The 72,089-nt window shown below is 38.7% G+C and overlaps 2 protein-coding genes across 2 annotated transcripts; both read left to right on the top strand.

Moving 5' to 3' along the window:
* The first annotated feature begins 36,529 nt into the window (after positions 1 to 36,529).
* On the top strand, positions 36,530 to 37,936 carry LOC104114258 (uncharacterized). Its single transcript, XM_070198430.1, has 3 exons — positions 36,530 to 36,599; positions 36,753 to 36,817; positions 36,902 to 37,936. Exons 1-3 carry the CDS (start codon positions 36,530 to 36,532, stop codon positions 37,934 to 37,936), a joined length of 1,170 nt encoding a protein of 389 aa, XP_070054531.1.
* A 1,434-nt stretch (positions 37,937 to 39,370) lies between these two features.
* On the top strand, positions 39,371 to 41,152 carry LOC104114248 (uncharacterized). The gene is made up of 2 exons (XM_009624643.3): positions 39,371 to 40,020; positions 40,381 to 41,152. The coding sequence occupies exons 1-2, from the start codon at positions 39,371 to 39,373 to the stop codon at positions 41,150 to 41,152; spliced, it is 1,422 nt and encodes a 473-aa protein (XP_009622938.3).
* The last annotated feature ends 30,937 nt before the right edge of the window (positions 41,153 to 72,089 follow it).

The raw sequence follows: 72,089 nt of genomic DNA, 5'->3' as shown, positions 1-72,089 counted from the left end.
GATCGCTGCTGCCCCAAGTGACTCGCTCGGAGCATTCCCCTCGGCTCGGAGGGGTTCGAAGGGCTCTTCAATTGTAACCCCTACCGGTTGACTCCGATGAGAGGCGTCTTTGACATTCGATAGTTCGGGGACTCTACCAGAACCTCTCTCCAGTATATTTTTAGTTCGAGACGGAGCCCCATAGCGCATCATCGATCCAGCCGGCATTGAAGCATCGGTGGCTCTCTTCGTCCGGACCGCCAGCGTGGACTCATTATCCTCTTCTTCTTCTTCTTCTTCTTATTCTTCTTCATCCCTTAGGCGCAAAACGGATTCTACTGTCAAAGGAATAACATTCTTGTTCGGCTTACGAGCCGTCCTCTTCTTTAGTTTGGGATATTCGGGCAACGAAGCTCTCTTCCTTTTATTTTCCTTCACCGTCTTTGGAATGAAGGTCGAGACATCCTCCTCATTATACAGAGGTCTCAAGACCGCGTACTTACCCAAACCTGGATATAGGAAACCTTATAAAAAATATATCGAGAAATGCCTCTTCAGAGTCCGAGAAATGAGCTTACCGTGATTTTTGGCCTCCCATCGATCCTTAGACAAATCACGCCATGAGCGCTTGGCGTATGCGGAGGTCGAAATAAGAGCCCGTACCCAATTCTTGAGGTCGGGAACCGCTCCGGGCATCCAGGGAACCGCTACATCACGAAAAGAGGAGTGTCGATAAGAGAACAAATGAAAAAATAAAATAGAAGCAACAACAAAATCACACTTACGTTTCAAATTTCACTCCTCGGGAAAGGGCATCTTTTCAGTCGGGATCAGGTCCGACGTCCTTACTCGAACGAACCTGCTCATCCAACCCTGGTCCCTGTCCTCATCAATACTCGAGAACAAAGCCTTGGTAGCCCGACGCTGGAGTTTTATTAACCCTCCCTGAAAAAGTCGGGGACGGTACAGCCGGATAAGATGATCGAGGATGAACGACATCCCCTTGATTTTGCTCACAAAATATCGGATCAGAATAACGATCCGCCACAAAGAAGGATGGACCTGGCCTAAGTTTACCTGATACTGTCAACAGAAGTCGATAACGACGGAATCGAGGGGACCCAAAGTGAAAGGGTAAGTGTGTACGTTGAAAAACCCTTTCACGTGAGAAGTGATGTATTCGTCAGGGGTAGGTATTATCACTTCTTTTCCCCCCCAATTGCAGTCCTTCTTTAACAAATCGAGGTGCTTCTCAGTAATCGAATGCATGTACCTCGATACCGGCTCACACCGGCCAGGGACCGATGAACCTTTATCAACTTTAAAATCTGAAGTAAGGACGCACGCCCCAGGGACACACTCCTCTGGCCGTGGTTCCGCCGGTGTCTCATCGGTGACACACTGTGAAGATGAAGCTTTCTCTTTCTAAGGAACGATTTGCGATGTTTTTGCCATTTTTGAATTCAAAAATAAGGAGTAGAAGAAAGTGATAGAGATTTGGTAGAATTGAGGGGTCCTTTCGGAAAGAAATCACAGCTTTTTGGTAAGCTAGAGAGCATAAAGAAGAAATTGAGAAATTTTAGAAGATAAAAGATGTAAAAATGGTAAAAAATAAAGGTGAGAGTTATTTATAGGTTCAAAGCGACGGCGGTTCATTATCAGTAGTGGCCGACCACCGCCTGACATGCATTAAATGCCTTGAGAGACTAAACCGACAGGACATCTATCATGTACGTCATAGTCGAACCTGATGGAATCGACAAGATATAATCTGATCGAGCTGTTGAAAATCATATCGTTTCTCACCATATTTCTTTCTGAGAAACGAGGGGACTATATGTATACGGTCAAAATAGATTTCAGCCTTTGCATGTCCGGTACGGTTCGAAGGGTGGTGTATCGAAGTAAGATCCCGAAAGGGGGTACGAACTAACCTGAAACCCGGGGAGGCCGGTCCATGATGAGATCGATATCGTAATCAAACTCAAACAAGAATCGAACCATGGCACGGATAGATCTATCGTGTTGATAATTCAAAAACCAACCTACATCGACCTAGAATCAATTCAAGGGCTTGAACTGGTGTCGGTCTCAAACCAAGGTCACAAGTTTGGGCCGAAATCAAGCTCGAATCAAAATTGAGGACTCTAAGCAAGATCGAGCTCGCAGACAAAAGCCGTTGTAATCTCACTAGAGGGGATCTTGGCCGAAATTATGAAAAAGCTGATTTATCATGGATCTCCCACTGGATGTTTATTTTATTTTGCTTGGAGCCAAATCCCTCCACTATAAAAGGGCTTGGTTATTATTTCTGTACACACATCTTTTTCTGAGACTTACGCTATCACAAATTATATTATTTCCTCTACAAGCAAGAGTGATCATTCTAGTTTCTTAGATTGATTCTATTTTGTTAAATCCTACAATTCACTGTTCGTGATTGATTTGCCTAGATTACGTTTGCTCTAATCTATATTCATACTTTTATTTATCCTAGCGTTCTATATTAAAGTTGTACCATATATCTTCGGAACTGCGTATAAATTCAACTCTATCCATTTTTCGGGTAAACACGTATAAATGTCATACCATGCATAGGTATATGCGTTCATAATATCATAAAGCCTCTGAGGGCATCCCATCATATCTTCTCGACCACTTTGGGCAATTCATCAACGTACACTAGCTGATCAGGTGGTGGTGCGTATATAACGATGTAACCTTTTCCATATCCCATATATATATATATATACGCATATATAATGACATCTGGTCATGGGTCAATGTGCATGTATAAATGCATGAAATGCATGTGAAACACGTTAATAAGATTTCTTTTGTCATAAAAATAATATGCATGTCGGATAAACTTTATCAAATACGTATTTTTCTGAGACCCATAAACATAAGATATAATAATAGGACACATGGAGAATCAAGAATATAGACACCACTAATATTTCTATGAATAGAGTAATTTATGAAAGTTGCATATTTTGCTCGTTTCGTTTGTATCATTTGGATCATGCCAAAAAGAAAGAAGGGATAACCTTAACATACCTGAGTCGATTCTCTTGACAATCCCTTTAACACCGTTGATTGTGATAATGTGTAACGGCGGATCAAAGTAGGGAAATATCCGTATGATATTCTTGAGAAAGATTGCACCGTACTCCCTTCGAATCGCAAAATCCTGTTGCTATTATCTTGTGAAATCTCGTATGAATTTTTGTAGCAAATTCCGTATGATCACTTTGTGAATTTGATCACAACCTTGTAATATACTTACTGAAGCAATAATGTTAGAGTCTTTATGGCTTTTTGTGAATTCCATATCCTCGTGAGTAATGCAAATCTTGAATTTGAGAAGTCATCTTTCAATCATTTCTTTAAAGATTGCCAATCTCACGTTCTTATCATGTTATGATGTTTCAAACAATTTATTTGAGCCATCATCCGTTACTTTAGAAATCTTAGTATCCAACCTTGATAAGGTAAGGAGATCTCTTAAAGTTGTAAGATTGTGGGCCCTACTTTGTGGCTTAGTTGGCCAAAGACTTATTCAAGTTTTCCCACCTTGCAATCTAAGCCAAAGAGTCACAATTTTGGCTTGATTAAGACTCAACTTGCTGCCATGTTTTTGGCTTAGTCTTTGTCCAAAGACTTTAATTAGTCATCCATTAATTATTAATTAACTTGTTAATTCCTCCATTATCTAATAATTATCCAGTTATCCACCTAATTAGAAATTATCTCAAATTACTTAAAATACTACTCACTTTTAACACACTTTGCACACCTTTCTATTGTGGTCACATGGTACCTTGTATGACACTAGTCCATAAATATGGGGTATTGCAGCTTGGACCGTATTTTATCTCAAAATGTCAAACTTCGACGAAAATTCATTTTCTTCGATTTGCTTACCCTCTCACCTTCACGAATTGACTCATCACTTGTTTGAAGTAGTATAATGCTTACAATCTCCAAATAATCTCATTCTCGAACTTACACCGATTAACTTACGATAAAACTTTAATGTACGAAAATGTGGGATGTGACATCTCATTTTTGAGTTTATATCAATTTACTTATGGCATACTTCCACGTATGAAAACATGGGGTATGACACAAATTTTTAAAAAAACTATTATGCTATCACTTAATTGATTATGCTATCACATAATTGATTGTGCTGGCCACATAATCAATTTTGCTGTCCACAAAATAATTATGCTATAGCACAATTGCACCACATAATTGACTTCGGGGGTCATTTTTAGAAATTTTCATATCCGATCCAATTTTGATACAAGGCCTTAGGGGGTCATTTTAGAAGGTAAGATGTGATTTTTTATAGAGAGGAGAGAGCTAGCTTAGAGAGAGAAAGAGAAGACCTATATATTTTGTTCATCAATTCTTGCTCAAGGCTTGAAGATTTCACAAGATCTTCATCTAATAGGTAAGATTCTACTCCCTAGACCTAAATTTCGGGATTTGGATTAAAAGTAGGTCATGAGAAGTATATATATTGGGTGTGAGATTATTATGTATACATGTATGTACCAATAAGGTTTGTGGAAATATTTTTGAGCTTAAATAAGTAAAGATTGGGTTGTGCAATAAAGGAAATCTTGTAGAAGAACCTTATAGCCAAATTTGCACACCTAGTGTTTGATAAAATGCTCAAATGAGATGAAACCATGAATATCTTCCTAATTTGTGTTCAATTTCTTTATGTCTCAAAATAGATTGGGATTTCTAGAATTTCCGGAACATTGTAGTAATTAAAGAAAAGCTTAAAGTGATGTATGTTGGCTAAACTACTCTCTTAGAATTGAATTCCATGATGTTCCCGTAAGTTTCAAGTATGGTTGTCTCAAGTTCCTTATTCTATGTTCCGAGATGTTCCCAATAAATTCGATTGTCCCGAATAAGCAAAGTGTCGAGAATTATGTATTCAAAATGTGTTACGAATGTTCCTATCACATTATGTTATCCTTTGGGAATGCATTCAAGAATGATATGTGTATTAATATGCTATGTCTTTGAGTTATGTTTCAAATAAAGGCTATGATGCCAAATTGTGTGAGAAAATATCAATATGCTTAAGACTCTTAATTGCTCATATGTGTACCTAAAGTCTTGATTGAAAATATCTTATTGTTGATAATCTATAAAGATGGTTGGAAGTGAAATAAGTGAATTGGAAATATAGAGTGTGGCCAACGTGCCAAAAATTTATGTTATAATTATGGCTAGGGGTGCCAATGAAATGAGAGGATGTGATAAAGATTATGAAATGCCTCGACTCAACTGTTTAAAAATGATTTCGAAAATAGAATTGCCTAAAAGATTTTGTACTCAATTCATGCCCATAAGTGGCTATTTTAACTAATGCTTTGCTTTATAAATATATCCAGTGTGGATCGAGTTCTCATATGCTCAGGCGTTGAAATTGTATATTGTCATTTCTAGGAAAGAGTATTGCAAGAATAAATAGTGTATTGATTGTGTATGATTTTGATGTGTATTTCTATTACTGGTCGGTATGCCCCATTCTTTGGGAAGAAACCTTTTGTGTTTCAAGTTTTCATTACTAATGAATTTGAGGTATATGATTGCTGAAATATTCTATATGTTGATATTTGATGGTGATCTTTGAAATTTAAAGAGGTGAAAGTGTGGAATATGAAATACGGCCACCATGCCAGGAGTAAAGAATCTTGTGAATGGCCAAATGAGCCAAGGGAATATTGTTGTTGTGAGTGACTAGAAATACTAATGAGAATTTATACAAGGTGAAATATGTTGAGGTGAGTACAATTGTATTTATGTTACCTTTGTGTGCAAATCAAAAATTATTTTTGGGAGAATCATTAGTAAAACCGAGGAAGGGTGGGTCATAAGGCACACACCTGAAACTACACGTGCCAGAGTAGGGGTGAATTGTGATTATTTCCCTTATTTGGGATGAAATTGAAACATTGGTGAAATTGTGATTATTCCCCTTAATTGGATTGAAAATGGTATTAACTGTGAATTGAAAAAGTCAATCTACACGGCATATGTGGGAAGGCGGCCTAGCTGATCGGGTGGAGATATGGTGGTACTACTCTTGGTAACAATTTTCTTTCGTATCACATGTAAAAGCACATTGTACGTGGGGAGATGGCCTAGCTGAACGGGCATGATCGGACTCCATGCTAACAAAGACGGTGGTATATCGGTGCTAATGATCTCCCGACCAAAATTGTATATTAAGTTCGTATTTTGAAAATTATTATGTTTTAACTGGAAATTTGGATATTGTTGATTGTGGCTTGTTCTTTCTATGGTTTTCCCTTTCTTATCTGGGCATTCTATTTTGAAAGAGGACATTTAGCTTTACATACTAGTACTATTTTATATGTACTAAAGTCTCTTTTGTCGGAGGCGATGCATCTTCAATGGATGCAGGTGATTCATCAGCGGGCAACTTTAGTCCTCGTTAGTAGCTACTCCCTATTCAGCAGGTTTTGGTGAGCCCTACCCTATTCCGGGCCTAATATCATTTGATGTTGTACTTTATTTTTTGAGGTATAGTTGGGGTCTTGTTGCCAGCATTTCCATATTACTCTTCAATTGTAATTAGAGGCTCCGTAGACAGGTTGTGGGTGGTGTTTGATGTGGGAAATTGAACTAGAAAAGTTGGTATTTGGAAAACGTGTTTTTATTTATTATATCTATAAACTTGTAATATTTTGGAAATTATGAATGAAGCTGCTAATGGGAAGGAAATGGGAGTTGTTAATAAAATCTTTTCAATGTTTGATTAATGGAGTACATCTCATTTTTATTCATAGATGAATTTGGGTAGAAGGAAATCTAATAGGCTTGCTCGGTCGGGTTCACTCGGTTGAGCGTCGATCGCGCTTCCTGAATTTGGGGCGTGACATACTCAAAATAGCCTAAGTCCCATTTTAAAATAACCACACTGCCTCTAGCGATTTTGTACCTCCGGTCTCTAGGCCGCATCTACGGCATCACTTCTGCGGAGCAAGGTCCACTTATGCGGAGGTGCTTGAGTCTAGCAGGTTTTGCGTATGCGGGCGGGAGATCGCTTCTGCGGTGAGATTGTCGCACCTGTGACCCCTTTCACTTTTGCGACCCCCTCTTCACACCTGCGCATCCACATGTGCAGTCATCTTGCCGCTTCTGCAAACACTGGTCAGCATGGGTTGTGCCGCTTCGACGGTCCATGGCTCGCTTATGCGAGCTCGCACCTGCGGCTAGCCCTTCGCAGGTGCGATTACACCAGAAACGTGGTGCTTTATCTCTTCTTCTTCCAAGTCCAAACTTGGTCCGTTCCTAGTCTGATTGACACTCGAGGCCCCCGAGGCCCCGCCCAAACATACCAATAAGTGTTAAATCATAAAACAAACTCGCTCGAACCCTCGGAATGCGTAAAATAACATCAAAACTAAAAATCACACCCTAAACCAATTAGAATCAACTTATGAACTTCATGTTCATCCAACTTACCCCGAATGCGCTAAAATATACATAAACTACTCGGAACAACACAAAATTTTGCGTGCAAGTCTTAAATCACCATACGGAACTATTCCAGGTCTCATAATTCCAATTGGACCTCGATAACATCAAATACTACTTCAAATTAAATTTAAAGAACTTTAAAACCTTCAAAGAGTAAACTTTCACTATTAGGCACCGAAGCGCTCCTGGGTCATCCAAAACTCGATCCGAACAAATGCCCAAGTCCGAAATCATCATACGAACTTATTGGAACCGTCAAATCTTAATTCCGATGTCGTTTACTCAAAACGTTGACCGAAGTAAAACTTAGCTTTTTAAAGCCAAACCATAAAACCAAGTGTTCCGATTTCAACCCGAACCCTTACCAATCTCGAACTAACCATCCCCACAAGTGATAAAATATTAAAAGCACATACAGGGAGTCTTATTTGAGGGTATGGGGTTCTAGAAAGTAAAATAACCGGTCAGTTCGTTACATACTAGGTGATCATCCTAGCAACAAGCATTTGACCTTGTCTGGGCGACTTCCCGTAGTGACGTACGAGTCGACTTAACCTCATTACTTTAAGTAATGATCATCTGCTCTCTCAATGAGGGACTTTATCCCACAAACCTCGGCTTTGCCTTGGAATGTGTCCCTACACCGATACGTGTAATTTCATGATAACGAACTCAACATTAGAACCAATCTCGGTGGTCTCCACTAGTAACTCCCAAACAATTGACATATTAAAAATAGATTCATAGCATAATTGTTTCAAAGAATCTATTTTTATCAAGTCATGATTTTCATAGCCAATCTAAACCATTTGAACAAAATGAAATGAATATCCTTTTTCATGTTAAAGCCTTTACCGATTAACATCAATCTAAAGATATAACAAGTGCTTCCTTTGTTGTAATTTCAAAAGATAAACTCTTTCATGAAAACATATATTTAGCACTCAAAAATTTTATACTCTTATCAACAAATAAGTTTTAATAAAACTTATAAGAATTTTCTTAAGTGTAATTTTGCCAACAAGTTTTAAAAATAAGATTTTTATAAAATTACATGAACTTCATAAGCAACAATGTAGAAACACATGGTGACATCTTTCCCTCTTGTCCCCACATGTACGGATGCACATTTATAAATAATACAATATATCAACTTAAGACATATTTTTAAAGAGAATCCCTCAAGAAGAAACAACAATAACAACAACAACAACAACCACCCAGTATAATACCACTAGTGGGGTTTGGGGAGAATCCCTCAAGAAGAGCAAGTCTTAATCAACTTACCTCAACCTTCAAGCTCTAAAAATACTACAATGCTCCAATTCATTAAAATGCCCAAATATTGCCCGCAATTCAGTATCTACTATTAGATATCCTAACTACATGAATACAAATACGAAAAGATTCATAAATATCCATTTATTCTTCACAATTCGGCAACAAGCGTACAACCATCCCAAATGATCCTATAGGCTCACCCATTAGCCTATTAAATTCCATTCTTATCATTTAATACTCATTTGGAGTCATTAATAACACTACATTAATTATCCAACATCATCAAGTCACTATTTATTGTCTTCTCCAACAAAACCCTAGGTTCAAGAATACCTATTTTAAGAACTAGTGTTGCATCTTGTCCAAATGGTGATTCCCTATTCAATTCGTTCATCAATTAAGTTATCAATTCTATTGGAATCATTAGAAACTCAAAACAATTTTATTTATTTCAATTCATCACTATTCATCTTCTTCTTTGCCCAAAATATCATTTTCATGGCCCGCCCTTAGGGTTCATATAATATCCCATTACAACATCAAATAATACTCATAAATATGCTTCTCATGCTCCAATATGACATATATATGAAGCTCAAGTGAAGGGATTATTTGGTGGAAGATTCTCATTTTTCCTCTTTTTGATGTTCTTAAAGATTCAACTCATTTTCTATGGATTTGATCCATAATAGTGTTAGTGTTATCACTAAATGATGTAATATAATCATCCTTGTACCAAATTAACTTACCTTAAAGTGTATACATGGTGGAAGAGGTCCTCCTTCTCTCTAGAAATCAATTCCAAGTTGAAGAACTAACTATTTATATCTCTAAACCCCTTATTTCTACATTTTAAAAATGGGTTTGATGGGTGCGTAGGCTACGCAGGGTGGCCTTCCATTCCTCTTCAATTGGCACCTGTTGGATTTGCCTACGCATGGTGCGTAGGCTACACAAGACTCGTGTAGCAGTTCTGCTACCTTTTAGTAACAAGGTCATAACTCCTTGTAAATACCTCCATACCATATAACTCTTCATATCTTTAGATTTATAATCATTCAAAGTTAAGTCTTGTGCTAACTCACTTGAAACTTTACCCCATCATTTAATTTCCAACTTGACTTAGCCTTAGAGATCTTCTTGGACCATAAACCATTATTAATGCACCTCATACATATATTATCATTATCAATTGATATCAATCATATTATTAATCCTGTTCATATCAAAATTAATATAATTAGCACCCGTCAATCTTCTTAATGGTCTTAAAACACTTAGAAATTTTCTGGGGTGTTACAAATACGCTCGACTATCAACTAAACTTCTATCCTAATCCTCGACCTCCACACCCTCATATCAAGGGTTATATGTCCTCGCTAAGTTAAAGTCATGTCATGTCCTTCCTGATCACCTCAACCCAATACTTCTTAGGTCTCCCCCCGCCTCTACTCCATCCCATCAAAGCCAACCGCTCACACCTCCTCATTGGGGTATCTGTGCTTCTCCTCTTCACATGCCTGAATCACCGAAGCCTCATTTCTCGCATATTATCCTCCACGGAGGCCACTCCGACTTTCAACCGGATATCTTCATTTCTAATCTTATCCAACCTGGTATGCCCCCTATCTTAACATTCTCATTTCAGCTCTCTCATCTTATGGATATGTGAATTCTTAACTGGCCAGCACTCTGCCCAATACAACATAGTTGGTCTAACAACTACTTTTTAGAAAATACCTTTGAATTTTGGTGGCACTTTTTTGTCATACAAAATTCTAAACGCTAACCTCTATTTCATCCACCCGGCTCTAATGCGATGTGTGATATCCTCGTCAATCTCCCCATTTTCTTGGATCACAGACCCTAGATACTCATAACTTCCCCTCTCGGGGATGACTTGTGAATCAAGCCTCATGTCCATGCATGTTTCCTACCCGTCGTTGGACTTGCACTCCAAATATTCTATCTTAGTCATGCTCAACTTGAAACCTTTAGACACTAGGGTCTGTCTTCATACCTCTAACTTCTCGTTTATAGTCTCTCGTCTCCTCAATTAGATTAATGTCATCTGCAAATAGCATACACCATGGAACCTCTCTTTAAATGTGGCGCGTCAGTACATCCATTATCAAGACAAATAAAAATAGGCTAAATGCAGATTCTTAGTGTAACCCCATCATAACCGAAAAATGATATGAGTTTCCTTCCACTATCCTCACTTGAGTCTTAGATCCATCATACATGTCCTTAATCATTCTAATGTACACTACATGTACACCCCTAGCCTCTAAGAATCTCCATAGAATCTCCATTGTGAATTTATCATATGCTTTTTCTAGGTTAATAAACAACATATGAAAATCCTTCTTCCTTTCCCTGTATGTTCCACCAACCTCCTGATAAGGTGGATGGCTTCTGTAGTTGAACGACCTGGCATGAATCCTAACTGGTTCTTAAAAATAGACATAGACCTCCTTACCCTCATTTCCACCACCGTCTCCAAAACCATCATGGTATGACTGATGCCCTTATAGTTATTGCAATTTTGAATATCATGTTTGCTCTTGTACAATGACATCACTGTGCTCTACCTTTATTCGTTAGGCATCTTCTTCATTCTAAAAATAACGTTAAATAATCTAGCGAGCCACTCTAAGCCTGCCCTGCCAATGTGCTTCCAAAATTCCATTGGATCTCATCCGGACCGATCGCTCAATCCCTTCTCATAATACGCATAGCCCCCTTGACTTTCTTGATTTTCATACGCCTACAATACCCAAATTCACGACGACTCTCGAGTGCTCCGAATCACCTAATGCAATGTGCGTGTCCCCCTCTTCATTCACGAGTTTATGGAAGTATGTATGTTGTAAGGCCCCGTAAAATTTTACCTGAAACCCGAGGTTTCGTGGTGCCAGAGTAGTCTTATGTGTTGACAATTGTAGGTATTGGGGAGTTGAAGAAACATTTTGGAAATACAGGGCATTTCTGCGATCGCAGAACTGATCTGCAGACCGCATATCTGCCGCAGACCGAGGCAGAAATTTGGGCAAAACTTTTGGACCATTATGAGGTCCATTATGCAGCCACACAATCATTTTGCGGACCGCATAACCCCTCACAGATCCAGCACAAAAACAATTTCGGAGTAAAATTTTATGGCGCATTATGCGATCGCAGAATAGGTATGCAGACCGCAGATCGGTTGCAGAGTGAAGCAGGGGTGCCCAGTTTCGAAGGGCCATTATGCGGTCCATTTTGCAGACTGCAAAAGCGTTATACGATTGCATATGCGACCACAGATCTGCATCGGGGCTTCATATTCTTCTAATTTTTGACCCGACCCTATTTTGATATATTGAGGCAAAGGGTCACTTTTGAAGCAAAAATCTGACATTTCTAGAGAGGGGGATTACCATAGAGTGAGAGGGGAAGATCTTAAGCTTATTGATCATTAACTCTTGATCCAAGTTGAAGAATTCACAAGAAAATTCACTAAGTCTTCATCCTAGAGGTAAGGTTCTACTCCCTGGCCCTCAATTTCGTGATTTTACTAAAAATAGGTAATAAGCGAAGCATTTCTTGGGTGTAGGAGTTGTTTGTTTTACATAGATGTACCATCAAGGGTAGTGGGAAGATTGTTGAGCTAATTTGAGTAAACTTTGGGTAGTGGGGTGAATGAATCCACCATAGGAGGAGCTTGAAACTTTAATGCACACCTAGTATTTGATAAAATGCTCAAGTGAGCTGGAACTATGAACTCCTTCCTAATTTGTATTTAATTTTGCTATATCTCTAAATAGATCAAAGTTGCCAGGATTCTGGAACTGTGTAGTGAATTAAGGAAAGCTCAAAGCGAGGTATGTTGGCTAAACTTTTCTCTTAGAATTGAACCCCACATTATCCTTGTAAGTCCCGTGATGCTCATTATAAATTTAATATTCAAAATAAGCCTTGTGTCAAAATAAATATGTGTTCAATATGTATTCCAAAGATTCTTGTTATGTTTAGTCACTGTTGAGAATGTGGTTTAAGTATGGGTTATGTGTTATTACGTTATGATTTAAAAGCGTGATTCTAATGAAAGTTATCATGTCAATTGTGTAAGAAATCAAATGTGCCTAAGACCCTAAATTTCTCAAATGTGTGTTTAAAGTCTTAATTAGAAAGGCCTTGTTATTGATTATCCATGATGATATTTGAAAGTGAAAGAAGAGAACATGAAATATGATGTGCGGCGATCGTGCCAAGAATGAAATTGCGTCATGGCCATTGGTGCCAATGAAATGAATGATATGGAAAAGATTACAAAATGAGTGGTAAATCCTTTTTATAATAAATGTCTTGGGAGTATCGTTTAGCCACCGATGAAGGATAGGTCGGAACAACCTAACCCCGAAACCACACATGCCGGTGTAGGAGTGATTGAGGGGTGAATCTCCGTGCTAATATGATGAGATTGTTTCCCCTTATATGGGATGAGATTGTGTGTTGAGATGTTTCCCCTTAAATGGAATGAGATTATTGCTAGCGAGATGTGATGTGATGTCGACTCACAAGGCATTGTGGTGAGATGGCTTAGCCGATCGGGCTGATATCGGATGCCATACCGCACACATGGTGGTATTGTGAGTGTATGTCTCTGGGTGAGATGGCTTAGCCGGTCGGACTGAGATCGGACTCTGTGCTAAAACACGATGGTGTATCGGTGCTAAAGATCTCCCAACTTAAATTACTGAAACTTACTGGAAATTTACCTTTCCCCTAACTTGACACCTTGATACTGTTTCAGTCTCTTATTGATTTCATGTTTTATTCTCCGTTTAGTATTACTAGTTCTATTGAGAGGGTGTTTAGTTTTACATATTAGTACTATTCCATATGTACTAACGTCCCTTTTGCCGGGGGCGCTGCATCTTTAATGGATGCAGGTGGTTCCTTAGAAGGTGGTATTGATCAGTGATAGCAACACACCCTCTCCTCAGTTGACTTGGTTAGCCACACTTCATTTCGGGGTCCTGTATCTCTTATCCTTTGTACATAGCATTTTGAGGTATAATCAGGGCCTTGTTGTCGGCAATGTCATAATACTCTTTTGTTACTGTTAGAGACTCTGTAGACATACTGTATAATTAATGAAATGTGTTCTTCTCTTTATTCATGGGTGAGTTGGGTAGAAGGTATTGTAAAGGCTTGCTTGACCGGGGTATGTTTCGGAATCGTGTCTAGTAGAGTCCTTATCGGTGTATTGTCGACCACATCTATAATTAGGAGGCTACTTGGGCATTTAGGAATAATACCCTTCTTTGATGTTCTAGAAGGGTTGTTGTAAGATTGTTCCTCCTTTAACTCGTGCATTGCTCTAATTTTCAATATATGGCGCCTAGTTGGAAAGCAAGAACTTGCCAAGGAGCCAATGTCACCCGAGGAATGGCAGTTGATCCTTTACTTGATGATGCGGGTGAGCACCCGAGGGGTGAGTGTAACGACCCGACCGGTCGTCTTGAGCATTTAGTCCCTTTCAACTTTTTGAAGTCTTGAATAGCTTTATATGATGTATTATGACGTATATGAATCATCAGTTTTGTTTTCAGGTGTTTCGGAACATGTTCAAAAGAATGAATTCTATGTTGGAAGTCTTAAGTTGAAAGAGTTGACTAATTTGACTTTTTAGTATTGGACCTTCGATCAAAGTTTTGATAATTATGTTAGGTCCGGATGGTGATTTTGGACTTGGGCGAATGCGCAAAATTTAATTTGAATATTTTTAGAATGTTTCGATATCGTTTATTCAAGCATAAATAGTACCACATTACGTAAATGAGCTCCAAATTCAGTTTTTATTAAATCATAGATCTGTATTGAAATTACGGAGCCATAGCAAAAAGAATCATCAAATTTAGACATTGTATGAGATAGTTATGCCAATTTTTGTGTCGGGAAAGATTGTTGTTTTTCTGGGGCAGAGGCAAATCCAACGTGTGAAATGCGACTTGCCTAGACAGATTCTAAAAATGGGGGTTTCGGCCATTTTTAACACATTTGGAGCTATGGAGCTCGGATTGAAGCGATGTTTGAGGTGATTTTTACCATATGGATTGAGGTAAGTGGTTCTAACTCAGTTTTGGTTAAATTACACGAATCTATTATTGTTTTTAACAACAAACTAGTGTTTTGGATTGAAAATGGTAGAAAATTTCATAGACTTAATTGAGGATTTGAAGGTCGAGTTTTGGTCGAATTTGAGTAATTTTGGTATGGTTGGACTCGTGGTTGAATGAGGGTTCGGATTTGGTAATTTTGGTCGGATTCTGAGACGTGGGCCCCACTGTCAATTTTTGGGTGGATTTTCAGATTTAATGGGAAAATTTAGTATTTTCATATGGAATTGATTCCTGTAATTTGTGTTGATTGTATCGAATTAATTGTGACTAGATTCGAGGCGTTCGGAGGCGATTAGAGAGGCAAGGGCATATTGGGATAAAGAATTGCACGGTTTGAGGTAAGTAACATTTCTAAACTTGGAGTTGTGGGTATGAACCCTGAATATACGTGTTATGTGATTTTTTTGGAGGTGATGCACATGTTAGGTGACGGGCGTGTGGGCGTGCACCGTAAAAATTCTGACGTAATTGATTCCGTGAAACTGTGTAGTCAAATAATCTTGGCATTTTTCATGTGCTTTCATGTGTTAGAGAAATTGAGCTGAGAATCATGTTAAAAATTATGTTGAGGCTATATGCTGGTATTATTGAGACCCACTGAGGTTGTATTGCTATTGAATTATTTGTTTAAATTGTAATTTTATACTCAGTCATGTTCATTCATTTCATATCATCTCTCAGTCTCTTTTTCTATTTATTGATTCATCATATCATTATTTTGGGCTAGTTTCATGACATTGTGAGCCCGAGAGACTAGAGAGATTGGTGTCACAACCCGAAATTCCCATCTTTGGGACTGTGCTGGCACCTAACATTTTACTTGCTAGGCAAGTCAACGTTAGAATAATATTAGTCATTTTAAAACAGTTTTAAATTAATTAATAACAAAGAAACAAAATAAGAAATAAAGTCTGAAATAGAGTGAATAATCCATAATAATAGCGATATCTAAATACCATCCCAGAACTGGTGTCACAAGTGCACGAGCTACTAGAATAATTCAAATAAAGGTCTGAATGAAAATGAAGTTTTCTGAAAGAAATACATAGCTACGATAAAGTGGAAGGGGACTTCAGAACTGCGAACGCCATACAGTTATACCTCAAGTCTCCTGCGAATAGCTGAATCCGAGCAAATCTATTGTACACCACTGGGACCAACTCCGGTATCTGCACAATAAGTGCAGAGTGTAGTATGAGTACAACCGACCCCATGTACCCAGTAAGTGTCGAGCCTAACCTCGAGGAAGTAGTGACGAGGTTAAGACATGTCACTTATATTAACATGTACGCAATAATAATAATAACAACAACAATAGAAATAAAATAGCTAACTCATTTCAACAGTTGAATTCAACTCGGCAGTCATAACCAATTATTATTTCAATCAGTTTCCGTTGCGACATACAACCCGATCCCACAATATGTTCATATTCAATTCCGTTGCGGCGTGCAACCCGATCCCAATATATCTTTTCAATCAACTTTGTTGTTGCGTTCAACCCGCTCCCCCAATATATTCATTTCAGTCAATTATGTTGCGACGTGCAACCCGCTCTCCCAATATATTCATTACAATCAATTTTGTTGCGGCATGCAGCCCATTCCGCAAATATATTCACTTTAATTTTTGTTGCGGCGTGCAACCCGCTCCTCAAATATATTCACTTTCATTTCTATCGCGGCGTGCAACCCGCTCCTCAAATATATTCAGTTTCATTTCTGTTGCGGCGTGCAACCCGCTCCTCAAATATATTCACTTTCATTTCTGTTGCGGCGTGCAACCCGCTCCTCAAATAATATAATTTACCAATTCTTATAAAAGAAATTACTCCAATAAATTTAAGAATTAATATGAAATTATAAGACGACAAGCATACAATAATTATGATTTATTTAGAAATAAGTGATGACAAGTAGAAATTAATTGTAGAAATTAAGGAGGAAATAGACAATTTAATAATTAGTATGCTAAATGTCAAATAGCAATTAAGTCACATAAATCAAATAAGCATGTAGTAATTATAGCATAGATTCAAGGCATAATATTGAGCAAACAATATGAGAGAAATAATTAATATAATAATTAATTCATTATTTAAAATAGTTTATGACTTTCAAATAATTAGGTAAACAATTAATTTAACAACGTATAGACACTCGCCACCTCGCCTATACGTCGTTCACATGAATTTCACATAATAAATAACTCAAAGGTTCTATTCCCTCAAGTCAAGATTAACCACACACTTACCTCTTTTCACAACCAAATTTCAAGATACCAATAAACCTTTGCTTCGCGAATTCGTGTCTGAAAGCTTCAAATCTAGTCATAAACAATTCAATATACTCAACACGAATAATAGGAATTAATTCCATATGAATTTACTAATTTTCTGGGTTAAAATCCAAAATTTATTTTAAAAATTAACAGTGGAACCCACATCTCGAATCCCGAAAAAACTCACAAAATCTGAACACCTGTTCCGATTCGAGTTTAACCATACAAAAATTATCGAATTCCGACATCGGGTTGACCTTTAAATCTTCATTTTACATTTTTGGAAGATTTTGTAAAAATCTATTTTTTTCCATAAATTCACGGATTCATGATGTAAATGAGTATGGAATCATGAAATATAATCAATATAGGATAAGGAATGAAAATCGCCTAAACCGAGCTCCCCAAACTAAACAATGAGTAAAAATGGCTAAACTCCCCGTTTTATAGGGTTTTTATGTCCGGAGCGCCACAGGTAGCGTGGGGCAAGGAAATCCCTATACCACTATCAAGCCATACCGGGCAATGAGGCTGATGCTACTATCGATATAGAGAAAGACAAGGACTTTCTTTCTATCGATGTGAAATCCATTCTATTTCTCTGATGCGCATGTCGTCGCTGCCTGTGGCGCCATTTCCAGTATCTCAGATTGTCCCAGCACCAGGGATAGCGCCACGCGCTACCCTGGACGCTGACGACGATGGGAAATATTTCCCGACGTGGAAATGGGCATAACTCTCTCATACGATGTCCGAATTTGACGATTCATTTTGCTATAGCTCCGAAATTTCAATACGGATCTAATGCTTCAATCAAAACTGAATTTGGAGATCATTTTCTTAATGTGATACCACTTATTCTTGAAGAGACGACGTCGAAACATTCTAGAATATCCAAAGTAAGTTTCGTCAACCATCTGAAATTCACCCGAGGCCCTCAGGACCTCAACTAAATATTTCAACAAGTCCGGTAACATAATACAGACTTACTCAGGGTCTCAAATCAAGTCAAATAATGTCGAAATTATAATTCACTCCTCGATTCGGACTTATGAGTTTCAAACTTTTTCACATTACAAAACTCGTGCCGAAACGTATTAAATGAATCCAGAATGATTTCAAATTTGGAGCACAAGTCATAAATGACATAACAGTAGCTATTTCAACTCTTAAAATCTCAACCTGAGTCCAATATCGATAAGATCAAATCCAAGGTCAAACTTTGGAAATCTTTAGCCTTTAGATTTCTAGTTTCCGTTAAATGGCTATAATTTGAGCTAGGGGCTTCCGAATCCAATTCCGGACATACGTCCTAGTCCCAAATCACTATACGGATCTACCGAAACTGTCAAAATACTGATCTGGGTCTGTTTGCTCAAAATTTTGACCAAAGTCAACTAAGTTGAGTTTTGAAATATTTCACATAAAAACTTTCTGAAATAATTTACGGACTGCGCTCGCAAGTCTAGGAATGATAATTAGTGTCTTTTGAAGTCTTAGGACACCGAAATGAATGATTAAATTAAAGATGATATTTTGGGTCATCACAATTGGTGACTAAGTGAGGGTGAGGGTCTAATTGTGAGTATATTTATGGGATCATGCTGCACGCCGCAGCATGCCATATTTGCTTTATATATGTTATTATTATATGGATCGGGGTTGCACGCCGCAACAGGCCTTATAAGCTTTACTATTATGAGATCGGGTTGCATGTCGCAGCATGCCAGATTGGCTTATTATAGTGCTTGGGCTGAAGGAGCCCCTCCGGAATCTGCACCCTCCACAGTAAGCGCAGATGATATTATATTTGGGATGGATTTCCTAGGGCATGGATTTGCCTTATTTATTTATGTTTGGGATGGACTTCTCAGGGCATGGAGTTGCTTTATTTATTTATTTATATTAGGGGTGGATCTTCCCTGGGCATGGATCTTACCCGAATTATTTGTATTATTGGGATGGATTTTTCCCTAGCATGGATCTTGCCTAATTATCTATATTGAGGGATGGATCTTCCCTGGGCTTGATTGGCTCCATATAGTACTGAGTGACTGATTGTCAGTTATTATGTATATATATATTTGGGATGGATCTTTCCTGGGCTAGATTAGCCATATACAGTACTGAGTGACTGTGCGCGAGTTGTTATTATATTTGGGTTGGATCTTCCCGGTACAATGCTGAGTGGCTGAGTGTGTTGAATAGTGAGCGTGATGGGTGGTAATATGAGACAGTGAGATTGAGTACTCTGAGAGTGTGAGTACATGGGTTCATCACTGTGCTGCATTGCATTAGACATGCATACTTGATATGTAGTCATAGAGAAGTATTTTTCCTCATGCCATCTGATAATGAAATTTCTTATCTGTCGTTAAAGTTTTTGAGAAAAATCACAGATTTTAGACTTACTCATACTTTCGGTGATTTTTGGCAAAATATTTGAGTTTTACTATTATACTTGAAAAGAAAATGTTTATTTTCCGGAATTGTATACGAGCTGAGCATTTTATTATTAAGTTATTACCTGTGCTGCTTTAAATTATATTGTTATGAGATGTTATTGGTTATTGGAGTAGACTCTGACCTTGGTACAAGCTCGTCACTACTTTCAACCTAAGGTTAGGTTTGTTACTTATTGAGTACATGGGGTCGATTGTACTCATACTACACTTCTGCACAATGCGTGCAGATTTTGGATGTTGATGTTGTTGTATATGGCGGGAGCTAGCATTGAAGATGTACCTGCGATCCAGTCACAACTGCCTCTTGTTCTAGGTAGCTTTAGAATTTTTAAATCTGTTCATGTATATTTCAAACAGATGACGTATTTTTATTTTACACCAACTTTGTAAATTCTAATCTTAGAAGCTCATGATTTGTACTACCAGTCCTTGGGGAGTGTATTAGAGTCAGTTAAATATTAATTGAATCAGATTGTTGTTATTTGGCTTAGCTAGCGGGTGAGGTTAGGTGCCATCATGGCTAGTTGGATTTTGGGTCGTGACAATGACAACATTCCCCCAACTACTACACTGCATGATTCCACTACACCTGATCAGACCACACCAGTTCATGCACCTACAGAGGGTGCAACGATCCATCCAACATATATTCCAGTTCCACCTCCAGCCCCAGCTTCTGGTCCCAGTGTATCTGATGGGGATCTCAGGGTAGCCATACAGATGTTGGCTCAGCTAGTGGCTTCCCAGGCCCAGAGATCAAATGTTGCACCCAGTTCTTCTAGTCAGCAGGGGATTCCGCTAGTTCCAGGGTGAACAGATTTCTCTAGTTGGACCCTCCAGTGTTCACAGGTACTGATCCTGAGGAGGACCTCTGTGATTTTATTGATGAGATACACAAGACCCTCCGAGTTATGCGTGCTACTGAGATGGATGGAGCAGAGTTGGGCTCCTACCGCCTAAAAGGGGTGGCCTAGTCTTGGTTTGAGAGGTGGGAGGACTCTCGTGAGGAGGGGAGCCCTCCGAAGAGGTGGAGTGAGTTTGCCGATGCTTTCATTGATCATTTTATTCCTACCGAGACTAAGGCGTGACATATGTCCGCCTTCGTTTGACTTGTGCCTCCTCCATAAGAATTCTGCCTTCCTCGACTTTGATGCACCTCTAACAAACGACCAAATGCAAGGTTCTTAACCTCTGTGACTGCCAAATTCACCTCCTTCTTCATGTACCACTATCTGCTCTTTCTCTTCTCCTCCTTGTATACGCTCTCTACTAGATTCAAATGCCCCGCTTTATTTTCTTTCATTTTTCCTTGGACCTCTCCATTCCATCACCAATCCCCTTTGTGGCCTCCAGAGTAATCCTTCAAAACCCCTAACAATTCTCTTGCCGCTTTCCTAATGTAGTTCGTTGTCATAGTCCACATACTACTAGTCTCCCAACTGCTCCTCGAGGCCCCCACATCCAACAACTTCTCCACTAACTCCCGAGCTTTGTCCTTATTCAAGACTCCTCACCCGATCTTCGATCGAACCCACCTATTCATCTGCCTCGTCTTCTTCATGATCTTTAAGTCTATTACCAAGAGCCTATGTTGGGTCATGAGGTTCACACTCAGATAACCTTACAGTCTGTGCATAGACCTCTACCACTCTTCCTGATGAGTAGATAGGAAATTTGGGTCTTCGCCTCTATACTTTGGAAGGTGACCAAGTGTTCCGCCTTCTTTTGGAAACTCAAGTTCACTATCACCAAATCAAAGTCTTTAGCAAAGTCCAACAGTGAAGTATCTCCTCCGTTTCTAACCCCAAAGGCGAATCTGCCATGCACCTCGACATAACCCCCAACAGTCGTCGTGGTGTATCAATTAAATCACCTCATATGATCACCTCCTATGAATATCTTCTTTGAGGATGCATAACCTCGTCCAAGCACGCCCATAAGCTCCTTTTAACCTCCTCGTCCAAGCCCACTTATGGTGCATAAGAGCTAATGATGATTAGGGTAAGCCCCCCTCCCCCCGACAACTAACTTAACAGCCATCAGCCTATCGTTCACCCTCTTAACCACTACCACTACTCCTTAAGATCCATGTCCACCAGAATATCTACTCCGTTCTTACCTCGCACGCCTCCTGAGTACCATAATTTAAACATGTCCACCTTGCGAGTCTTGTTTCCCACCCATATATTCTCCTAGAAACAAGATATATTGACCTTCCTCTTCTGATGAATCTTCTCGAGCTCTATAGACTTCCCGGTCAATGTCCCTATGTTCCAAGACCCAATTTTAAGACTGGAGTCTCCCTTGCTTCTTCCCTTATCGGCCCTCACCCCCAACCTCTCCCCTACCCTGCCTCCCCACCCCTCTCACTTTCTGAGTACATGACCTCAATCTACCATCATAGACAACAACAACTATAACCTATAGTATACTCACTCTAAGGTATCCCTGCTACTAAACAAGAAAAGGAACACAAAGTGAAACTACAATACCCTAAATATAAGAACAAACAAACTCACTAGTAATAAGACAAAACTAGCACAAAATAAATTAATAGACCAGGGAAGAAGGAAGGGGTCGACAAGTGGTCGATGGGTATGCGGCATAGTTGCGGCACCTGATGCGTAAGCTACGAACTTCCCACTCTGTGACGCATATATGTGCGCCACACATTCGTCTCCAAAACCCGCCGATAAGTACTTGAAAAAGAAAAAGAAACCAAAAAGGGACCAAAAGCACGACGGCCGCTGACTCGCTACCCTATCTAAGGACCAGTCAGATGTTGCCAGCGAGGACAGCAAGGAAGCACATGGGGAAAGAGGGGGTAGATATACAGCACCAGAAGGGGAAGAAGAGAAGAGGGGAGGGAGGAGAGAGATGGACGTCAGCAGTCATCGGCGGTGACTACTGCTACTACTGTTAGAGAGGTGGGAAAGGGAGAGATAGATATGGGAGAAGAAAAAGGGATGAGAGAGAAGCGGGGGAAGAGTGATATGGGAGAGAGGAGAGAGGGGAGCGGGTCACCGGCCAGATGCACTCGCCGACGAGGATTGTTACAGTTAGGGTTAGGGAGGGGGAGAGAGAAAAGGAAAAGGAAGGGGGAGAGAGAAGCGAGAAGTCAAGCAGTGCCTAGCTGGTCGGCGTTGGTGAGTCACCAGTTGCAGAAAGTGACCATTGACGAGCGCTAAATCCAGTCAGTCGAAGAGAGATAGAGACGGAGTGAGTTGATTCAGAGCTTCATTTATACATTCTTAAAAAGTGCTTTTCAAAAAAGTATTTTTTGTGATAAGGAGTTTGTGTTTGATTAATCTATATATCTATTTATTTATATTAATATTAAAGTATGAATATAATGTTGATAGACCAAAATAGCTCTAAAATATTTATTGACTTATAATATTAATGTACAAAAACGAGGTATTTCATTAGTTGTAGAGTCCAAGTCAAATTGGTACAAGTAGAATAAATTTCTGCTTTGAGTTTTATAAAGTTTAACGTTAGGAAACACTAACACAAAGCCAACCCATATGTTTCCTTATTAATTAATTGCAACACTAAAAATATTGGGTTTGTTATATAAGGAAAAAAAAAAGAACAAAATTTTGGATTAGTTTTCAACTACAAAATAAGACTTTGTGATAGTGTTTAAAACATTTTTTTTCTTTTATTGAGTAACTTGATTCCGAGAGTATTGTACAATATTTTAAATGGTTAGCTCTATTTGGATAGTGCACAGTCCTTTTTAATGTTAGTGTATTAGCATTTAATTGTTTATTTAGTTATATGTTTACAATAAATATTAAAAATATCCTTTTTAGACATTTCTAAATCATGAGTATGATTTATTTTTGTTTTACTTCTTATATTTTTGTCTATACTTACTATATTTCACTATATTACTCTTAAGTAGATAATGGGTGATTCGTACAACAAATTTGTATAAAAAGCTTGAGAAAAACATTGTTTATGAGAATTGCTAAAGTACACAACTTATAATCCTTTTAAACTTCTCGAAATTAGGAAAATTCATCAATTAATAAAATTTCATTTAATCACTCTTCCTTTTCTTTTTTCTTGCGATTTTAGGTTAGTATTTTATTGTATGCTACAATTATAAGTGATCTCCTCTTAATTTATATGGCGAAGACAAAGATATGCGTAATATTAATTTCAAAGATTTAAAGAGGAAAAAAGACAAGGTGTACCAAGACCAAATGTACAAATTACCTAGGGATGAAACTTTTCAAATGTGTTTCCTTCCTTAGAACCCCTCCGGTCTCCTGAACTCTTTTGTCACAACCCCAATTCACCCTCCTTAGGATGTCGTGATGGCACCTAATCTCTATGACTAGGTAAGCCTAATAAATTACGGAATAACATAATAAGAGTCTAAAACTCAAACCTCAATAGCTGTAATAAATGGAAACTGCAAGTCAAAGAACTAAAATCTCCAAAAATCCGGTAGAAATAAGTCACAAGCTTCTAAGAGAAATACTAATTCTTTCTATACATCAGAGTCTACTAAAGTAAGGAAAACAACATGATAAGGATAGAAGGGGGCTCCGAGGTCTGCGGATGCTGGCAGATGTACCTTGAAGTCTCCGCACACAGGTAGCTCACTAATATCCGGGCTGGTAAGCGGTACCTGGATCTGCACAAGAAGATGTGCAGAAGAGTAGCATGAGTACACCACATCGTTACCCAGTAAGTGCCAAGCCTAACCTAGGTAGAGTAGTGTCGAAGTAAGGTCAGGTCCTACTAGAAATAATAGAAAAAATATGATAGTGGATATAATAGTATAATGAAATGACTGAAGAGAGAACAACACAGCAAAAAGAGGTAAACAACAAGAGCGCTCCCGAGATACCGTCTCGTAGTCCCTAAAGTAAATGCTCAATAGTGGATCTCCCGAGATATCGTCTCGTAGCCCCAAAAATAAATATGCAAGAGGATCTCCCGAGATACCGCCTTGTAGTCCCAAAGTAAATATGCAATACATGGGGATCTCTCGAGGAACCGCCTCGTAGTCCCAAAATAAATATGCAGTATAGGGGGATCTCCCGAGCAACCGCCTCATAGTCCCAAAATATATATGCAGTATAGGGGGATCACCCGAGGAACCGTATCATAGTCCCAAAATAAATATGCAGCAGGTAGTCGGAGGAACAATAAATATTCAGCAAGAATCTTACAGTTAAAGATTTAAATCAAATCAAAGAAGCAGGTAATTTAGCTAAGCATGTTGCACAGATTGCAAGTAAGAGTTAAGGCACGTAGACATGTGATACTAGACTAAACATGATCACTACATATACTAAAGTAACTCAGTTAAAGAATTTAAAAGAAGACTACTCAGCAATAACCAATATTTCACATATCACAAAATGTTACAACAGTATCAAATCCTAAGGGGATTTTTCCCACACAGGGTTAGACAAGCCACTTACCTCGAATCACGCTTAATCAGTCAAGTAGTATGTCTTTTTCTCGATTTTTTGACTCCGATCGGCTCGAAACTAGTCATAATTAATTCGAATCAATTAATACAATCTATAGGAATAAATTCCATATCAAAAATACAAATTTTCCAACAAAAATCCGAAATTTAACTCAAAACGTCTCGGAACCCGATAAAAGTTATAAAATATGAACGCCCATTCAACCACGATTCCAACCATATCAAATTTATCAAATTTCAACATCAACTAGACCTCCAAATCTCAAATTCGTATTTGGAAATACCTAGGCCCAAATACTCTAATTTCTCCTCAAAAACATGTAATCTAGTCGAAATACTGTCCAGCCATTTTTCGCATCTGCGGTCTCACAGATGCGAGGGACTTCACGCTTCTGCAGTCATAGGCACTTCTGCAGACAGCAGTCCGCTTCTGCAGACTCGCTTCGGCGAAGAAGTTGTCCATTTTTGCGATGAGGAATAGCCCTTCCCTTTTCTACTTCTGCGATCGCAAAGCCGCAGGTGCGACTCCGCTTCTGCGGTAAGGAGTGCGCATCTGCGGCCACTATCCTTCCTTTTTTCATGCCGCATCTGCGACCATTTTGTCACTTTTGCAGTCGCGCACCTGCGACCATTTCCATCGCAGGTGCGATTGCACCAGAACTGGAAAAATTCCAGAATTGCTCCAAGTCCAAATTTGGTCCGTTTAACAATCTGAAACTCACCCGAGGCCCTCGGAACCTCAACCAAATATACCAACAAGTCCTAAAACATCATACGAACTTAGTCAAAACTTCAAATCACATCAAACAACACTAAAACATGAATTATACCCTAATTCAAGCCTAATGAAACTAAGAATTTTAAACTTCTACACTCGATGTCGAAACCTATCAAAGCAAGTCCAATTGACCTCAGATTTTGCACACAAGTCATAAATGACATAACGGGCCTATTCAATTTCTAGAATCAGATTCCGACCCCGATATCAAAAAGTCAACTCCCCAGTCAATATTTCAAACTCAAATTTCTATATTAGCCATTTCAAGCCTAATTTAACTACGGTCCTCCAAATACTTTTCCGGACACCCAAAATTACCATACGAAGCTATTGGAATCATTAATATTCGATTCTGAGGTCGTTTACGCATAAGTGGATATCCAGCCAACCTTTTCAACTAAAGTTTTAAACTTTGGAACTAAGTGTTCCAATCCATTCCAAGACCTCACCAGACCCGAACCAATTACCGCGGCAAGCCATATAACAACTGTAAAGCACATATTGAGAAGTAATTGGGTAAACGACATATCCGGTCGTTACATTCTCCCCCTCTTAAACAAATATTCTTCCTCGAACTGGTTTAGAATTATACCTTGAGTGGTGAAAAGATGAGGATAATGATTGCACATATCATACTCGGTGTCCCAAGTTGCCTCCTCGACCAGATGACCCCTCCACTCTACTTTTACTGAAGCAGTGCTCTACGATCTCAGCTTTCTAACATGTTTGTCCAAAATAGCCATTGGTTCCTCAATATAAGATAGATCATTGTCCAACTAGACTGAGCTGAAGTCTAACACATGAGACAGATCAATGTGATACATCCGAAGCATGGAAACATGGAACACTGGATGAACTGCAGTGAGATTAGGTGGCAATGAAATTCTATAAGCCACCTCCCCAACTCTCTCAAGGATCTTGAAAGGCACAATATACCTAGGGCTCAACTTGCCCTTCTTCCCAAATCTCATAACACCCTTTATTGGCGAAACATGAAGCAAGACGCACTCACCAACCATGAATGCAACATCACGAATCTTCCGGTCCGCATAACTCTTTTGTCTAGATTGGGATGTACGAAGTCGATCCTGAATCAATTTAACCTTTTCCAAAGCATCTTGAACCAAGTCCGTACCTAATAGCCTAGCTTCACCCGGCTTGAACCAACCCATTGGAGACCGACACCGCCTACCATATAAGGCCTCATACGGCGCCATCTGAATGCTCGACTAATAACTGTTGTTGTAAGAACACTCCGCAAGTGGAAAGAACTAATCCCAAGCACCCCAAAATCTATCACACACGCGCGAAGCATATCCTCTATTATTTGAATAGTGCGCTCGGACTGTCTGTCCGTCTGAGGGTGAACTGTTGCACTCAACTCTACCCGAGTACCCAACTTACGTTGTACGGCCCTACAAAACCGTTATGTAAACTGCGTACACCTATCAGAGATGATAGATACTTGTACGCCATGAAGCCTGACAATCTCACGAATATAAACATGAGCCAGCTGCTCTGAATAGTAAGTAATAACCACAAGAATGAAATGAGATGACTTGGTCAATCTATCCACAATTACCCAAACTGCATCGAACTTCCTCTGAGTCTGTGGGAGCCCAACAACGAAATCCATAGTGATCCTCTCCCATTTCCATTCTGGAATCTCTAGCTTCTGAAGCAATCCACCCGGACGTTGATGCTCATACTTCACCTGATGGCAATTTAGGCACCGAGCTACATATTCCACTACGTCTTTATTCATCCGCCTCCACCAATAGTGTTGTCTCAAGTCCTGATATATCTTTGTAGCACCCGGATGAATGGAGTACCGCAAACTGTGAGCCTCTTGTAGAATCAACTCACGTAAACCATCTATATTGTGCACACATAGCCTGCCCTGCATCCGTAATACACTGTCATCTCCAATAGTGACTTCATTGGCATCACCGTGTTGAACTGTGTCCTTAAGGACAGGCAGATGTGGGTTATCATATTGACGCTCTCGGATACAATCATAAAGAGAAGACTGAGAAACCACATAAGCCAAAACTCGGCTCGGCTCAGAAACATCCAATCTAACAAACTAGTTGGCCATGGTCTGAACATCCAAGGCTAAAGGCCTTTATGCTACCGGTAAGTATGCTAAGCTGCCCAAACTCTTCGCCTTACGACTCAAGGCATCATCCACCACATTAGCCTTCCCGGGATGATAGAGTGGTGATATCATAATCCTTAAGCAACTCAAACTACCTTCGCTTCCGCAAATTAAAATCCTTCTGTTTAAACAGATGTTGTAGACTTCGGTGATCGGTATAAACCTCACAATAGGCACCGTACAAATAATGCCGCCAAATCTTTAAAGCATGAACAATAGCTGCTAACTCAAGGTCATGGATAGGATAATTTATCTCATGTACCTTTAACTATCTAGACGCATAGGCAATCTCCCTACTGTCTTGCATCAACACTGCGTCGAGACCAATATGCAATGCATCATAATACACAATATAAGACCGTGAATTTGTAAGCAACACCAATATTGGGGCTGTAGTCATAGCTGTCTTGAGCTTTTGAAAGCTATCCTTACATTCCTTAGTTCACCTGAACGGAGCACCCTTCTTGGTCAATTTGGTCATAGGTGCAGCAATAGAAGAGAAACCCTCTACAAATCGGCGATAATACCCTACCAAACCAAGGAAGCTCCAGATCTCCGTAGCTGAGGATGGTCTAGACCAACTCTGCACTACCTCAATTTTCTTCGGATCTACCTTGATCCATTAGCACGAAACTATATGACCCAAGAATCCCACTGAATCAAGCCAGAATTCACACTTTGAAAATTTTTCGTATAACTTCTTTTCTCTCAAAGTCTGAAGCACAGTCCTCAGCTGTTGTTCATGATCCTCCTGACTCTGGGAATACACCAGAATGTTGTCAATAAACACAATGACGAAAGAATCAAGATAGGGTTGAAATACATTGTTCATCAAGTGCATAAATGATGTTGGGGCATTGATCATCCCAAATGACATTACAAGGAACTCATAATGATTGTACCGAGTCCTGAAAGCAGTCTTCAGATATCAGGCTCCCGAATCATCAACTGATGATAGCCTGAACGCAAGTCGATCTTAGAAAACACTCTGGAACCCTGAAGCGGATCAAATAGGTCATTAATACGAGGCAATGGATACCTTTTCTTCACTGTAACCTTGTTCAACTGGCGGTAATCAATACACATCCGCATAGAACCATCATTCTTCTTCACAAATAAGATAGGAACACCCCAAGGTGATTCATTGGGCCGAACAAAACCCTTACCAAGCAGCTCTTGTAACTGCTATTTTAATTCTTTCAATTCTGCTGGGGCCATACGATATAGTGGAATAGAAATGGGTTGAGTGCCCAGTAACAAATCAATGCCAAAGTCAATATCCCTATCGGGTGGCATACCCGAAAGATCCGCTGAAAATACATCAGGAAAATCCCTTACTACAGGAACTAACTCCACGGTAGGAGTATCAACACTAACATCTCTCATATAGGCCAGATACATATCACACCCCTTCCTAACCATTTGTTGAGCCTTAAGAAATGAAACAACCCTCCTAGGAACATGATCCAAGGTACCTCTCCACTCTAGCCGTGGTAGACCTGGCATAGCCATCGTCATCGTCTTGGCGTAACAATCAAGGATAGCGTGATAGGGCAACAACTAGTCCATGCCCAAAATAATATTACAATCTACCATACTGAGTAATAATATATCAGCTCTGGTCTCAAAACCACTAATAACAATCAAACACGACCGATACGCGCGGTCAACAATAATAGAATCACCCATTGGCGTAGATACATACACAAAAGAACTCAAAGAATCACGGGATACGCCCAAATACGGGGTAAAATAAGATGGAACATAAGAATGAGTGGATCCTGGATCAAATAAGATCGATGCATCTCTGTGACAGACAGGAACAATACATATGATAACAGAATTGGATGCAACTGCCTCTGTCTTATCAGGAAGGGCATAATATTTGGCCTGGCCTCCCCCTCTAGGGCGACCTCTACCTGTCCGACCTCTACCTCTAGCTGGCTGTGCAGGTGGAGTGGTAGCTGGTGCAGTAATCATGGCCTGAGAAGCCTGAGCGCCCTGTGGAATAGGTGAGGCCTACGAAATCTGTGGAGGTGCACCCCTCCTGAATCTGGGGAAATTCTTAACCATATGACTAGTGTTACCCCACTCAAAACAAGCTCTTGGAGGACGTGGCAGTTGTGACTGGCTCGGGCCTGATCGACTGGACTGACCGCTGGAAGCACCCCGTATAGGAGGTACACTAGACACTGGCGGTGCATAATAGGGATCCTGGAGCCTAGGAATGGCCGAAGTATCGCTGGCAGCTGGAAGTGTTGAATGAACAAAACGACTACCATAACCCCTACCATGACGAGCTATAGATGTGGCACGAAAACTGTTATACGTGCCAGAATCTCAGGGTCTCTTAGCTTCCCTCTCTTCTCTCTCCCGGATCTGCATAACCTCCAATCTCCTAGAAATAGATGCCACATGCTGGTATGCGATGTTCATCTCCGTCTCTCGGGCCATACTGAATCTGATACTAGAGTGGAGCCTCTCAATAAATCACTGAACCCGCTCTCGAACAGTAGCAACCAAGGCTGGTGCAGGCCTACCCAAATCACTGAATCGGACTGCATACTTTGACACGGTCATAGAACCCTGGCACAACTACTCAAACTCTGCGCTCCATGCATCTCTAAGACTCTGAAGAAAATATTCCTTCAAGAACATATCTGAAAACTCGGTCCAAGTGAGTGAAGCTGCCTCAGCCGGACTATCCAACTCGTATTCCCGCCACCACTGGTACGTTGCTCCTTTATGCTGAAATGTCGTGAAAGAAACCTCACTAAAATCTACAATACCCATAGTATGGAGGATACTGTGACATTCCTCAAGAAAACCCTGAGCTTCCTCTGACGCTAAACCGCTGAAAGTGGGAGGGTGGTACTTCTTGTACCTCTCGAGCCAGAGCTGCTCCCCCTCTAAAACTACTGCCCTAACCTCGGGCCGAACTGGGATAACTGGCTGCACTAGTATAACCTCTGGGGCATGGTCAACCTAGGCACGTGGCTCTGGGGTACGGGCGGCGGGAGTCTGTGCTCCTCCCCCGGCCTGAGATGTGGTAGGAGCAAGTGGAATCAACCCTACCTGAGCTAGAGTGCCAAACATGCTCAAAACCTGAGCAAGAGTCTCCTGAAGTGCAGGGGTAGTAACAGGCATCCTCTCCAACTGGAGCTACTGGTGGCTCTGCTGCAGCAGCTCGTGCAAGTGCTCTTGCAGCGCCACGTGGTCTTCCTCGCCCTCTGGCTCGGACTTTGCCCCGACCCCGGCCTCTTGCGGCTCCAACAGAGGGTGTGGGTGTCTAATCATCGGATCCAGTTGTGCATGTCCTCACCATTTGTGAGATAATAGAAAGACTAGAGTTTAAAATATCGAAGTCAACAAATACGCACGATAAGGAATCAAAGAAGTGAACATTTTACTAACAGTTCCATAGCCTCCTGAAGATAAGTACATAAATTTCCGTACCGATCCGTGAGACTACTAAACCTGCTTGTGACTCATAACACCTATGAACCTAATGCTCAGATACCAACTTGTCACGACCCCAATTCACTCAGGATGTCGTGATAGAACCTAGTCTCTATGACTAGGTAAGCCTAACAAATTGCGGAATAACATAATAAGAGTCTGAAACTCAAATCTCAAAAGTTGTAATAAATGGAAACTGCAAGTCAAAGAACTAAAATCTCCCAAAACCCGGTAGAATCAAGTAACAAGATTCTAAGAGAATTAATAATTGTCTCTATACATCAGAGTCTACTGAAGTAAGGAAAACAACATGATAAGGATAGAGGGGGGCTCCGAGGTCTGCGGACGCTGGCAGATGTACCTTGAAGTCTCCGCACACAGGTATCTCATTGATATTCGGGCTGGTAAACGGTACCTGGATCTGCACAAAAAGATGTGCAGAGGAGTAGCATGAGTACACCACAGCGGTACCCAGTAAGTGCCAAGCCTAACCTCGGTAGAGTAGTGATGAGGTCAGGTCAGATCGTACTAGAAATAATAAAACAATATGACATAGGTTATAATAGTATAATGAAATGACTCAAAAAAGAACAACACAACAAAAAGAGGTAAACAACAGGAGCGCTCCCGCGATACCCTCTCGTAGTCCCAAATATAAATGCTCAATAGTGGATCTCCCGAGATACCGTCTCGTAGTCCCAAAAGTAAATATGCAAGAGAATTTCTCGAGGTACCGCCTCGTAGTCCCAAAGTAAATATGCAGTACAGGGGGATCTCCCGAGCAACCGCCTCATAGTCCCAAAATATATATGCAGTACAGAGGGATCACCCGAGGAACCGTATCATAGTCCAAAAATAAATATGCAGCAGGTAGTCGGAGGAACAACAAATATTCAGCAAGAATCTTACAGTTAAAGACTTAAATCAAATCAAAGAAGTAGGTAATTCAGCTAAGCATGTTGCACAAATTGCAAGTAAGAGTTAAGGCACGTAGACATGTGATACTAGGCTAAACATGATCATTATATATACTAAAGCAACTCAGTTAAAGAATTTAAAAGAAGACTACTCAGCAATAACCGATATTTCCAAATTTAGCCCGTGTACGCACTCGTCACCTCGCGTACACGGCGCTCACATATCACAAAATATTACAATAGTATCAAATCCTAAGGGGATTTCCCCCGCATACAGTTAGACAAACCACTTATCTCGAATCATGCTCAATCAGTCAAGTAGTATGCCTTTCTTTCGATTTTTCGACTCTAATCGGCTCGAATCTAGTCATAATTAATTCGATTCAGTCAATACAATTTATAGGAGTAAATTACATATGAAAATATAAATTTTCCAACAAAAATCCGAAATTTAACTCAAAAATCTCGGAACCCGACAAAAGTTGCAAAATATAAACATCCATTCAACCACGAGTCCAACCATACCTAATTTACCAAATTCCGACATCAACTAGACCTCGAAATCTCAAATTCTTATTTTGAAATCCCTAGGCATAAATCCTCTAATTTCACCTCAAAAATATGTAATCTAGTCGAAATACTATCCACGCATTTTTCGCATCGGCGATGCACTTAGCCGCATATGCGGTATCGTAGATGCGAGGGCCTTCATGCTTTTGCGGTCAGGGGCGCTTCTGCGGACATCAATCCGCTTCTGCAATGAGGCATGGCCCTTCCTTTTTCCGCTTCTGCGATCGCGAAGCCGCATGTGCGACTCCGCTTCTCCGGTAAGGAGTGCGCATCTACGGCCACTGCCCTTCCTTTGTCCAAGCCGTATCTGCGAACATTCTATCGCTTTTACGGTCGCGCACCTGTGACCATTTCCATCGCAGCTGCGATTGCACCAGAACTGGAAAAATTCCAGAATTACTCCAAGTCCAAATTTGGACCGTTTAACCATCCGAAACTCACCCGAGGCCCCCGGGACCTCAACCAAATACAGCAACAAGTTCTAAAACATCATACGAACTTAGTCGAAACCTCAAATCACATCAAACAATACTAAAAACACGAATTATACCCCAATTCAAGCCTAATGAAACTAAGAATTTTCAACTTCTACATTCGATGCCGAAACCTATCAAATCAAGTCCGATTGACCTCAAATTTTGCACACAAATCTTAAATGACATAACAGACCTATTCAAATTTTCAGAATCGAATTTCGACCCCGATATCAAAAAGTCAAACTTCCAAACTCAAATTTCTATTTTAGTCATTTCAAGCCTAATTTAACTACGGTCCTCCAAATAATTTTCTGGACACGCTCCTAAGTACAAAATTACCATACGAATCTATTAGAATCATCAAAATTCTATTTCGAGGTCGTTTACATATAAGTCGACATCCAACCAACCTTTTCAACTTAAGTTTCAAACTTTGAAACTAAGTGTTCCAATTCATTCCAAGACCTCACCGAACCCGAATCAATTATCCCGGCAAGTTATATAATAACTGTAAAGCACAAATTAAATAGTAATTGGGGAAATGACCGGCCGAGTCGTTACATCTTTAAAAGAGTCCAAGATTCAGAGATAAAGGCAAGTATCTCCCGTATTGATTGATCTAATCTGTTAGAGAATCACTTGATTTTGAATTAGTTTTTAGTACTGCAAAATACTTTTGACACTAAGATAAAATAACACTCAAACTACGACCACTAGAGGTTATGGTGTAATAGTAAGTAACCTTTCGTCCGTAATCAGAGGTTTAAGGCCTGAGCGTTGGAAAATTATTTTTGGTCGGGAGCACTTAACCCCTCAAGCTGGAACTTCCTGGATCAAATGTGAATTAGTTAGGCCTGAAAATGAATACTAAACGGCACATGGAAAACAAAAGAAAATAGCACTTAACGTCATATAGTATATAAACTGATTTTTATGCCCTTTAACAGTTAATTATATATTTTTTCAAGAAAATAATTTTCTGTTGTATGGATCTTACTATTTAAAACATTAGCCACTACGGAATTGAACCAAAAATTACAACCCACTACTCTATATATTAATATAAAGCAAGGCAAAAGGAAGGTGATGTGGCTTTCTCATATAGTAGGATTCCTACTTATCTTTTTCCTTATTTTTTCTTTGCCTTTTATGCCTTCTTTATTTTTCTTTATTTTATTTTTTAAAATTTTATAAGGTTGAGTTTGCAATATTTTAGCTGAACGGAGAGAGGAGTTCATAGAATTGATGTAAGGATAAAAGTGTTGCTATTTATATTATTTTTCTTTCTGAGAGGGAATATATTCAAAATAGAAGGAAGTTAGTCGTTGGTATATCAAATTCTTCAAACGATCGAATAAGTTGAGACTAAGAGATCTTATTTATTTATGCAAAAAGTTTTGACTTTTTGATTACCATTTACGATGGGTAGAGATCGCAAATCACAATGTAAATTTCTCTTGACCATTTTTTACTAGCATCGATAAATTCAGTTTATTTACTATTGATTATTATTAAAAGAAAGAATTTTGCACAATCAAAGTTTAGTGGTTATACTAGGTTAATTTTATCCCTTTGAACATTCTTTCGTGTGTGAGTGCCTATATATATATATATATATATATATATATATATATATATATATATATATATAAAATCTGGATTATAGGAGTGATGGCATGATATCTCTCTAAATATAAGAAACTACTTCATCTTGTTTCTCGTGCCATTTAGGGTGTGTTTGGTACAAAGAAAAATGTTTTCCTGAAAAATGTGTGATTTTATCACTTATTTTTCCTTGTTTGGTTGGTGAGTGAAAAAAAATTTCCGAAAAATATTTTCTAGTGTTTAGTAAGAAAGTACAAAATATTTTTAAGAAAATAATTTTTTATGCTACTCTCCTCAACTCACCTTCCCCAAAATCCTCATGTTTCTTGTACACTCCTCCCCCCCCCCCCCCAAGCTACTCTTCCACTTTATTTTCTTCAAGAATTTAATTATTCTTTTCAAAATTCATACAAACCCAAATGAACTAATGTGTTATTTTACTTTTTTACACAAGTACAACGTTAAAATTTGAGCTTGATAACTACAAACAAAATACTTTATTTTGTTGAACAAGAAAGTATTTTTACTACAACATGAAAGAAAATTACTCATTTTGTAGAATGAAAGAAAATATTTTTTCTACATCATGAAAAGAAAGTACTCCGTTTGTTAAAATGAGAAAATCTTTTTTCTACATCATGAAAAGCAAGTACTTGTTTTATTGAAATGAAAGAAAATACTTTTACTACATCATGAAAAGAATATATTCATTTTGTTGAAATAAAAAATAATAATCTATCTACAACATGAAAAGAAAATACTCTTAATAATAATTCTATTTAGGTTGGGTGGTGGGCGAGGTTGGGGTGAGTGGGGTGTGGTCGGGAGGAGTGGGTTGGGGATGGGGTGGGTTGATGGGCATGGGGAATAGGGTGGAAAAGGTTGAAAAGAGTTTTGGAAAATATTTTCCCTCTTTTTGATAGGGAAAACAATTTCCTCCAAATGGAGGAAAAATAAGTTGATGAAGAAAATATTTTTCAAAACATTTAAGCCAACCAAACATGGAAAAATTGGAAAACATTCCTTCGTACCAAACACACCCTTAACGCTCTAAATTTCTCCTATAAATTTAAAAGAGATGATAAAATACCACCCCAAGAAATTGGTTTTAGCAATGGAATTTGCGACTGATGGTTTTAGCTTGGTAATACTAGCGAAACATTAGCCGATTAGCGATGAAATTAGGCATTTAGCGACAAATCCTATTTAGCCCAGGATTTACGTAGTTTACAACAATAATAACTCAGTAAAATCCTACAGGCAGGGGCGGACCCACGTGTAAGGTTCTGGGTGCTGCAGCACCCACTGACTCCGACGGGGACTCGGTATATTAATAGAGAAATTTTATGAAAACTGATATATTATATTAGCAAGCACCCAATATAAAAACAAGTTCAATGGGTGGTTTGGTTTGGAGGCTGAGGTTGGGTGACTGGACACGTAACATTGCAAGATCGAATCTTGCTGGCAACAAAAAAAATTTTCCAAAACAATAACACTTTTCCTTATTTAATAAATCGCTAACTTTCTTGTTTTCTAATCCTTTTCCATGCCAATTTATTACTTACCTTCTTTTACTTTTTTCCCCATTTTTTCTATTTCCTCTTATTTATTAATTAGAAGAGGAAAAGGAGAAAAAGAATCCTCCACTAGTTAGTAATACATCAGATATGTCATTGAAAAAGGCAATCTGCTCTTTTCCTTCTGATCACTCATTAAATCCAACGCAAATACGTGGATAAGGTTATGATGGGGCTAGTAACATGTAGGGAGAGCTAAATGGTGTTAAGACTTTGATTTTGAATGAGTCTCCATCAGCATATTGCATTCACTGTTTCGCTCACCAATTACAATTAACATTAGTGGCTCTTGCACAAAAGCATTCAGATGTAGATGACTTTTTTTGTATAGTTACTAATGTCTTAAATATTGTTGGAGCATCTTTTAAGCGCAGGGATTTGCTTCGAGAACATCAAGCTGAAAAATTAGAGGAGTTGCTCAAATCAGGTGAAGTGCATACTGGACGAGGATTAAATCAAGAACGTGGGCTTCAACGACCAGGTGATACTCGTTGGGATTCTCATTATAAAACGTTGGATAACCTTATTGTCCTATTTCCATCGATTATTCATGTACTTGAATTTACTGCACGTGAGTGTCCAAACTATGCCGACAGAATTGTTGCTGAAAGTCTTATGGGTAAGATTAAGGAATTTGATTTTGCTTTTAAGTTGCACTTGATGTTAAAAGTTTTAACAATGACAAATGAGTTGAACTTTGCATTACAAATGATGAATCAAGATATTGTCAATGTTATGGGACTCCTTGCTCTTACAAAGCAACGATTACAAACGATGAGGAATAGTGAATTTGGATTTTTAATGGAAGATGTCTCTTCTTTCTGTGATAAACATGGTATAATAATTCCAAAGATGGACACTCGCTACTTTCCTGGGAAGTCGAAGCGTAGAGCTCTTGAGGTTACATATTCTCATTATTTGCGTGTCGACATTTTTTATGCTGTTATAGATTTGCATTTTCAAGAGCTTAACTGTCGCTTTGATGTTGTGAGTACTGACTTACTCCTCGGTATGGCTAGCTTAAATCCAGTTAATTCATTTGGTAATTTTGATACGAACGGGATAATGAGGTTAGATGAATATTATCCGAATGAGTTTGATAGCATCAAGCTTCGAGATCTCAGTTGTCAGCTTGATAGTTTTATAGTCTATGCCTGTGGTGTTGACAAGAGGTTCTTTGGCATGAAGGGAATTAGTGATCTTGCTAAAGTGTTGGTTAAGTAAGATCTGCATCAAACTTGGCCACTTGTTTATTTGCTTATCAAGTTGACTCCCATTCTTCCTGTTGCTACAGCTTCTGTGTAACGAGCTTTCTCATCCATGAACTACATCAAAAGTGAACTTCGTAACAACATCAGTGATGAATTTTTAAATAGTTGTTTAGTATGCTATGTAGAGCGTAAGATATTTTCAAGTGTCAGCAATGATGCTATTATTCATCGTTTTCAACATATGAAAAGTCGCCGAGCACAGCTATGAGATATGACTAGAAGTCCTTTTTTTTAAATGATAACATTATTATCGTGACTCGTGGCTAGAAGTCATTTTTGGTAATGACAATAGTAATTATATTTTTCTCACTAGTTATTTCCATCGCCCCGTTTGAATAATTTGCGCTTATATTATGTGATTGATAACACCTTTATATTAAAAGAAAGTGAGTACCCACGATCTTAAAATCCTGAATCCGCTAATGTTAAAAGTTAAAACATTGGTAGGCTTTCAAAAAACACCAAACGAAAATACTAAAACAGAATCCTTCTCGGCTTCTCCAGTTCTCCTTGTAGGTTTCGCAGGCTACACAGTGAATAACAAGTTTTCCTGACCTCCCCATCTCAAAATTAAAACACAAGAAACAAGGTAATAAGATTTGGTATTTTGATTTAAGCTAGTTAGCTAGAGATTTTGGGTATAAATTGCAATATTTTATCGAAGATATTGGGTTTTACAAATTAAAATTCTTATTACCTATGCTTTGTAAAATAGATTCAGTATTTTTTTATGCGTACTTGTCAAAAAGTGAAAAATTAATTTATCTTTATTTCTGACTTAATTTTAAAACTGATTTTTTTTGGGATAAATGTAGGTTATTAGTATCAGTTTGTGTGATTGATGAATTTATCCTCATTGGCTCATTGCTTCGAAAATTTGTTAGTTTTCATCTTATCTTCCGAAAGAATAAATATTTCTGATATTTTTAGTTATAAAGAAGTGTGATCAATTTTTCGGTGCAATGTGGTTAAATATGTTGTTATTGCTTTATTATTTGTATTGTTATAGAGGGGCATGCGTTCCCCAATAAGATTTAGTTGAATTATTTGAATTGAATTTTAGGTAAAATTGAATCTTATTCTGTAGGAATATTTCATCAATCTTTGTGAATCGAGATGGATAGTTTTGTCGGAAGAACGAATGTTGGGCAACCAAGTTCTAGTTCTACTAATCCATCTATTGCTTCATCCATAGCTCCGGAAATTCAGAGGGACAAATTTCTTTCTGATCTTGATTTAGAATCTCTCAACGCTGATCCGGGAGATAGAAAGCCTATTACAGAATACAGCCCTAATATACGTGATAAAGTTAGAATATATTATATTCAAAAAAAAGATTTGCCAGCCTGTGAATCATGATTTTCCTAAAACTAAATTTAGGAAGACAATGCGTCAGTTTTGTCCTGGTTGGTTTAAGGGTCAACATTCTAAGTGGTTGGAATACAGTATATCAAATGATGCTGCATATTGTTTCTATTGCTATTTGTTCAAAAATGAACATGAAAGTCATGGAAATACGGGAGATGCTTTTACAAAAAATGGCTTTAAAGCTTGGAACAAGGCTATTGAAAGATTTAAAGCTCATGTTGGAGAAGTAAATAGCATCCACAAGTATTTCAACAGGATGCTTGATTTAATGAATCAATCACAATCAATTCGCACTTCTTTTGACAAACAATCTGAGAAAGAAAAAAGTGAGTCTCGACGTCGCTTGAGTTCTTCAATCGATGTGACAAGATTTATTTTGAGACTAAGTTTGCCATTCCGTGGGCATGATGAGAGTCAATATTCTACAAATAGAGGTGTCTTTCTTGAGCTTTTGCAATGGTATGGAGATATTGATCGGGATATTGGAAGCATTATATTAGAAAATGCTCCAAGAAATGAAATGATGTGTTCTCGAAGTATTCAAAAAGATATTGTCGATGTTTGTGCTAAAGAAATAATCAAAGCTATCATTGAAGACCTGGATGGGGATTTTTTTGGGATACTAGTTGATGAATCAAAAGACATATCACACAAAGATCAAATATTACTGTTTTGAGATATGTTAACAAAGAAGGCGAAGTCATAGAGATATTTGTTGGTATTGTTCATGTTAGTAATACATCGACTATGTCATTGAAAAAGCAATCTGCTCTTTTCTTTCTGATCACTCATTAAGTGCAACGCAAATACGTGGATAAGGTTATGATGGGGCTAGTAACATGTAGGGAGAGCTAAATGGTGTTCAGACTTTGATTTTGAATGAGTCTCCATCAGCATATTGCATTCACTGTTTCGCTCACCAATTGCAATTAACACCTGTGGCTCTTGCAAAGAAGCATTCAGATGTAGATGACTTTTTTATATAGTTACTAATGTCTTAAATATTGTTGGAGCATCTTTTAAGCGCAGGGATTTGCTTCGAGAACATCAAGCTGAAAAATTAGAGGAGTTGCTCAAATCAGGTGAAGTTCATACTGGACGAGGATTAAATCAAGAACGTGGGCTTCAGCGACTAGGTGATACTCGTTGGGGTTCTCATTATAAAACGTTGGATAACCTTATTGTCCTATTTCCATCGATTATTCATGTGCTTGAATTTACTGCACGTGAGTGTCCAAACTATGCCGACAGAATTGTTATTGAAAGTCTTATGGGTAAGATTAAGGAATTTGATTTTGCTTTTATGTTGCACTTGATGTTAAAAGTTTTAACAATGACAAATGAGTTGACCTTTGCATTACAAAGGATGGATCAAGATATTGTCAATGTTATGGGACTCCTTGCTCTTACAAAGCAACAATTACAAAGTATGAGGAATAGTGAATTTGGATTTTTAATGGAAGATGTCTCTTCTTTCTGTGATAAACATGATATAATAATTCCAAAGATAGATGCTAGCTACTTTCCTGGGAAGTCGAAGCGTAGAGCTCTTGAGGTTACATATTCTCATTATTTGTGTGTCGACATTTTTTATGCTGTTATAGATTTGTATTTTCAAGAGCTTAACTGTCGCTTTGATGTTGTGAGTACTGACTTACTCCTCAGTATGGCTAGCTTAAATTCAATTAATTCATTTGGTAATTTTGATACGAACGGGATAATGAGGTTGGCTGAATATTATCCGAATGAGTTTGATAGTATCAAGCTTCGAGATCTCAGTTGTCAGCTTGATAGTTTATAGTTTATGCATGTGGTGTTGACAAGAGGTTCTTTGGCATGAAGGGAATTAGTGATCTTGCTAAAGTGTTGGTTAAGTAAGATCTGCATCAAACTTGGCCACTTGTTTATTTGCTTATCAAGTTGACTCCCATTCTTCCTTTTGCTACAGTTTCTGTGGAACGAGCTTTCTCATCCATGAACTACATCAAAAGTGAACTTCGTAACAACATCGGTGATGAATTTTTAAATAGTTGTTTAGTATGCTATGTAGAGCATAAGATATTTTCAAGTGTCAACAATGATGCTATTATTCATCGTTTTCAACATATGAAAAGTCATCGAGCACAGTTATGAGATATGACTAGAAGTCCTTTTTTTTGTAATGATAACATTATTATAGTGACTCGTGGCTAGAAGTCATTTTTGGTAATGACAATAGTAATTGTATTTTTCTCATTAGTTTTTTTCATCGCCCCGTTCGAATAATTTGCGCTTATATTATGTGATTGTTAGCACCTTTATATTAAAAGAAAGTGAGCACCCACGATCTTAAAATTCTGCATCCGCCACTGCCTACCGGTAGGGTCTAGGGAGGGTAGTGTGTATGCAGACCTTACCCAGGGGCGTAGGCACCTTGCTTGAAGTAGTGTCACGTGACACCGCTTCGTCGAATTATTTTCGTCATCCGTATGTATAAATAATAAATAATATAAAATATTTGGTATAAATATAAAAAATGGCACCGCTTGCCGTTACAATAATCTATTCATTTGTTCACTTTTTTAAATAGTGACACCGCTTACGAAACTTTATGCGTACATCATTGCCTTACCCCTACCCCGAGGAGTAAAGGGACTATTTCCGTTAGACCCTCCGCTCAAGAAGACGAAAAGAGACAATAGATAAGTAGCAGCAACAAAAAGTAGAAAGATAATAACAACATCGTAAGAGCCCGAAAATAGATAGAAAAGCAATAATAATAACCAGTAATAAAAGTCCAATACTATAAAAGAAATGAAAAATAGTGTGAACACTATATTAACCCAGTGAAATCCTACCAGTGCGGTCTAGGACGAAATATTTCTATATCTCATTTTTTTGGTAGTGAAGGGAGAAAGAGATTGATAAAAAATGCACAAAAGAATAACGAAGCAGCAAAGCACTAGAAATATAGTACACCCGCTTTACCCGGATATAGTCGTCTTTTATGTTCCTTCTATGAAAGATTAAAATTTGAGTGGGGAAAATTAATAAAGTAGGGTTTTTGAGAGTTTTAAGTTCATATTCCTAAATATGTTTTAGCAAGTTCATATTCCTTTCTGCATATACTTATGGTTATTATAGGAATTCCATTCATTTGCACAAGTACTTATTTTCAAATGAAGTATTTACTTTTTCTCAAATATTCTTTAGACTGAATTAATATGTCCTAATCTGTTTCAAATGAACAACTATAACATTTCTTAATATTATAAGTTTTTATGTATTAGACATATGCATTCTAAACTTTCATTTGGTTGTAATCTTCTGTTATTAGAAAAGAAATACTTCATAAATTTACTCAAATTTCCATAGAATGCAAAGCGCAAATAACGGGGCATTTGCATATATACCCTTTTTGGGGGCCACTATTAAATTTATATTCGCATTGGATAAAACTTTATAAAGTGTACTCGTTCGGATTTGAAGTAGTTCAATTTCTTTAGTGCAACTTCAAAAATCAAATTTGAAGTTCTCATATCTTTCAACTTTAACTTCAGAATTTCAAATCTTAAGTAGTTCAATTTTTTCAATACAACTTCAGATTCAAGTTCTTCAATCTTTCAATTAAAACTTTAGAAATTTGAATCTTAAGTAGCAATAAAACTTCATATTCAAATCAGATTCAAAATATGTATCTTAAGTAGTTCAATTTTCAATACAATTTCAGACAACTTTAGATATTCAAAATCTAATGTTCTAAAACATAAACTTGTTCATCGAATTTCAACAATCCAACACACGATTCAATACCCAAATCTACTCTAAATGAGCTCAAATTTGAAACATAACTTTCAAATATGATCACAAGTAACAATCGGTGGTGCAAAACTGGCGCTACATGAAAATTTTATGCGGATAACTTTACTAGTGATATAATAAAATAATTTACAAGTAAAAATATTATTCAAATATTTTATGCAAATAATGAACCACCATGATGATTATAATAAGAAAAAAAAAATAAGAATAAGTGTGTGATGACCCTATAGGTCATCTAGAGTTTTAAACCTTAATTCTGTATTTCGAAATCCCCAATAGCTTCCTTAAGCCTTCCTCGATTTACGTACGCGATCCGGGTATTTTTCCGAAAGGCTTTTATGTTAAAAATTGATAAAATATAAAATTTTGCCTTTAAAATCTATTTGAGTTGACTTTGATCAATATTTTGAACAAATGGACCTGGATCCGTATTTTAATGGTCCTCGTAGGTCCGTATCGTGATTTGGGACCTGAGCGTATGCCTGGAATCGAATTCGGAGGTCCCTAGCACGAGTTATCACTTTTTGTCAAAATTTTGAAGTTTAAAGGCTTAATGACTTTAAAGAATTAACCAGTATTTGACTTTGTTGATATCAGATCCATATTTTAGTTTCGGAACCCAGTATATGTCCATTACTATATTTATGACGTGTCTGTCAAATTTGGTGAGAAACAGGGTTAGTTTGACGTGATTCGTACGTCCGGTGGTTAAAATAGAAGTTCTAAAGTTTTCTTGAAACTTTCATTTGATTTGGTATCCGATTCATAGTTCTAGATGTTATTTTAGTGATTTGATTATGCGAGCAAGTTCGTATGATATTTTTGGACTTGTGTGCATATTTGGTTTGGAGCCCCGAGGACTCGGGTGAGTTTCAGATAGGCTACAGAGTGAATTTGGACTTAGAATCATAGCTGGTGTATGAGTGTTTTCTGGTGTTGTCTGCAGATCTCGCATTTGCGAAGAAGTCTTCGCATTTACGAGCATGGGCTGGGGGATGGACTTTTGCATTTGCGAGGTAAGGGGTCACATTTGCGATCCCTTCAGTTTCGCATTTGGGGACATATTGTTCGCATTTGCGAAGGCAGCAGGAATGCGAAGACTTCGCAATTGCGATGTTTTACTCACATTTGCAGGGTTCGCTATTGCGAACCCCAGGTCGCAATTGTAACATCTACGCCTGATCAAAATCTGAATTGGATGGGATTTTCTCTCATTCTTCAAATTTTCAAACTTAGAAACATTAGAGGCGATTTTCCTAAGAGTTCTTCTTCCCCAATTCATTGGTAAGTGATCCTAACCTACTTTCTTTAAATTTTTCGTTACACTTCATGAGATTTCAACCTAAAATCTAGGATTGTTATAGTGGAATTTGGGAATTTGGGAAGAATTAGGGATTTTTACAAAATTGGAACTTAGACCTCAAATTGAGGTCGGATTTTGAAACAAATTACATAACCGGGCTCGGGGGTTGTCATGACCCAAAAATCCTAACATGTCGTGATGGCGCCTATCTCAATACTAGGCAAGCCGACAACATCAATAGCCCCCGATTTCCCTTAATACAAAATATTTAATACAATACCAAAAACCTCACAAATACCGATACAAACACTCCCAAAACCTGGTGTCACTGAGTACATGAGCATCTATACATTACAAGTCTGAAAAATATGGTCTATAATAATCTGAGACCAAATACAATAAACAAAAGGATAGGGAAGGAAAGACAAGGTTTGCGAAAAATGGCAGCTGCCTTTGAATCTCCGGAAAATCAACCGTGTGAAAGAATCAACACCCATTGTATCCGGGATCACCTGAATTTGCACACGAAGTGCAGGGTGTAGTATGAGTAAAACTAACTCAGTAAGTAACAATAAGAAATAAAGAACTAAAAGTAGTGACGAGTTTCACGGCTAAGTCGAAATACAGTAATTTCCAACATAAAAGGGTAGGCATACTCTCAAGTTCAACTTTTACAATTCCACAATAATTTCATATCAACTTCGATTCAAACAGAAGATAATGTCTTTTAGAAATATTCCAAAACAGTGATATGTGACAACTGAAATGCAGAAATAATGAAATCAATGCATCCTCTCAGAGTAACAATCACTCAGTCCTCCCATTCACTCATTCCTCACAGTCACTCATTCCTCACAATCACCCAGCACTCGTCACTCGCACTCATTAGGTACATGCGCTCACTGGGGGTGTGTACAGACTTCGGAGGGGCTCCTTCATCCCAAACGCTATAACAAGCCAATCATGGCATAAATCAATGAAACATGCTACAACGTTCAGCCCGATCCCATAAATATCCTCACAATTAGGCCCTCGACCTCACTCAGTCATCAATCTCTCCAGTCTCTCGGGCTCTCAGAAATCATGATAAGCAGCCCAACAACAATGATATGAAGCATCAATAATGAATAAGAGAGACTGAGGTAAAAATAAGCAAATAGAACCATGATTGAGTGCAAAACAATAATTTAGTAGATAATTCCACAAGTACACGACCTCTGTGGGTCCCAACAATGTAATCATATGATCTATATACCAATTTCTCTAATACGTGGAAAAACGTACGGATATCAACAGATTATTTAACTACACAGTTCTATGAAATTGACCAAGTCATAATTCCTACAGTGCATGCCCACACACCCGTCACCTAGCATGTGCGTCACCTCAAAACCAATCACATATCATAAAATCTGAGATTTCATACCCTTAGGACTAAATTAAAAACTGTTACTTACCTCAAACTGTATAATTCTTTATTCCGCTATTCCCTTGCCACGAGAATTGATATCTGAGCGCCTCGAATCTAGTCACAAATAATTCAATTCAATCAATACAAATTATGGGAATTAATTGCATATGAAAATACTAATTTTCCAACAAAATTCAAAATTAACTCAAGCATCGCCCGTGGAGGCCACGTATCGGAACCATACAAAAGTTACGGAATATGAACGCACATCCAACCACGAGTCCAACCATATAAATTTCACCAAATTCCGACATCAACTCAACCCTCAAATCTTTAATTAAAGTCTTTGAAGATTTCTACCATTTTCAACCCAATCCTTACCCATTTAAACTCAACAACCTTGCTACAAACCTTATTGATACAAACATATATAAATAACACTCTTAACCCCCCCCCCCCCCCCATCATTTACTCCAAACTCAAAATTGAAGAATTGGGGAAAGAAATTCTTATCTCTTTGAAGCCCTAGCAAGATCCTTGTGAAATGTTCAAGCCTTGAATAAGAATTGATGAACAATTGACTAAGTTTTCACTTTCTCCCTCTAAGATGCTCTCAATACTCTCTAAAATATCATATGAAACTCTTCAAAATGACCCTCAGTAGTATTTTATAAGAATGGGGTCGGGTTTATAAAACCAGAAAAATAAAGCTCTGAAACACACTCTGCGGTCACATATGCGATCACAGAATTGATATGCGGTCCGCATATCAGCCGCAAAAATTGGTGCCCAAAACTGGGGGTCGCCTTCCTGGGTCTGCGGTAGTTATGCGGCCCGCAGACCTATTCTACGGTCGCATAATGCACCGCAGAACTGGTCTGCGGTCGCATAATGTACCGCAGATCTTCCTCCAAGCTGCCCCACCTCTGATTCACTATACGACCATTATGCGGGTCCGCAAAGTAATTCTGCGACCGCATAGTGGGTTGCAAAAATGAATTTTTCTGGCAAAAATTTTCCTTTATTCTCCAGTGCATTGTTCAACCTTTGTACTAATTAATCAACCTCGGCACCACAAAACCTTAATTTCTTTAGCAAAAATTATCTGGGGTCGTTACACATAAGTCAACATCCGGTCAACCTTTTCGAATTAAGTTCTAAAGCTTGGAACTAAGTATTCCAAATCATTCCAAAACCTCATCGGACCCGAACCAATTACCCCGATAAGTCGAATAACAACCGTAAGGTATAATTTGAGCAGTAAATGGGGAAACGGGGTTGTAATACTCAAAACAACCGGTCGGGTCGTTACAAAGGTGAATGGGTAATCGAGTTTTGGTCCGAATTTCTGGTTTGGACTAAGCGGACCTGGAAGTTGACTTTTGTTGACATTTTTCAATTATGACTAAATTGAATCTTTTTCATTCGTGGGTAATTCCTAAGACTTATTTTGAATCGTTTGGTTGTTAATTTGCTAGATTTGGTTGGTTTGGAGGCTTGTTTGAAAGGCAAAGTCGTGGTTGAGCTTTGAGTTGATCTTTGGGAGCGAAGTAAGTGTCGTGGTTAACCTTGACTTGAGGGATTAGGACTTATTTGTTATGTGCTACTTGTTCAAATATTGGGGTAAAACGTATATGTGAGGTGACGAGTACTTATGCGTTGTTGTTGGGTTAAAGCATGCGGATGAGACTTGTTCCTTGTAATTTATTTCTTTCTTTGATCTTAATATCCATGCTTAGACTAGTTAATTACTAAATTGATTGTTATTTCAGCTCTTATGGACTATCTATGATAATTGAGCATTGTTTCTGAAGTAGAGGTTGGTATAGAGGAACCATTGTTGACATAAGACTTGATCTTGCTTGTTCTATCTCCTTGTTGTTATATGTTCATTGTTACATGGTAAGGGAGAGTGTTAATGCACGAAGGATGATGTTGTGCCGTATTTGAGTGTTAATACACGAAGGGTGATGTCGTGCCATATTTGAGAGTTAATGCACGAAGGGTGATGTCGTGCCGTATCTATTGTTCATGATGAAATTTAGAGTAAAAGCAAGAAGGGTGATGCCGTACCGTATTTACCATTTTATGGTGAGATTGAGAGTAAAAGCACGAAGGGTGATGTCGTGCTATTATTACTGTTTCATGGTGAGGCTGAGAGTATAAACACGAAGGGTGATGCCGTGTAGTTTTATTCATTATGTTTGTTCATTTTGTTGGTTGAAGGTTTATTGACTATTTCTTATTATCATTCCCTGTTGTAGTTATCGTATCTTGTACCCCTTTCGCATGTCCCCTCCCAATAGTACTTGTTAATTCTTTATTTGTTATTATATTGTACATATATTTCCGTCTGTACAAATTTATTTACGTAGGTGTCCTATCATAGCCTTGTCACTATCTCGTTGAGGTTAGGCTCGGCACTTACGGAGTACATTGAGTCGGTTGTACTCATACTATACTCTGCACTTCTTGTGCAGATTTTGGTACTGGTCGCAGCTGTCCGTGAGGCGTATCAGCTCAGATTGGCATTCGTAGACTCAAGGTAGATCTGCTGGCGTCCGCAGACCTTGAAGTCCCCTTCCATTTTTCCTATTTACTATTCTTTTCATTCGAGACAATTGTATTTATTTCAAACTCTATTTTGTAGAGATACTAGAAGCTCGTGAACTTGTGACTCCAGATCCTGATTGTACTTAGATATTATTGGTTTTATGTCATTTGTATTCCGATTTAGTTTCTTTTCGGCTTAATTGGATTTACTTAATTGAATTGATTAAAATTTGGCTTAAATATCCTCTAACGCCGGCTTGCCTAGCAAGTGAAATGTTAGGCGCCATCACGGCCCCGAAGATGGAAATGCCAGGTCATGACAAAGTATATGCAGGTACACGTCTGACAAGTGATATTTGAACACACCAAATTATTTCATGCACCAGCATATATACTTGTGGATGAGACTCACGATTGAAGTTTAATTAATTAAAATTGGAGTTGAATCTAGAGATTGGATTAATATTTAACTAGTTTCTCTACATATGCGTTGCACGTGTATATTGAGTCATATAATACACCTCTGTGTAAAATTATATTAATATTAAAGTAAAATTTTGAATAAATAATTATACATAAAAAAATAAAGTACAAGTGAATAATCAATAATGATCATTATAATCGTCTAATACCATGAAGATAAACAATCAAAGTGTAATAATACATGCGAACTAAGATAAGCATCACAATTAGACAACAGTATTATATATTGTTCCCACTTACACATTCATAACAGATAGCTCTACATATCTAATTATTGTTAATGATGTAAGAAATATGACCCAAAATGAAGTTCCAAATAGAACTTATAAGACTGTGGTAATAAATAACTATGTACATAAGCTACCTCTACACCTCATATAAGTTGGATTGTATCATCGTTAGCTTCTAAATGACATAAAATGATGGTCCTTTTCAAGGCAAAGTATATGTATGGTAAACTATAAAATTAAGGGGCTCAAGAATATAAACTCTAGGAAAAGTATTCCCTCAAGACATCAACAATAGTAACATATTCATGAGTAAGACAAATGAATTATGTAATGACCTAACCGGTCATTTTGACTTTTAGAACCCCGTTCCCCTAAATAAAACTCTCCGTATGTGCTTTCATTAATTTATGACTTGCGAGGATGGTTGGTTCGGGATTTGAAAATATTTGGGTTAAAATCGGAACACTTGGTTCCTTAAGTTGGCCTTAAAAGGCCAAGTTTGACTTGGGTCAATATTTTGAAAAATGACCTCGAAATCGGAATTTGACGGTTCCAATAGGTTCGTATGATGATTTTGGACTTGGACGCATGTTCGAATTGGGTTTTGGATAACCCGGGAGCATTTTGACGCTTAATAGTGAAAATCAACTATTTGAAGGTTTAAAGTTCTCTTTAAATTTGGGTTGGATCAGGTTTTGGAGTAATTGAAGTCCGTTTGAAATTTCAAATTTGGGAATAGTTTTGTATGGTGATTTAAGACTTGCACACAAAATTTCATGTCATTCCGAGTAGTTTAAATATGTTTTGGCTCATTGGAAGTAAATTAAAGAACTTAAAAATTTTAAGTTGAATCAATTTTGTTTGAGGTGTGATTCTTAGTTTTGATGTTATTTTACACGTTCCGAGGTTTCGAGCGTGTAACGACCCGGTCGGTCGTTTTGAGTATTATAATTCGGTTTCCCCATTTGCTGCTCAAATTGTGGATTACAGTTGTTATTTGGCTTGCCGGGGTAATTGATTTGGGTCCGGTGAGGTTTTGTAATGATTTGGAGCACTTAAATCCAAGGTTTAGAATTTAAGTTGAAAAGGTTGACCGGATGTTGATTTATGTGTAACGACCCTGGAGAAATTTTGCTAAGGAAATTAAGGTTTGGTGGTGCCGAGGTAGATCAATTAGTACAAAGATTATAGAAATTTCTCGCGGCTCGGACTTTTTGGGTTGAACAATGCACCGATGTGTAAAGGAAAATTTTGTCGGAAAAAAGGTCATTTCTGCGACCACTATGCGGTCACAGAATCACTCTACGGACCGCATAATGGTCGCAAAGTGAATCAGGAGAGGGGCAAGATTTGAAGAAAATCTGCGGTGCACTATGCGGCCGCAGACCTGTTTTGCGGTGCATTATGCGACCGCAGAATAAGTATGCGGATCGCATAATGACCGCAGACCGGGTCAGTAACGCCCAGCTTTAGAGGCCAAATTATGCAGCCGGTATGCGGACCGCATACCTGTTATGCGATCGCTTATGCGACTGCATAACTGCGTCAGAGCTTCCATTCTTTCTAATTTTTGACCCGACCCAACTTCGATTTATAGCCCTTGAAGATCATTTTTGAGCCAAAATCTGACATTTTAAAGATAAGTGAGAGTATTTTAGAGAGAGAAAGCTAAGACTTAGTCATTTATCCATCAATTCCGGTTCAAGGTTTGAAGATTTCACAAGGATCTTGCTAGGGCTTCAAAGAGGTAAGGATTTCTTTCCCTAATTCTTCAATTTTGAGTTTGGAGTAAAGATGGGTGCATAATAGTATGATTCTTGGGTGTAAGAGTATTATGTATACATACCAATAAGGTTGTGGAAAGAATGTTAAGTTCAAATGGGTAAAGATTAGGTTGAAAATGGTAGAAATCTTCATAGACTTTAATTAAAGATTGAGGGTCAAATTGATGTTGGAATTTGGTGAAATTTGTACGGTTGGACTCGTGGTTGGATGGGCGTTCATACTTTGTAACTTTTGTTGGGTTTCGAGGCATGGGCCCCACGGGTGATTTTTGAGTTAATTTCGGATTTTATTGAAAAATTAGTATTTCCTTATGGAATTAATTACAATAATTGGTATTGAATGATGTGGCTAGATACGAGGCTTTTGGAGTTAAATTCTCTTGGCAAGGACATAGCGGAATAAAGAATTACACGGTTTGAGGCAAGTAACGATTGTAAATCTAGTCCTGAAGGGATGAAACCTCAGATTTCATATCATTCTACTATTTTGAGGTGAAACACATGCTAGGTGACGGGCGTGTGGGCGTGCACTGTTGGGGATTGTGACTTGGTCCGTCCCGTAGCAATTGTAAAGTTGCATATTTTGTTGAAACTATATGATACTTATATGTTTTAGAAAGAGTTTCTGTAAATTGGGCTGAATGCCATGTTTTGAGCCTTGTGTCAGTGCTGTGTGGACCCTTAGGGGCCTTTTCTTACTATTCTCTCACTGTTTTCGATTGAAAATCTATACGCAGTCATGGTTATACCTGTTTACTGCATAACTCAACTTTTATTACTCGGGTTTGATGCATATAAATGTTGTTTTGGGTTGAATACCCTGTTTTCACTGAAATGCCCGAGTGGCTTGAGAGGTTTATGACTGAGTGAGGCCGATGGCCTGATTTGTGAGGATATATATGGGATCGGGCTACACGCCGCAGCATGTTTGATATAGGCCGAGGTCCTGAGTGATTTATGCCATGATTTGGCTTGATATAGCGCTTGGGCTGAAGGAGCCCCTCCGGAGTCTGTACACACTCCCAGTGAGCGCAGGTACCTACTGAGTGTGAGTGCGGAGTGCCTAGTGCCGAGTGCTGAGTGACTGGGAGGTATGAGTGATTGTGAAGTATGCCCGAGTGGAATGAGTGATGGTGAGGTATGCCCGAGTGGCATGAGTGATTGTGAGGTATGCCTGAGAGGCATGAGTGACTTTGAGGTTTGCCTGAGGGGTTGTATATGAGTGATATTTTGCCCGAGGGGTTGTTTATGATTTCATCATTTTTGCTTACCTTGCATTGAGCCTCTATTTGAAAACTGTTGAAAAATATCTTTAAATGATTTTACTGGAACTGGGTTTAAACGAGATGTTTTTATTCAAATCTTGATTTTTAAAGCATGTGATATTTTACGGAGATTTCATGATATGAACTTTATATGCTTCATTGCTTGTCACTACTATTCAGTCTTTATTTATTGTTGTTACTTACTGAGTTGGTGTACTCACGTTACTCCCTGCACCTTGTGTGCAGATCCAGGTGTAGCTGGACATGGTAGCGGTTGTTGAGTATTCTGGTTATAGATTTTCTCGGGTATAGCAAGGTAGTTGCTTGGCGATCGCAGCCCCTGCTCTTCTCCCTCTTATCTTTCTTTAATTGTATTTAGCTATTTTTCAGACTATGTTAGTCTTGATATTGTCAGACAAATGATAGTAGATGCTCATGATTAGTGACACCCCGATGTCGGACTTTTCTTTTCCGCACTTTTGTTTTGATTTAAACTCCTTTATGAAGGTTTTTATGTTAAATAACATTGAAATTATCTTTGAAATAAAATATCGGTTTATTTTGAAAATGAGTCGGCTTGCCTAGTTCCACGATAGGCGCCATCACGATAGGGGTTAGTTTGGATCGTGACAGAGCGAGTCCATTTTATGATTTCAAACTTGTTGGTATGTTCGGGCGGGGTCCCGGGGGCCTCGAGTGTCAATCGGACCAGGCTCGAACCAAGTTGAAAATTGGTAGCCAAAACTGAAGCTCCCAACTACTGTTAGAATCGCACCTGCGCTTGGCCAGCCGTAGGTGCGAGACTCGAAGGTACGGCATTAGGTCGCAGAAGCGAAAAATTCTGCAGGTGCGAAGGCTTGGGGCGCAGAAGCGGACGCGCAGGTGCTATCCTTTGGGCGCAGGTACGGAGCCAGTCCAAGAGGAGAATCTAGCACCTGTGAGGCTCTTTTCGCAGATGCGGAACCGGAGGTGCGGAAATCACTGTTGGGCAGAACCTTTAAAACAGACGAAGCTCAATCCATTTTTAGTCCGTTTTTCTTTCATTGTTGGGCGATTTCAGAGCTTTTTGAGAGGGGATTTCAACTAGCAACTTGGAGGTAAGTTAATTCTATACACCTTGGGTTAAATACATAGATTATGGATAGATTATAACTAGTAAATCTTAGAAATTAAAGGTTTAGATGAAAAACCTAGATTTTAATAAAAGTGAGATTTAACCACGAAAGTTATGGAATTGGATAGAAATTATATATTTGAGTTCTTGAGATTATGAGTAACATTTTCATCCGAAAATTTCTGAAATCCGGGTACGTGGGCTAGGGATAAATTTTAGGAATTTTACCGTTTTGGTTAGGGTAATTTATTTAATAGCCTAAATTCGAAATATTGAACATGTATTAATTATTTTATATAACATTTGGATAGTTTCGGATTTTTTGGCATCGAATTGAGAATTTAACGCGACGTGGTGATCGACAAGTGGACTTTGAGACAAGGTAAGTCTCTTGTCTAATCTTGTGAGGGGGAAATTACCTCATAGGTGATTAAATCAATAATTGTTGCTAATTGTGGGGGGCTACGTATGCACGAGGTGACGAGAGTCCGTGCGTAGCTACTATTTATGCTAAAGTCCGGGTAGTTTAGGACTCAAATCATGAATTACTTGTGTAAATTGTATTCTTTATTTAATTAAATTATTTGATATATATTGTGAATTGTTAGGGAAAGATATTAAAAGATGAAAATCTCATATACTAAATTTTTTTTATTTAAATTAATTAATTGTTAAAAGAAATTGTTCATCCTCTCAAATTAATCTTATAATAAATATACTCTCATTCTAGAGGTACATAAGAAAATGTCCTCCTTTCTTGTGGAGTGGGCCGAACGCCTCGACAGTATATATGCATCTATGGATCGCGTCGCACGTCCCTCGGTAGTGTACACGACACTCTGGAACGGGTCGCATGACCTCAGCAGAAATCGTGCCTAATAAAATTAATAATTACATGATACTTTGGTATTTTAATTGCAGCTTGTGAATTTAATTAATAGATTGGGAATGTTTGTATTTGAAGGAATTAAATCGTTTCTGTTGGTTAAATAAATAAATTCTATGAATCATGTTAATTTAAATATTCTATTTTTATTTTAATTACTATTATCTACCCTTAGTGAGTGTCAACGTCGACCTCTCGTCTCTACCCCTTCGAGATTAGGCTTGATTATTACTGGGTACACGTTGTTTACGTACTCATGCTACACTTGTTGCACTTTTTGTGCAGGATCTGAGACAGGCACTAGCGGAGGATCTATTATCGCATATCCACGTTAGCTAGAGGCGTAGTGGTGAGCTGCCTTTCTGATTTGTTCTGCAGCTACCAGTGCCTCTTCTTGTATTTACATTCTGTCTATTTTTATTTCAGACAGTATTTGAAGTTTTGTATAATCTACTAGATGCTCTTACACTTGTGACACCAGGTCTTGGCACACACACTGGTAGAATTTGGATTTGTATTATTTCTTGGATTTAAATTAATCGGTATCTTTTCTATTTTTTTAATATTGCTAGTAAAAGAATAAAATTACTTAGAAAATTATTCTAAAAATAATTGATATATGTTTAATTTATTAGTTGGCTTGCCTAGCTGTAGTATTGGGCGTCATCACGATCTTTAGGTGAAATTGGGTCGTGACAAATTAGAAGAATATTTGCAGCAACGTGCATATATAAGAAAAGATGTTCATCTGAAGAAATAACCCTAAAAGTTCAATTGGATGCTTGGAAATGGAATAAGTCGTAGATGGACGAACATTGTTTAAGGATATGAAATAAAAAAATATTATGTATGCTGTTGCAAAAGAGAAATAATAAAGCTTAAAAACTTAAAGAATAAACTAATCAGTTTACGTAAAGAAATAATTATGGTTCTGAAGTACTTTAAAATGTGATTAGCATTATAAAGTTAGACCACAAAATCTACTCAGATGGGATGCTTTACAAAGTGACTATGGATCTAACTGTAGAAAACTGAAGAGTACAGTCCAAGTAGTTATATTTTAAGTCATCTCTATTGGCTACGGATAACATTAAAAGCAACTATTTTCACAAAGAACTACTATATAAAATTGCAAACCCTTTAAACGATACGGGTATAGGGGGTCAAAATAAACTATTCGATTCCCTTGCACTGCTCAAGTGACATAGGTCAATTTATTTTGGTAATGCCTTTTTGGTAAAAGAATCACAACTAATGTTCACGTCAATCGGCTAAAAATATTTATCCCTCAAACGGAATTTATTATGCACATATTATGTAAACCTGACCAAATTTTTTCAACATCACAAATACAACCATCAATTATTTTTTTTTGTAAGTAATCTCAACTATAATTTCATTTTGGAGAAAAATCTATTGTTTTGTCTTGTTTATATGACATAAAATTTCAGATAGTAAGACGAATCATAATCAAAATGATACAAATACTCTTTTATACAAGATATTATGTTTAAGCTAGCAAGAAAATACTAAAAAGAAAAAAGTTCAGGAATTTGATAGCAAGAATGATAATTTACATGTTTTTAAATTTTTTGTTTCAAAAGTTTTCTAATTAAGATCTCAATGAGGTTATTATTCATCTCGTCACTCTTTCTAATTACCAATAGCAAGACCCTTTTAATTGCATCTTTTATCATAAACAATAACGTAAGTGCTATATCATGAATGTTGGTACATCTTGAATATAATCTTAAATAATAATAAAGCCATGAAACACAAATAAATTAGGATCTTTCTCCATTCGTTATGACCCATTATGTTTTTATCTTTCTAATACAAGATGGTACATCACCAAGATTTTTCTTTTCTAAGAAGATCTAAGTTTTCCCCTTTATCTCCATTACCTTTTCTACGTTTGGGAAGCAATAAACCAATCATACTATATATAGCAGTTCTTCCAAACCAACAAGTTGAAGGATAGAACTTTAAAGGAAGAAATGGATATTGGCTTATAGATTCCATTTAATTATATGCAAGATTTTAACTTAAGTACTAAGATCAAAAGTGCAATATAAAATTTATATTTCCTTTTCAGATATGTCTGTAGGCGGTAACCATTCTAAAGGATTTACACATCAATTGTGTTACCGTTGTTTAGCAATTATTTGTAAAAAAAAAATTACAAATGTTTGCTGCAGCAAGAATGAGTATTTTAATGTAACGTAGTATCACCTTTGTAGAGGCAAATGAGTTATTTCAGATCCAAACTAATGGCAAGAAAATAATTCCATATACTTAGCTTTACAAATGAACTCTATGATATTATATAGGCGCGGTAATCATCTTTTTATGTACTTATCATGACAAGGCTTCGTTCACATTTTAAAAAATCAGCCAACCGTTTTTTGATTGTTATTTGAAAAGGGCAGCAACGATTGAAAACAAAATTTTTTTAAAAAAACCCTAGATTGGAAACTATTATGAAAATTAGTAACTAAATTGAAGGGTGACATCCTTTTTGATTTCTTTATTTAACTTTTCTATAAATCGAGGATTTAGATTTTTTAGAAGAGTGTTTTGATTCTTTTTTAAAAAAATATTTTAGTTTTGAGGTTCTAAATTTTATGATAATTAATATTAAAATAATATTTTGCGAGAGATAAAAGTGTTGCAAGAGAGCGAATAAGGTACAAAATATTTGACGATAAAATGAATGAAAAGTATATTTAACTGTTTGCTTTTGTTTATACTTGTCGAATATAATTTGGTTAGACATCCTTTTAGAAATACACCTCTTTTGTTTTTTTTTGGTCAATATGTTTCTTTTACCTTTCAAAACAAATAAGTTATGTAAATAAAATACCTAAATTCTTAAACATCAAAAAGTATCTAAACAAAGTACATCAGAATAAATTGAGAAAGATAATGAGGTGAAACTGATCATACTTCTTCTAGTTAGAGGCGAACACAGGATTTGAAGGTCGGTGATGCACTTTTGCATTCAACCAAAATTTATTTTGTATGTAGGGTGCCCACTACTAATATATCACTATTTTCTAAATATATTGTAAGGACCCGACCGATCGTTTTGAGAATTAAAGTTTCGTTCGGCGGCATAAGGTCTCGAGCAGTTTCGTAATGTGTTATGACGTGCGTGCGTAGTCGAGTTCAGACTTCGGATGATTCGAGATTGATGCGGAAGAAGGATTCATGATTTAGAAGCTTAAGCGGCAAGAGTTGACCTAAATTTGACTTTGTGTAGACGACTCCAGAATAGAATTTTTTATGGTTCCAATAGTTTCGTAGGGTGATTTTGGACTTAGGCGTGCGTCCAAATTTGGATTTGGATGTCCGTAGGGTAATTTGAAGCATTTTGGCGAAAATTGAAAAGTTAAAGTTTTTGAAAGTTGAGAGGTTTGACCGAGAATTGACCTTGGTGATATCAGAGCCGGATTCGATTTCGAGAGTTGGATTAACTCCGTTATGTCGTTTGGGACTTGCATGAAAAATTTGACGTCATTCCTGGTTGATTTGGTGTGTTTCGACACGAATTTTAGGAGTTAGAAGACTTGAAAATTTATGAGTTCGATTCGTGGTATGATTTGTAGTTTCGGCGTTATTTGATATGATTTAAGGCCTCGAGTAGGTCCGCGTTGTATTTTGGAACTTGTTGATATGTTTGGACGGGGTCCCGGGAGCCCCAGGTGTGTTTCGGATGAGTTTTCAGATGATTTTCATGCTTGGGATCAGGTTTGGTTCTGGTGCTTCGCACCTGCGACGTTTTGGAACGCAGGTGCGGCTCCGCATCTGCGTGAGCCTGGTCGCTTCTGCGATCATCGTTTCCTGGGTGGACTCGCTTTCTGCGGAGTTTGGGAACGCATGTGCGATGGCCGCTTTTGCAGCCCAGAGATCGCAAATGCGAAGATCTCCGCATCTATGGCTTCTTGTGCGCTTCTGCGAAGTTGCAGGTGCGGCTTACCTTTGCGCAGGTGCGACCACTGGGCTGGCTAGTTGAGTTCCCAGATGCAGACCTTTTCGTGCAAATGCAAGGCTGCACATGCAACATTCCTGTTCGCAAATGTGAAAAGCCTGGGCAGAATCCCATTTATATCGAGGGTTTGATATTTTAAACATATTTTGAGTTCTACACCTCGGTTTTGGGAGATTGTTCGTGGGTCTTTCAAGCAACTCATTGGGGTAAGTGTTCTCTACCCGAATCTTGTTATATATTATGAACCCATTGCTATTTTCATCATTTAATTAGTGAATTAAATTAGAAATTTGGGAAAGATTTGTACAAACCTTTCAAAATGTATAATGATTATTTGAAGGATGAATTGATGTCGAAAATTGATAATTTTAGTATGGTTGAACTCGTATCGGAATGGGTGTTCGAGTTTTGTAAATTTAATCGGGTTCCAAGACGCGGGCCCGGGTCGACCTTTTGGAGCGATTTTTCAATTCTTAGTTAAGATCATTATTTCATTATTTAAATTAATTTCCTATAGTTATAATTATAGTATGAAATTATTTTGGCTAGATTCAAGTCATTCGGAGTTGGAAATAGAGGGTTAAGGCCGTCTAATTGATTGATTGAGCGTGGTTTAAGGTAAGTATCTTGCCTAACTTTGTGTGGGGGAAACTACCTCTTAGGTATTGAGTCTCTAGTGGTAATTGTGTCATGTGAAGTTCGTGTACGCTAGGTGATGAGTACGTGCTCGGGCTTATTTGTAGAAAGATAACCTTTAGGGCTCTTATGTTCATTAGATATGAAGTTGTTTTGTTATGTTAAGTTCCCCATTTACTAGTTTCATTCTACGTGTCTTAATTGGAATTAAATGCTTCATGTTCAACCTTTATTGCCTATTTGACTATTGTGTGCCTTAACTGAAGTTGTTGCCTCTTCGATTACCATTCTATCCTTTCCTAATTGTTGATCCTTAATTAAAATTATTATTATCTCTTCTATAGTTGTCTACCCTTAATTGAGGTTATGATTATCTTTTCTGTTGCTTATCCTTAATTGAATTTGCTGAATCTCTTCGTAGTTGCTCAACCCTAAATGAAGTTTAGTTATCCTTTGTCGTAGTTGCCTCATCCTTATTTAAACTAATTTGTCACATATTATCTCTCCCTTGTTGAGCCATTCTTATTGAGTCTAGTATTCCCTATTGTGTTTATTCTGTGTGAGCTCGTTCTGTTCTTTCTTTGTGATCCAAAGCTCTTGAGTTGATTTACTTGTCGTATTCTCGTGCTATTGTTGTTATTATTGTTATTGTTGTACTCAGTTTGTTGAGCCGAGGGCTATGCGCGGTTGTAGTACCGACACTATTTAGATAAAATGTTGTGGAATATGGGCACATATTGTGAAAGTCATTCTATTGTGATGTTATGTTTTTGGCACATGATATTGTTGTGAGGTTTTGTTCGGGTGTTTGCACGAGGTTTCAGACGCGTTGTTGTTACTATTGATATATTCATATACGGCCTTACAAGGCGGGCTATATATGTGGGTTTCCGCATGTAGCGACACAAGGTGGAAATATTATTATGCGCGTGCGACGAGACAAGGCGGGCATTTACTTTATTATTGCGCATGTGGCGAGACAAGGTGGGCTATGTCGGGGATTAATTTGTGATGACTTGTGATAGCCTGGGGGCATTGTTGTTGTTGATATTTGTGTAGTGGCGTGCCTAACCTATGTGAGTTTTACTTGGTGCAAATTTTGAGGATCGTCCCCTTATGTGCCGTTCATTTTCTTTTCTCTACTCTTATTCGTTGGCTCGAACTATGATAGAGCACTTGCACAAGCATACACGTACTTTATCACCCTATCGGTTTAAGAAGATGAAAACTGAAGCTACCGATCCTTTGTACGTACTCCGCCTACTTGTCTTATATGTGAGATTTGTTCTATTGGCACATGAGTCGTCCGTGCAGTTATCAGTTGTAATGAGGGCACAAGATGCCAAGTGATAGAGTTCATGAATTGGGACCCGTGAATTGTGTGAGTTTTAAGGTTTGGTACCTCATGAGGATTATTGAATAAACCTGGTACGAAAGCGGTTATTCTTATCAAGTTGCTAGGTCTCTTTCCTTTGTTTGTTTTTCATCGGATTTAAACCGTACCCAACTTACTCTACTGCATTATTACTTGTGGTGTCCCACTGCAAATTGTTGCTTCTATTTCCTATTGCAAGCACCATATTATTGTTGTCATTATGCGTAGTTCTATAGATATATCATACTCTGTTAGTCCTATTGATCTCGTCCAATTTCACACCTCAAATTAAGGCTATGAAATGGTCAATTGCAATAATAGTACGCAACAAGAGTCGGGGTCGATTTCCATATCATTGTGCGTTGTTCTGTAGATATATCATACTCTGTTAGTCCTATACCTATACTTGTTCAGGTTATCTAGTCCAGTAGGTGTCTTGATTGTCCCTCGTCACTAATCCATTGAGGTTAGTCTTGATACTTACTGGGTACCATTGTGGTGTACTCATACTACACTTCTGTACATTTTTGTGCAGACCCTGGTAATTCGGAGTTAGTCGATTGCTAGCTAGCTATACAGATTCTTCTGTGGAGACTCAAGTAAACCTACTATTGCGTTCACAGGCCTCGGAGTCACCTTATGTATTGTACTTGCATTGTTTATCTTTATTTCAAAACAGTTGTATTTAGAGGGTTTTTGTAGTAAACTCAGTAGAGCTTATGACTTGTACTACCGATTTTAAGAATTGTAAGTTGTGTAATAAGGTTCTATTTTATAAATTTTTAATTGTTGGTCACATTCTTCCATTAATTCAGTAAGTGTTGGGCTTACCTAGTCTTAGAGACTAGGTGCCGTCACGACATCCTACGGAGAAAAATTTGGGTCGTGACAAGTTGGTATCAGATCTCTATGTTCATAGGTGCTACGAGTCTAAAGCGAGTTTAGTAGAGTCTTGCGGATCGGTACGGAGACGCCTGTACTTTTCTTCGAGAGGCTACAGAATTATTAGGACATTTTCACTTCTTCATTCCTATCGTGCGAGTTTATCGATCCTGGAGTCTGAGTTTTTATCATTCTATTCTCTCACAGATGGTGAGGACACGAGCTGCAATTACTGATAACGCCACCCCAGGAGCAGGTGTCGCTAGGGGCAGAGGTAGAGGTAGAGGCCGAAGAGGAGCACGTGTCGCAGCTAGAGCACCTGTTAGAGCAACAGTTAAGGAGCCTCAAGTAGCTCATGTTGGGGGACGGGCACCGGAGGCACCTGTTGTTCCCCCCGGACTTCAGGAGACCTTAGCACAGTTCCTAAGCATGTTTGGTACATTGGCTAAGGCAGAGTTCATTCTGCTTGCACCAGCTACTTCACAGACCAGGGGAGGGACTCAGACTCTCGTCGCCCGTACTCCAGAGAAGCAAGTCCACATTGGTCAGGGTCCAGGTGTCATGGCGACTCAGCCTGTAGTCCAAGTTCATCCCATGGTTAGGGCAACAACATCTGAGGAAGAAAATCTTAGACTTGCAAGGTTCAAGAAGTATGACCCTCCTACTTTCAGTGGTTTGGCTTTAGAGGGTGCACAGGGTTTTCTTGAGGAGTGCCACCACATTCTCTGCACTGTGGGTATTGTGGAGACGAGTGAGGTTGCTTTTACTACGTTCCGGCTTAAGGGAGCATCATATCAGTGGTGGCGAGCATATGAGTTGGGTAGCCCAGCCAGTGCAGCTTCACTTTCATGGGTTCAGTTTTTAGAGATGTTCCTAAGAGAGTTTGTTCCTCAGACCCTTCGGGATGCATGGCACGCAGAATTTGAGCAGCTGCGCTAGGGCAATATGTCCGTGTCAGAGTATGTCATTAGATTCAGTGATTTGTCCACACATGCACCTGCTTTGGTCTCTACAGTTTGAGAGCGAGTCTGTATATTCATTGAATGGCTCAGACATGATATCCGTTTCAGCATAGCTCGGGAGTTGGAGTCAGATGTTCCATTTCAGTAGGTGGCAGAGATCGCCCGCCGATTAGAGAGTATGTGGGACCAGGAGAGAGAGGACAAGCAGGGCCAAGAGAGAGATGATAGGAAGGCTAAGAGGTCTCGTAGACCATAGATATCTACTGGTCCTTAGTTTGAAGGCAGGGTACAGTATGGTAAAGGTTTTGTGGGTCAGCCAGTTCAATTTGCACTTCAGGCTTCGCACGATGTTTCAGGTACCCATGTGTCTCAGAGTACCTGTACCGCACTGTTTCCACAGCCACCTCAGTAGAAATATTTCTTTGAGTGTGGAGATACCAGTCACAAGGTGAGAGATTGTCCCAGACTCCTGACAGATGTGTCACAATGAGGTATTCAGGCTATGAGTTTGGTTTTAACTATTGTTATCCCTGCACCGTCAGCTTGGGGTAAGGTCAGGCGAGTAGAGGGTGCCCAAGAGGGGGAGGCCCATCCCGTTGATGTGTTTCCTATAGTAGGCCTGAGGCTACTGCACCAGATAATGTCCTACAGGTATGGTTTTGATTTGTTATAGAGGAGTATCATTCGTAATTTGCTTTGGTTCTGCTTATCGGGATGAGTCCTCCTATTTTGCTTCACATATGAGTGAGTTTCGTGAATTAGTACTCTACTTTTGTATTTATTCCTATTGGGAGATTCTATAGTGGTAGCCCGTGTCTACCATTTTGTTTTTATTCATTATTGAGAGTTATGAGATTTTGAATGACTTTCTGTTCCTCATTTCAGTAGTTTTGATGTGATCTCTGGGTGATGGGTTACAATTTGTGATTTAGATGATCTACCGGCATGAGAGTTCAGTATGTGTTGTGATTTTTTTGGCAAAATTGAATTAATGGAAGGTTTCTGATGGTATGATGTGTATGCTACCTGCGATTCTGAGCTGAGGATGGGATTCTCGCATCTTCATGTGATTTGATACGTTTGAACCGGGCTGTGGGCCGCATTGGAGTTATATCAGGATGAGATCCTTGTGATTTGTTCATATACTTTGATTCTTCCTTGTTAAATTGATTCGTAGAATGGTACCGATAGGGAGTTGTGCTTGTCGGTCTTGTTTGATATTTCTCTTATGTGTTACTCATTGCATATTTAGCCGTATTCATGTTGTGCTTATTGAGTTTTAGCTTGCGAGGTGTGTGCCCCGGTGGTGTTAGGTGTGACTTGTTGATTCAGGTGAGTAGTGATGAGGTCTTCATGTTTATTGCATCGTTGTTAGTGTTGTGAAGGTTTGAAACATGGTTCTAACTTATATGAGGCTAATTGTTGGTGCAAGATTTGATTACGGGCAGCTATGGTGATCAAAGATATTGTTATAGGGATATGTGTGATGTGTTACATCGTGTGGTTGTACCTTGTGGGTGTAGGCATAAATTGTTACAGCCGGTGAAGGCTGATACCGGGTGACGATGTAGGAATCGGGTCCTTTGGAGATGATCAAATGGTGAGAATTTCGGGTCTAAGGCTTATTGATATTGGTGGAAGGGGTAAATTTCAGTTGAGGTTTTGTCGTCGGGCTTATGTGGTTTGGGGTGACGTAGGGTCACCCACGGGGTGAATGTAGGATGAATACATTCAGTGATTTGATGACTTCTGGGCGATTCTTGACACATTCGAGGACGGACGTTTGTTTAAGAGTGGGAGAATGTAACGACCCGACCGGTTATTTTGATAAAGTCCCGTTCAGCGGCATAAGGTCTCGAGCAGTTTTGTAATATGTTATGACGTGCGTGCGTAGTCGAGTTCGGACTTTGGATGATTCATGATTGATGTGGAAGAAGGATTCGTATTTTAGAAGCTTAAGCGGCAAGAGTTGACCGGAATTTGTATTTGTGTAGACGACTCCAGAATGAAATTTTTATGGTACAAATAGTTTCGTATGGTGATTTTGGACATAGATGTGCGTCCGGATTTGGATTTGGAGGTCCATAGGGTAATTTGAAGTATTTCGGCGAAAATTGGAAAGTTGAAGTTTTTGGAAGTTGGGAGGTTTGACCGAGAATTGACCTTGGTGATATCGGGGTCGGATTTCGATTCCGAGAGTTGGATTAGCTATGTTATGTCATTTGGGAGTTGCCTGCAAAATTTGACGTCATTTCGGGTTGATTTGGTATGTTTCGACACGAGTTTTGGGAATTAGAAGACTTGAAAGTTTATGAGTTCGATTCGTGGTGCGATTCGTAGTTTCAACATTGTTTGATGTCATTCGAGGCCTCGAGTAGGTCTGCATTGTGTTTTGGAACTTGTTGGTATGCTTGGACGGGGTCCCGGGGGCCCCGGGTGTATTTCGGATGAGTTTCAAATGATTTTCATGCTTGTGATCAGGTCTTGTTTAGGTGTTTCGCACCAGCGACGTTTTGGAGCGCAGGTGCCGCTCCGCTTCTGCGTGAGCCTGGTCACTTCTGTGATCATTGTGGCCTGGGGGGAACTCGCTTCTACGAAGTTTGGGAACGTAGGTGCGATGGCCGCTTTGGCGGCCCAAAGATCGTAAATATGAAGATCTCCGCATCTGCGGCTTCTTATGCGCTTCTTCGGAGTCACAAGTGCAGCTTACCTTTGCACAGGTGCGGCCACAGGGATGGCCATTTGAGTTCGCAGATGAGGACCTTTTATCACAAATGCGAGGCCGCAGATGCGACATTCCTGTTCGTAAATGCGAAAAGCCTAGGCAGAATCCCATTTACGTCGAGGGTTTGATATTTTTAACATATTTTGAGTTCTACACCTCAGTTGTGGGAACTATTTAGTGGGTTTTTCAAGCAACTCATTGGAGTAAGTATTCTCTACCCGAATCTTGTTATATTTCATGAACACATTGCTATTTGCATCATTTAATTAGTGAATTAAGTTGATAATTTGGGAAAATTTTGTAGAAACCTTTCAAAATGTAAAATGATGATTTGAAGAACGAATTCATGTCGGAAATTGATAATTTTGGTATGGTTTGTATCGGAATGGGTGTTCGGGTTTTGTAAATTTTATCGGGTTCCGAGACGCGGGCTCGGGTCGACATTTTGGAGGGACTTTTCAATTCTTAGTTAAGATCATTATTTCAATATTTAAATTAGTTTCCTATAGTTATAATTATAGTATGAAATTATTTTGGCTAGATTCAAGTCATTCGGAGTTGGAAATCGAGGGTTAATGTCGTGTAATTGATTGATTGGGCGTGGTTTGAGGTAAGTATCTTGCCTAACTTTGTGTGGGGGAAACTACCCCTTAGGTATTGAGTCTCTGGTGCTAATTGTGTCATGTGAAGTCCGTATACGCGAGGTGACGAGTACGTGCATGGGCTTATTTGTGGAAAGTGGGCCTTTAGGGCTCTTAGGTTCTTATGCTCATTAGATATGAAGTTGTTTTGTTATGTTAAGTTCCCCATTTACTAGATTCATTCTACATGTCTTAATTGGAATTAATTGCTTCATGTTCAACCTTTATTGCCTATTTGACTATTGTGTGCCTTAATTCAAGTTGTTGCCTCTTCGATTGCCATGCTATCCTTTCCTAATTGCCGATCCTTAATTGAAATTATTATTATCTCTTATGTAGTTATTTACCCTTAATTGAGGTTATGATTATCTTTTCCGTTGCTTATCCTTAATTGAATTTGCTGCATCTCTTCGTAATTGCTCAACCCTAAATGAAGTTTAGTTATCCTTTGTCGTAGTTGCCTCATCCTTATTTAAACTAATTTGTCACATATTATCTCTCCCTTGTTGAGCCATTCTTATTGAGGCTAGTATTCCCTATTGTATTTATTCTGTGTGAGCTCGTTCTGTTCTTTCTTTGTGATCCAAAACTCTTGAGTTGATTTACTTGTCGTATTCTCGTGCTATTGTTGTTGTTGTTGTTGTTGTTGTTGTTGTTGTTGTACTCAGTTTGTTGAGCCGAGGGCTATGCGCGGTTGTAGTACTGACACTGTTTAGATAAAATGTTGTGGAATATGGGCACATATTGGGAAAGTCATTCTATTGTAATGTTATGTTTTTGGCATATGATATTGTTGTGAGGTTTTTTTCGGGTGTTTGCACGAGGTTTCAGACGCGTTGTTGTTACTATTGATATATGCACATGCGGCACGATAAGGCGGGCTATATATGTGGGTTTGCGCATATGGAGAGACAAGGTGGGAATAGGTTTATGCGCGTGCGGCGAAAGGTGGGCATTTACTTTATTATTGCGCACGTGGCGAGATAAGGTGGGCTATGTCGGGGATTGATTTGTGAAGAATTGTGATGGCCTGGGGGGCATTGTTGCTATTGATTTTTATGTAGTGGAATGCCTAACATGTCTGAGTTTTACTTGGTGCAAATTGTGGGGATCGTCCCTTATGTGCCGTTCATTTTTTTTTCTCTACTCTTATTCGTTGGCCCGAACTGTGATAAAATACTTGTACAAGAATACACATACTTTATGACCCTATCGGTTTAAGAAGATGAACACTGAAGCTACCGATCATTTGTACGTACTCCGTCTACTTGTTTTATCTGTGAGATTTGGTCGATTGGCACATGAGTCGTGCGTGCAGCTATCAGTTGTGATTAGGGCACAAGATGCCAAGTGATTAGGATTCATGAATTGGGACCCATGAATTGTGTGAGTCTTGAGATTTGGTACCTCGTGGGGATTATTGAATAAACATGGTGCGAAAGCGGTTATTCTTATCAAGTTGCTATTTGTCTTTCCTTTGTTTGTTTTTCACTGGATTTAAACTGTACCCAGCTTACTATACTGTGTTATTACTTGTGGTGTCCCACTGTAAATTGTTGCTTCTATTTCCTATTGCAAACACCATATTATTGTTGTCATTATGTGTAGTTCTGTAGATATATCATACTCTGTTAGTCCTATTGATCTTGTCCAATTTCACACCTCAAATCAAGGTTATCAAACGGTCGATTGCAATAATAGTACCCAACAAGAGTCGGGATCGATTTTCACAAGGCTATATATGGGGGTTAGGAGTATATATTGTAGTATGTGAGTTTGAATATCTTAATTTACTCTTCCACAAATTTGGGTTGTTTCTATGTCTAATTTAAAACTAAGATTGCAAAGTAAAGAATAAAACTACGAGAATTGTTTTTGTTGTTTTTCAAGTTTTGTAAAAAGCCTAGGGCTATGACCATCACCTAGGTGTTTGCCTTATGAGATATATAGCTTAATGCTTATTTTGTTGATTGGGGTGTATTATAGCTATCAACTCTCAATTACCCGCTCAATACCTCTCGGTCAAAGAGTGATTTTGCCCAATTTGACTTTCTCAAGTCCAAATGGGTATTGCACAAAACGGTTGATAAAAGCTCAAGTCGGGTTATTACTATCTCTAGGTTGAACCCTTTAATTGAGATTATCAATCTCTTGATTGACCCAATTTCTTGTTAGCCAAGTTGTCCTAGACTAAGTCTCTCTTTCTCAAGTAGAGACTAAGTCAAATAGGCATGAACTAATGTTTGCAACCATTAATTCCATAAATTAAAGCATGAACAAGGCTAAATAATAAACACCCAACCATAAACATACATCAAATTAAATACACATAAGGTTTACACACTAGGGTTAGGTCACAGCCCTAGTAAACATCTAGCTACTCGTGCTTGAAATTGAAGAAATGGAAGAAGAATTGATAAATAAACTCATATTGTGAAATCAAAACGACAAAATCTACATAAAATATCCCAAAATATGAAAAACTACTAAAAGAATTAAAGAGAAACGATTATTGTAGCTGCTGATGTCAAAAGTTGACCTAAAATTATGAAACTCATCTATTTATACACGGCTAGAAATTTCGGACAATAATTCCCTTCGGGAGGTTCTGCGGCTGCACAATTCCATGTGCGGCCCGCAGATTTCTTCAACTTGTCAGGACTAGAGGTCTGCGGCCGCATAGTTCTAATCTGCAGTCGCAGGGCATTCTTTCTGCGGTCCGCAGATTTGTAACTGCGGCCGCACTTGGTCTTCTGCGATGCGCACTTGGTCTTCTGCGGTCTACACTTTTATGTATGCGGCGGCGAGGCACTTCTTCTGTGGCCGCACAATTCTTGTGCGGTCCGCACTTCTGAGGGCTCGAAAACTTGGGACTTTGCAAATTCTCTGAACTTTGTTCGTATCCATCTTTTGCGGCCTCACAATTCATGTGCGGTCTGCACTTTGTGCAAAAGTCTGCTTGCCTTTTCTTCATCGTTTGCGTTCGCAGATGAAATTTTGCGGTCCGCACTTGTGAGCTTCTGTGCCTTTTATGGCCTTGAATTTAAATTTGTCATGACCCAAAATTTTCCACCGACGGGACCGTGATGGCGCCTAACATTTCACTTGCTAGGCAAGCCAATGTTAGAGAATCATTAACCAATTCCTTTATTTCCATTCAGTAATTGACAATAATTAACTAAGATGAAATATAATAAGTACGAAATATCATAAATCTGTATTAACTACTACCACTCGGATCTGGAGTCACAATTCACGAGCATTTTAGAATTTACTACAAGTAATAGCCTGAAAGAAATACAACTGTGTGAATGAAAGAAAATAGTAGGACATAAAAGATAGACGGGGACTTCAAGGTCTGTGAACGCCGACAGATCTATCTTGAGTCTCCGGATAGCGGACCAATAGCAAATCTCGATCAACCTGAGCCGGTAACAAAATCTGCACAGAAAGTGCAGAGTGCAGCATCAATACAACCGACCCCATGTACTGGTAAGTGTCGAGCCTAACCTCGGCGAAGTAGTGACGAGGCTAGGACAAGACACCCACATATAACCTGAACAGTAAAATCATGCTAGTGGCAACAACAGTAAATAAAGAAATAACACAGAAATAATGGGAGGGGAACATACAGTGAGGGTATACAATATAAAGAGTGAGAATAATGAAAAGACAGAATTAAACCGGAAATCCTTAAACGAATTGAGCAATTAAGACAGCAAGGAAAACTGCACAGCATCAGCCTTCGTGCTTTTACTCTCAACCTTACCAAATAACAAATAAGACTGCACGACATCACCCTTTCGTACTTTTACTCTCTTCCTCACAATATAAATAAATCATGTACGACATCACCCTTCGTGCTTTACACTCTTGCTCACAGTATAAATAAATCATGCATGGCATCACCTTCGTTCTTTACACTCTTCCTCACAATATAAATAAATCATTCACGGCATCACCCTTCGTGCTTTACACTCTTCCTCACAATAAAAATAAATCATGCACGGCATCACCCTTCGTGCTTTACACTCTTCCTCACAATATAAATAAATCATGCACGGCATCACCCTTCGTGCTTTACACTCTTCCTCACAATTTATAGAATCAATAACAACGGATAGAGAGAAGTTTCACAAGAAATCAATATTCACAATTTTATCGACCTTGGTGGAACCGGATACAAAGTCTCCCAATATTTCAACAACAACAATAAGCTTGGATAACAAGATTTAAGACTACAAATTTGCAAAAAATGGAATTTCATTCGCATTCTATGACTCGACCACAACGTATAGATGCTCGTCACCTCAACTATACATCGTATTCAACAACAAAACACGTAGTAAATACTCACACAATACCTATTCCCTCAAGCCAAAGTTAGACACAATACTTACCTCGCTCCGTAGGCCACTTAATTCTCAATCACAGCTTTCCCTTTGGAATTCACCTCCAAACCACTCGTATCTATTCAAAAATGACTCAATAATATCAAATATTGCTAAAGGAATCAATTATATTGCATAAGTTAAATTTCCCAATTTTTTTCTCCAAAAAGGCGAAAAATCGACCCCGGGCTCGCTTGGTCAAAACCCGAGGTTCGGACCAAAATCCATTTACCCATTCGTCCCCGAGCCTGAATATATAATTGGTTTTGGAATCCGACCCCAAATTGAGGTCTAAATCCCCAAATTTCCAAAATCCCTAGTTTCTACCCTAACCCCTAATTCTACCATGAAAACTCTAGATTTTAGGTTGAAAATTCAAGAAATGTAATGGGTAATTGAAAGAAAATGGTTTAGAATCACTTACCAACAATTTGGGGAAGAAAATGAGTCTTGAAAATCGCCTCTACCCGTTTGGTTCTTGAAAAATGTTGAAGAAATCGCTTAAACTCGTGTTTGGAGTCTGTTTTAAGTCATTGTACATGCCTTAATCGCGTTTGCGAGAGGCATGTCGCGTTCGCGATGAACAGCGGCCTAAGGCCTTCGCGTTCGCGAGTCTTTCTATGCATTCGCATAAGGTATCTCTCCCCAAGCCTTCGCGTTCAGGTAGAAGAACATGACCAAACCCCCCTAGGTCCTCACATGCTTCGCGTTCGCGTTGATCCGGTCGCGTTCGCGAAGGGTAAGTCCCCCTTCACTTCACGTTCGCGACCAGGCCTTCGCGTTCGCGAAGAAGAAAACTTCAGCTGCCCAGTTTACTCTTCGCGTTTGCGAGAGAACCTTCGCGAACGCGAAGAAGGACATGCCAGAACACAGACTCTGCAGAAAAACCAGATTTCCAAAGTCCAAAATATCCCGTGGCCTATCCGAAACTCACCCGAGCACTCGGGGCTCCAAACCAGACATGCACACAAGTCTAAAAATATCATACGGACCTTCTCGTGCGATCATATCGCCAAAATAACACCTAGAACTACGAATTTAGCACCAAATCAAATGAAATTCTCAAGAGCACTTTAACATTTCTATTTTACCAATTGGACGACCGAATCACGTCAAATCAACTCCGTTTCTCACCACATTTCACAGACAAGTCTTAAATATCATAATGAACCTGTACCGTGCTCCGGAACCAAAATACGAACCCGGTACTAACAATGCCAAATATCAATCAATTCTTAAAAATAATTAATTTTCAGACTTTTAATTTTTATCAAAATTTCATAACTTGAGCTAGGGACCTCCGAATTCGATTCCAGACATACACCCAAGTCCCACAATTCGATACGGACCTACCGGGACCGTCAAAATACGGATCTGGGCCCGTTTACCATAAATGTTGACCGAAGTCAAATAAAATTAACTTTTAAGGCAAATATTCTTATTTTTATTAGTTTTCAACATAAAAGCTTTCCAGAAACCTGCCCGGACTGTGCACGCAAATCGAGGAGGGTATAAATGAGATTTTTAAGGCTTAAGAGCGTAGATTCGAGTTCTAAAATATAATACGACCTTTTAGGTCATCATAATCTCCATCTCTAAAACAACCGTTCGTCCTCGAACGGACATAGAAAAGTACCTGGGCTGGTGAAAAGGTGGGGATATCTACTCCGCATATCGGAGTCGGACTCCCAAGTAGCTGCCTCAATAGGCTGACCTCTCCACTTCACTCGAACTGAAGGGTAACTCTTTGATCTCAACTAGCAAACTTGCCGGGCTAGAATTGCCACTGGCTCCTCCGCGTAAGTCAAATCCTTGTCCAACTGGACAGAGCTGAAATGTAACACATGGGACGGATCGCCGTGATACTTTTGAAGCATGGAAACATGGAATACCGGATGAACAACTGCTAAACTAGGTGGCAACGCAAGCCTGTAAGCCATCTCTCCCACTCTCTCCAGAATCTCAAAAGGTCCGATATACATAGGGCTCAACTTTCCCTTCTTTCTGAACCTCATTACACCCTTCATGGGTAATACCCGAAGTAACACTCTCTCTCCGACCATGAATGCAACATCACGAACTCTACGGTCGGCATAACTCTTCTTCCTGGACTGAGCTGTGCGAAGTTGATCCTGAATAATCTTGACCTTGTCTAAGGCATCCTGTACTAAGTCTGTGCCCAACAACTAAGCCTCTCCCGGCTCGAACCACCCAACCGGCGACCGACACCGCCTACCATATAATGCCTCATTGGGAGCCATCTGAATGCTCGACTGGTAGCTGTTGTTGTAGGCGACTCTGCAAG

The sequence above is a fragment of the Nicotiana tomentosiformis genome, chromosome 3, assembly GCF_000390325.3.
Source record: "Nicotiana tomentosiformis chromosome 3, ASM39032v3, whole genome shotgun sequence".
NCBI classification, from domain to species: domain Eukaryota; kingdom Viridiplantae; phylum Streptophyta; class Magnoliopsida; order Solanales; family Solanaceae; genus Nicotiana; species Nicotiana tomentosiformis.
The sequence above is the reverse complement of the archived record's forward strand: the minus strand, read 5'-3'. Positions and strand labels throughout refer to the sequence as shown.

Coding starts and splice junctions, on each gene's coding strand:
- LOC104114248 (XM_009624643.3), top strand. CDS start 39,371: ATGCGTCAGTTTTGTCCTGGTTGGTTTAAGGGTCAACATTCTAAGTGG. Junction 40,021..40,380: donor CACAAAGATCAAATATTACT/GTTTTGAGATAT, acceptor TTTTAAGCGCAG/GGATTTGCTTCGAGAACATC.
- LOC104114258 (XM_070198430.1), top strand. CDS start 36,530: ATGGGTGGTTTGGTTTGGAGGCTGAGGTTGGGTGACTGGACACGTAAC. Junction 36,600..36,752: donor TGCAAGATCGAATCTTGCTG/GCAACAAAAAAA, acceptor TTTATTAATTAG/AAGAGGAAAAGGAGAAAAAG. Junction 36,818..36,901: donor CAGATATGTCATTGAAAAAG/GCAATCTGCTCT, acceptor AGTAACATGTAG/GGAGAGCTAAATGGTGTTAA.